The sequence below is a fragment of the Protomyctophum bolini genome (genome assembly GCF_963924005.1).
Source record: "Protomyctophum bolini genome assembly, chromosome: 17".
In the NCBI taxonomy this organism is placed as follows: domain Eukaryota; kingdom Metazoa; phylum Chordata; class Actinopteri; order Myctophiformes; family Myctophidae; genus Protomyctophum; species Protomyctophum bolini.
In genome coordinates, this window is record NC_137878.1 from 5,598,064 (window position 1) to 5,670,152 (window position 72,089).

At 42.2% G+C, this 72,089-nt stretch overlaps 1 protein-coding gene across 1 annotated transcript; it reads right to left on the minus strand.

The window, feature by feature from the left end:
• Positions 1–31,407: 31,407 nt before the first annotated feature.
• On the minus strand, positions 31,408–52,074 carry LOC308331559 (guanylate-binding protein 1-like; the record flags this gene model as incomplete). The annotated part of the gene is made up of 13 exons (XM_080787044.1): positions 31,408–31,534; positions 42,025–42,119; positions 44,372–44,535; positions 44,868–44,976; positions 45,179–45,391; positions 45,928–46,205; positions 46,545–46,694; positions 46,899–47,086; positions 47,619–47,728; positions 47,943–48,070; positions 48,845–49,042; positions 49,600–49,602; positions 52,050–52,074. The coding sequence occupies 13 exons, from the start codon at positions 52,072–52,074 to the stop codon at positions 31,408–31,410; spliced, it is 1,788 nt and encodes a 595-aa protein (XP_080643170.1).
• Positions 52,075–72,089: the final 20,015 nt, after the last annotated feature.

Sequence of the window (72,089 nt, forward strand, 5' to 3'; positions counted from 1 at the left end):
ACACTAACAACTGTAGTGATGATGCTGATAACGTTTACAAAAACGGAGCTAAACAGCCCTCAATCTGCTACATAATAAACCAAGCTAAATATATTTAAAATAATATCGAGTCATTTTGGGGTTCTAAATGAGTATAAGTGATCAGTGATTATGATCCACGGGACATTTACATTATATTTGACTTCAATTGTCTGTTGTGAGGTCTGCTCTGTGTTGTTGTGGCCAAACTGGCCATGCTAAAGCGCTAATTCCATTGGCATCAGTCCCTGGTCAAAGATAAGCAAATACAAAAATCTGGCAATTTAAACACGCAATGTTACATGTTTTTAGAGGCGTTTTGTTGCTTTTCTTGGTCAATAAATGGCTGCATAAAGCCATAAACACTACCTGCTGCTGTGCATGCACTGGCGTTGCGTTCGCACTGGTGTGTTGTGACAACAAGACAGTGAGGCAAATGTATAAATCCAGTCCCCACAATGTCGTCAAAAATGTATAATACATAAAAATCGCGATGTCGTCGGGTACTCGGGGCCCGGCATATTGATACCGTGATTATTTTATCAAAGTGCCTGTAAATTAATTCCGGTATAGATAATAGTGTTCTTCTCAGCACGGCTCCTCCGACTAGCCAACAATGGCGGCCGTGACAGTTCTGGGCTGAAGGGAAGGGGGCGGGGAATGGGGATCGGCTATCCTCGCCTATGAGGAGGGAGAGTGGGGGCGAGCGGAGACGGTTACGACAACTCCGTTCACTTGATGGGGCTTCAGTCCTGAACCGGAAGCAGGCAGAAATTAATTGGACTCAGGCAACAGCCCAGCTTTAATTATCTTAAATTCCCTTTATTTCAGATTGTTTTGTAGTAATCGTACAACATACACATTAAAGAGACTGTAGTTGTTACTGTACAATACTTTAAAACAGTTGGCATGTTGCACACATTCCTAAAATTGCTCTTATTTGCGCCGCCCTCGTTGAAAACAATGCATTTTAAACTCCAGTTTGTCCCAGTTCAGGCTGCATGAACAGCGCCCGGCTTCTGCCCCTTCAATATCGTAACTCTTCTATTAAATGGCTCTGGATGAGGGGAGAGAACAGAGACTCCGAGGGGGGCGGCCCTTTCATCCCACTAACATTCTGAATGAAGCAATACGTCGTTTGTTACAGACGACCACGTGGCCTAATGGATAAGGCGTCTGACTTCGAATCAGAAGATTGAGGGTTCGAGTCCCTTCGTGGTTGATTTGCTGCAGTGTTGTGGTGGTACTTTTAGAAGTGGGGGGACGCCACGCATGCAGACACACTATTTAAACATGCCGACGTGTAGGCCTAAAGCCTATTTAGAAACAGGGTTTACAATGCTTAACCATATCTATAAAAGTAAATGACAGTCAAAAACATATTTTGGCAAAAATATATATTTTAGACATGAGAGCGGTGGGGGGATGGCACTCCCCCGCCCCACTACACCACTGGCCTACTGTGCACATGTCGAAGTTTCATGGAATTATTATTTTTTCCCCCTGTGTATGGGACCCCCTCTAACATGAGATGCTGCATCTCAAGGGGCTATCCTTTCAATAAAATTCTGAGCAAAATTCTAAATGAACCATAACTGGTAGGCTACTTTCGGTTAAACCTGAGTTTCAGGTTTCGGCAACTGATTGATATGCATGGCTGTGAATGATTGCAGTATGATTGGTCCCAGTTAATCAAATGGAGGGTATTCTCCATATTCAGACCACAGCCATCTTGCCAGCAAGGTGATACCTAGGTGACACTTCCCATAGAGAGCCCATTCATCCAAACAGAAAAGTCCTATCTAATTATATTAAACACGGCCAAAATCACCAACATTGCAGCTGTAGGGAAAGCTTGAATTATCCTCTTTCAATCTGTAAAGTTTTTGTTTAATAAAAATCCACCGTAGACATTTTATGAGCTACTTCCTGTCAAGAAATTCCTTGCAGATGATGCCAGACACTATGGGCGCGTTCGGAAATGCTTAAAGTCTTATAAATTCTTAAAGTAAATTCTTAAAGTATTTATTTAAAGACGGTTACGCCGCGGACAAAGCCAACTCGGATCGTGACAAATCATGACAATGAACACAATATTTTGTTTTTAAATATTTTTGTCAATCATCTAATGTGATCCTGGGCTCTACACACCCTCCGCCAACCTGGGGAGACTTGAACTCATGCTTCCTTCATTCTTGAGTGTCCAAGTTGCTCCTTTACACCTGACAGGGGGGAGTTTCCCTGGTTGGACGTACTGTAGCGCGTGGAAGGAACACATTATTCCAACCAGTTCCTTTCCCCTCCATCAGGCGCCCCGGCTGGCCAGGGGGAGGCGAACACAATATTTTGGGCCGATCAAATCATTAGAAAGAAGAAAATAAAGGCAGGGGACAACACTATTTGTTTTGTTTTTCTTCTTATAAATTATTTGATCAAATCAAAACATAGTGGTCATTGTCATGATTTGTCACGATCCGAGTTGGCTTTGTCCGCGGCGTAACCGTCTTTAAATAAATACTTTAAGAAAAGCCTATGGGCAAAATGCATTGGGATTCATTTCCTGGGCCACTCGTCGTTCTGAAAGGGGGTGGGACTGCGACGCTCTATTGGATTATCAGAGTATGGAAGTGCTCTTTATCAGTAAAGCAACCTCCTGCTGCCTCCTGCATTATGTGCACATTCAAAACAGGTGGTACGCATGGGCCGTTGAGTGATAGTCAACGAGCACTTCCAAACTCCAGGGCTGCGTTCGAATTGCTATAGGGTTGTTCCCTATTCCCTACTCCCCATACAGGGATCCAAACTCAGTGGACTCTATAGTGATGATTTCGGACGGATACTGGACTACTCACCCCGGTGAGTTGTCTTCACTTTCTGACATGGCGGGGTGAGTTGTCTGTACTTTCCGCTGGGGCGAGTTGGTAAAGGGAAAAGACGGACAGCTCACACCGAAAGTCCGGACAACTCCCCTTATATATTTCCCGACCACATAAGACAGTATATGTTAAGTTATGCTCAGTTCTGCAGCTTAACGTTGCATTCGGAGAAAACACGGAGATGTAATTCATTTAGCCAAGCCTGGCATATTTTATTACAAGGGCTCCCTGCCACACATCAGTCTCACGGTGACAGACCCAATACTGAATGAACTGCTCCACACACAGGTAATCATGTGACCTGATCATGCTATAGGAGGCAGGCATGCATCCTATACCTTGCGTCTTGGCGCCTCACAGTGGCACAAGCATAACATTGCACATCATATAGAACAGTACAGTATTACATATATATACAAGTGAGGACATATACCCCGTCAAATCTCAACACCCCCACTTGTTATCAGGTTGTTGTAATCTTGTTGTTGTAATCTTGAACCAAAAACAAAACAAAACATACAGAGTGAATGTGAACCAAAAATAATTGCACCAAACTTATTCAGTTTCAATCTACTTGCAGGTTTGGTCATTATATCAGCAACCTCTATCATCTGTAGGACAATACATCACAATGACTCTTCCCTCACTCACAATGGATCTGATAAAGTGGTACTTTATGTCCACGTGCTTACACCTCTGTCTGTTAACAGGGTTTTTGGCGAGAGCAATCGTGCCCTGATTATCCTCATCTACTACAGTTGGTGTGTTACCTTCTAGTAACTGCTCTAGGTATAGGCACTCCTGTATGGTTGAAGCCAGTGCCATGTGTACTCCGCCTCACATGTGGAGAGCGCTACTGTAGGCTGTTTTCTAGTTTTCCATGAAACTAGAGAGCTGTTCTTACTAAGACTCACACAGTATCCTGTGGTACTGCGCCTGTCGCTGACATCAGACGCCCAGTCAGAATCACTGTAGGCCTGTATACCTAGCTTCTCACTGTTGTTTCTTTTGAAACTTAACCCTTTCTCAGAAGTACCTTTGAGATATCTTTAGGACAATACATCAGAATGACTCTTCCCTAACTCACAGTGGATCTGATAAAGTGGTACTTTATGTCCTAGACCATCATCCTTCTCTTCATAACCCTCGGGTGGATTGATGTATATGTCATAATCTATGGGAGCGTGTAAATACGCTGTTTTCACGTCCATCTGGTGTAGGAGCAGGTCCTCCTGAGCTGCTTTCTGTAACAACACCCTTACACTCGTCAGGTTTGCTGTGGGTGAAAACGTCTCCCCATAGTCTATTCCCATTACCTGGCTGTAACCCTTGGCCACAAACCGTGCTTTGTATTTGTCTCTTCCCTCTACATCACTCTTGATGGAGTAAACCCATTTCTCCCCCACTGTTTTCTTGCCTATTGGCAGGGTGGTTGGGGTAAATGTCTTGTTCTCATTTAATGAGTGGACCTCCTCATCCATGGCTTTTACCCACTCTTTTGAGTTAGCATACCTCATAGCCTCCCCAAAAGTCTGTGGAACACCATATACTGCTCTGTAGCAGTAGTCTACTGTGGTATGAACACCATCACTATCACTGTCTCCATCTACGAAGTAATCTAAGTGACTAGGTTTCCTCCTTTCTCTAGTTGGATACCTCCTACTCTCAGGTTCATCACCTGTCACACTCTGTTCTGTTTGGTTCTGGCCATTTGGTCTCATAACCTCACCTGGACTACCACTATGTGTACTTCTACTCCGTACACTTGGTTCTTGAGCATTCTCCGCTCTATTGACCTCCTGTGTGGTCTCGTTAGTCCTAGGCTGTCTCATATGGTCATAGCCATCATTTGGGTCTGTCTGTGTCTGTTTCTCTACAGCTGCCCTGGTCACAAACTTCACTAGCCTGTGTTTTTGTACTTTATTTGTATCTGGATGATATACCAAATATGCCGGGCTGTTCTTGTCAATATCCCACAAAACACCCCTGGTCACACATGGAATCCAGTTTTCCCTTGTCCTGTTTGTACGTGTAGCATACAGACCCAAATTAGCCTTCTTGCCTGTCAGCAGCTGATAAGGAGTCTGCCCTGTACGCCTATTAAAGCATCTGTTGCGTACCACCGCTGCTGTTTGTATTGCATAGTGCCATAGTTGTTTCGGTAGCTTGCTTTCAACTAGCATGCACCTACCCATCTCAAAAAGAGTACGCCAACCCCTCTCAGCGGTCCCGTTCTGGTGCGGGGAATACGGAGCTGATGTTTCGTGTCTGATTTTGTTTTTCCTCATCAGTGTTTGGAAATCATTGCATGTATACTCTGTTCCGTTGTCGGATCTCATGCACATCACTTTCCCATAAGGGGACACATCTGCTAGGAACTTTTCCGTAGCTTGTACTGTGTCACTTTTCTTCTTTAGAAAATATACGAACACTGCGCTCGAGTAATCGTCAGTGAACGAAAGTGCATATTTGTAACCATCCGTTGACTCTGTGGCTACAGGACCTGCTAGGTCTGTGTGCACCATCTGTAAGGGAGCCTCTGCTCTAGTATCAGGGTCTCTATTTCTCGTTTGGGCAAACTTTCCCTTAATACACACCTCACACTCATGTTCGGGCCTACCTGCTTTGCCCTTGATCTGCATACCCTCAACCACATTCTGCAATTTTAAAACATCGTCGTAATTGCAGTGGCCCAATATCTCATGCCATGTCTGTATGTCATGACATGCATTACATTTGTCATTAAACTCACCCTCAGTATGCAAATAATACAGTTTTCCATAAACATGAATGTCAAATCGGGTACCGTCTCTGGTTATCAGTGCATCTTCCTCTTCTTTAAAGACAACCGTGGCCCCACTGGTAGTCGCCGCCTTTACTGAGAAGATGCTCTGGGGGTATGACGGTATGAATAAAGCGTCTCTGTGTCGCCTTATGTCGCTGTCCTCCGCTGTCGATTAGAGAAACCTCAGCATTTCCCCCTTCTCTGAGCGACCCCGCTGCATCGGGTGCCATCTGCCAACTTGACACTCTGCTTTTCTGGTCTGAACGCGCCGTCGAAATCCTTGAACTGGGTCACGTCGGTGATGATATGAGACGTGGCCCCCGTGTCCACCATCAGGCCCCTCTCCTGGATGCCGCTCGCCGGCTGCTGCTCTCCGTCCCTCATCTTGAACGTGAAGTCGGCGCTGTCATCTTCTTCTGTGATTTTACACGCTCCATCCCTTTTGTCCTTACTGTCCTTATCCTTACGCCTACTACATGTGGCGTCTTTGTGTGTGTCGCTTCTGCATCGACTACACCATGTCTTCTGTCGACATTCTCTCGCTCGGTGACCTCTGGTGCCACACTTGAAGCACACCGTCTCTGTGTCTTCTTTGCACCGGTCACGTGCGTTTGTCTTGGCGGGTCGCCGCCCGGTTCTCCCCTGAGTTTTCATCACACTGTCACCTGACTCAGCTGCGTTTGTCTTCTCTGTTTCTTCAAAACTTCGTAGCTTAGTCTTGAATTCAGCAAATGTGATATAATTTGTATGTGCCACATGTATTGCGAATGGCTTAAAACTCACAGGCAGTCCTTTTAAGATCATAGCTACTAGTAGACCATCTCCCAACGTCTCACCTGCATTTCGTAGTGCTGTGATGGCTGTTTCTGCTCTGATGATGTAGTCCATTATGCTTTCGTCGTGCGCTTTCTGGAGCGATGTAAGCATGTTGTACAGGTTAATTATCCGGGGCTTTCCCTTCCCGGCATAATACTAGCATCCCTCATAATTAATGAGAGGCTCTTGTCGTCCAACAGTTGAATCATCTCGGCATACGCGTCGGCATTTTTCTCCTCGTCTGCCGCTCTTTCAGCTTCAGTCGTCGGTTCTCCCAGGACCGTATGCTTTAGTCCTATTAAATGAAAATGTCCCAACATTTTTGTCTTCCAAATATCATATTTGGTCTCATCTCCGTCGAACGCCAGTCGAGGCAACCTGCTTGTTCCTCGTTGATCCATGTTACTAGCTTGCTCTCCTTGCTAGCTTAGCAACCCGTTAGCTCGCTGTTCGTTGCGACTACACGGTGGAAACCGACAAACTTTTCTTCCGAACGACTCCTGGGCCCATAACCTGTTAAATTATGCTGAGTTCTGCAGCTTAACGTTGCATTCGGAGAAAACACGGAGATGTAATCCATTTAGCCAAGCCTGGCATATTTTATTATAAGGGCTCCCTGCCGCACATCAGTCTCACGGTGACAAACCCAATACTGAATGAACTGCTCCACACACAGGTAATCATGTGACCTGATCATGCTATAGGAGGCAGACATGCCTCTTGCGTCTTGGCGCCTCACAGTGGCACAAGCATAACATTGCACATCATATAGAACAGTACAGTATTACATAATACAAGTGAGGACATATACCCCATCAAATCTCAACAGTATAAATGACTATAAGACACGAAAATCTTGTCATAAATATATTACATCTGTACATTGTGATTGTGCCATTATGCCTTGACTTAATTATAACCTATTGTAGACATTGTTGTAAAGTTCTGAAAATGCAATAAAATAGACTACTTCAATATCCAATAGGAACTATAATGTCATGCAACATTAGTTCAAATTACTGGATACATTTTTCCCTTTATTTATTTAGTTCTTTATATGATGATTTCCTGTTTTATTTTCATAGAAGTGTATATCTTTACGTCTTTGAATGTTCCGATACATTGAAACTGGAAGACCTTGATGTAAACAAGCCACGGTACAATAAATTATTTTGATTATCATGCAGGCGCAATAATTTAGGCAGGACAACCGTGTTTAATCCTCACCTACCCATTACCCTCATTTAATTTTCCTTCTCTATTCAATTTTTCTTCTCCTAGGATCGCCACCTTGTAGTGGTGGAGAAGCTTGTGTCTTCCAATGAACCTGAGAGCTATGCCGTCTGGAGCTTTGCTCCTGGTAGGGTCACCCATGGCAGAAAGCTCAAGGGGGAGGTTCCAGACAAAGTGCGATCCAACCAAAGCAAATGAAAGCTGCAGCATACTCGGTGGGCTAGCATGGCAGCCTTGGCGAGAGCCGCTTTAGCGTCCTCAAATGACTGGACCCGCTCCGGGGACCAGTCCACAGCGTCGTTGTCCTTCTTGCCCCTCAACGCCTCGTACAAGGGGTGCATGATTTGAGCAGCATGTGCTATAAAGCTATTGAAAAAATTAATCATACCCAGAAATTCCTGTAGGCGCTTGACGGTGAGTGGGCGGGAGAAAACGGTGATGGCCTCCACCTTGGCGGGTAGTGGAACGGCCCCTGCTGGGGAGACGTGTTGCCCAATAAATTCCATTGCGGGAAGGCCGAACTGACAATAAGTCCGTGCTCGTTGAGCCGTTCGAACAGCTGCTGGAGGTGCCCCTGATGCTCGAGTGCCGACCCCCTAGCCACCAGAATGTTATAGAGATAAATTAATAGGAATGGCATGCCCCGCATTGCAGAATCCATCATCCGCTGGAATGCGCTGCCCCTTTAAGGCTGAATGGCATACGCAGGAAATCAAACAGTCCAAACGGGGTGATCACAGTGGTTTTGGGCACGTCCAGTGGATGGACAGGCACCTGGTGGTAGCCACGCACCAAATCTATCTTAGAAAAGATGGTGGCCCCTGCCAGGGGGGCAGATAAATCCTGGATATGGGGAACTGGGTACCGGTTTTATTCAGGCGCCGAAAATCACCACGCGGACGCCACTTCCCATCCGCTTTGGGGACCATGTATAGAGGGGACGCCCACGTTTGAATATAATGTTCCACTCCAAGCTTGGCGACTGAGGCAGAGAACGCAGGGACAGTCAGGGCAGGGAAATCGGCTAGGAGACGCTGATATACATCTCCTGTGGCGAGCATATTGGCCAGGGGAGGCGACCCTGCCCCCCCCCCCAGTGTGCACGGGTATGTGTCAAAGGACACAGAGTCAATCAGCCGACGATTTGCGACATCGACCAACAGTCTGTGAGCACACAAAAAATCTGCTCCCAGTATAGGCACCGACACAGAAGCAATAATAAAGTCCCAGGCAAACTGGTGTCCATTAAAACACACAGTGACATACCTGGTACAAAACGTACAGATGGCAGTACCATTAGCCGCATACAGCGGCGGTCCATGTCCGCTTTCCAATGCGGCTGACGCAGGCAGGATGCTCCTCTGCGCGCCCGAGTCCACCAGCAGGCGTCTACCAGAAGACGTGTCCTCAATAAACAGCAGCTCATTGGCGACGCCAGCGCTCATAGCCGCTAACGAGCGCCGGCTCTGGCGTTTCCCTGGTTCCCAAAACAGCATGATGGCGTGCAAAGTTTTGCCTTGGTGCCAATACGCCGATGATAATAGCATAAGCCATCATCGTGCTGTGGCTCCGTCATGCGATCGCGGCGATCAGACACCGCAGCCACTGTATTGTACTGTCGGGAAGCCAACAGTATCTTATCCGCTTCCTCGGCTAACCCTCAGTAGTCCTTGGTGCGCACCAGAGGCGAGCTGGCCAGCGCCGTGCGCACGGAGTCGGGAGTTGGCGCAGGAAAAGTTGGACAAAAATAAACGTTGCGTCACCTGGACCGAGTAGCGCCGGCATTTTTTCCATCAGCACCGTAGGTTTCATGTCCCTCCAGTAAGGGACAATAGGCGATCTGCCTGCTCCTCGTCTGACAAGCGCAGCACACGGGTAACGGTACTTTCTTATATATCACTTCCTCTATGCGCCCATAACCAACCACCAGTGTCCATTCTGAGGTGAGACATCTCCATCTAGTGTCCACAACAACATAATGCTTAAAACACCAAAAGGGGTTCCCGTCCTGAATGGGTTAATCTGATTAATCACAAATAAATCGCATATTTTTTCAAGTTGTTAATGCTCTCATCAACTAGGGGTGGGACGATATGGGTACCTCACGATACTATGGTGATATTAGACCCTCGATAACGATATCACGATGTTCTATATATTGCGAGATTGCAAAAAATGAATTAAAAAAAACATAAAAGGCAAAAATCTGGAATAATCTTACAATTTACAAGATTTTCTTTGTCACAAACTGGCCAATAAGTACATGCATCATGCCTCCTCCAAACAGTAAAATAACTAGTCTACAACTTGTCTGTCCACAACAATGGGCACTACTAGTACTAAATAATCAAGCCACCCCTAAAATATGTAGTGAAAATGTAATTGACAAGAAACAAACAAAATAAGATGAACACATTAAAGTGCTGAGCATAACATGCAATGAACCTGGACCGATTCCAGGTATTCATCACCAACTTGTTTTATGTATTTTAAAGTAGGGCCCATTTTACCTGTAACAGTGTATATAGCGGGAGGAAGTATTGCGATATCTCGTAATATTGATATATTGGCACACCTGTATCATCACTGTGGGCGTAGACAGATGCTTTGCTTTATGCAAAAATGCATGTTTTTTTTATTGGAACAATGACAAATACTCTCCAGAAGTAACAAGGTCTGGTGGGCAATGGAAAAAAAGGAACAATATTAAAAATAATTATTTTATATTTAGACGGATAGGTTGAAATCAGGTGATCTATTCTGGGCCTGAATTCTGGTTTAGTGCTATATGTAACCCCTAGAGGGTAGTAGAGTGAGACGTATATTTAAGGGTGTTCTGAACAGGCAGATGACAGAAAAACATGGATAGACATGTACGATTCTTTCAATGGGAGGGCTCGGTCGGCGGGTGGTTTTGAAATGCAGTCGGACTCGGCAGAGGACTCTGATTTTTGAGTGTAGCGCTAAGCAGGTGGATGATGCTTTATGCATCAGCAGGTATGGGAAGCATCAAGGCCCTCATTTATCAACCGTGCGTAAGCCAAAATATGGGTGCACGCCGAAATTGCCGACATTTTTGACATTTACCATTTCCGCCAAAGCTTGAAATTGAACGTGACAACGTTCAAAATCCACGTTTGCTCCTCAGCTGGCGTACGCATTTTTTTCTGTCTTACACAAGCGGAGCAGCATTGTTTGACCAGCTGAGAGGCTGCCAAAGGCATCGAAACATATGTATTCACTCCTAAAATGTTAATATAAAACTGTATGTATATGGGCTACATGTAAAAAAAGAAAAAGAAAAAAGGAATGGACCTACAAGATGTGTCTTTGTGTCATATTAAATTTATAGGAGCTTTCCAACTTTACAATTAAAATCGCACTTGATTTAAGCCATTTAAACAGTGTTTTGCATGAGCGCATACATGCGAGGATTTGGGCTGTCTGTGCTGGAATATTTCCATGACGTTGGAAAGTATAGCCTATAGTGCAGTGCTGCCTGCAGCTGCGGAGAGTCCCAACATGCATGGGTAGCCTATATACTGTAGCCTAATCTACAGCAGGCCGATGTCTTTCTGGAGTTACATGTGCAATCTCCTCCTCGTTTAATAAACCCGACGCGTCGCTCGAATGCCAAATGTACCGCCAGCGCAAGTGGGAACCGCATCGGAGATGTAGGCTACCCAGCCAGCCCACCACCACCACTCCTCCAGTGCCAGCCACATGGGCTACGGTTTTAGCTGCACATTCATATATTGACAGTTGAGTTGAGTTGACAGCCTATCCACTGCAGCGACTAGCGACTGTGAGGCAATCTAAATAGACTGTCGAACGTGCATGGTCAGTTGATCACGGTGTCACGGACAGACAGACAGGCAGACAGGACAGGATCAGGATCGAGGAGCAGCACCTATGCAAAACAGCAGCGTGTGTGTGTGTGTGTGTGTGCACGCGCGCCTATTTGTTATTTAATTCATGGTTCACAGGTTCAGGTTTTCGTTCACTAATAGATCTTGTTGTATATTAAATTAAAAATACTTTAATAATTTAATATAACTGTACAACTAACAACACACAGTGACAGTTGCTTGCAAATTGCGATATGTGCGTCAGCGTGCGTGTGGGGGGGGGGGGTGAGGCGGGCAGCAAGGGGGAAGCGAAGCGAGAGGAGAAACAGACCTACAGCTTTATTTAATTCATGCAGGTTTATTTATTTAAGATACAACAAGTTGCAAGTTGCGTGTGCGTGCGTGCGTCTGTGTGTGTATGAGAGAGCTGGGGCAGCAAGTCCATGTAACCATGGTTTCAGGACGTATTCCAGAACGTTCAGGTCGCAAAAACGAGCGCGTGCCCGATAGATTTCAGCCGTCACATTTATTAACGTCAGAACGAAATTAAGGAAGGATCAGCTGTTTGCGATCACTTTATAAATGCCGTGGCGACGTGGGTGTACTACGAAACCTGCACTCGAATCTGTGGCAGATTTTACACTCGATTGATAAATGAGGGCCCAAGTGAGTACTTTTCGACTTACGGAAGGAAAACGCTGCAAGGGAGTTGTAAGCGGGGTGCCATTGTCAATACAGCCACAATATTTTGTGAGCCTTGTTGAGGGAGTTTGTGAGGCAAAAAGAATGTCTAGATTCAGAGAGGGGAAACGCGAGAAAAGTGAGTCTGTTTGTTTGACTTTTTCAGGAGATCTACCTCAGAGAGTGTACGTGAGTTACATGAATTTCAGGGTTAGGCCATATGAGAGAGCACCGTTGCCAACGTTATGGGCATGTGGCAGCAGTGTGCAGGGAGAACAGACGGTGTGGAAGGTGTGGGGAGGGAAAATGCGAGGGAGAGGAATGTAAAGAAGGGCAGGGAGAAGAAAAGTGTGTTCATTGTGGTGCGGGGACACTACACCGGATCAGCTGGGTGTCCTAGGAGAGAGAAGGAGGTAATGGTAATAAGGGTTCGAGCAGAAGTGAAGGGGTTGTCGTATGCTGAAGCGGTAAAGAGAGTGGAGAGGAGCAAGGACAATAATGGAAAAGCGGCAGTGGAAGTACAGAAAGCAAGTGAGGGGAAAAGCAATGTAGGCGTAAGTGATACTGATAACATCTGTATGGACAAGAAACGATTCTTGGCATTCATTGCGATGATCATCAACTGTGCGGCTGACATACAAACCAAGTCGGAGCGAATTAAGATGGTGTCGGAAGCGGCGAGGAGATTCCTAGATGTATGTGATGTCACTGCAGAAGACGTGGATAGTACATTGAGAGAAGAATTCACACCATCTCAGGCCTCAGGGTCTGGGATGTAGCGCACAGAATGGACAATGTGGATGGGGATCACTTTGGAGTGGGCACTATTACGTTTGTACAGGGCGATGATAAGTTACGCTATAGATATAAGTTTTAGTTTTGTCTGATCCACACACGGAACAGAAGGGGGCGGTAATGCAACTATTTGGATGCCAACCGCCATAAAACCCCAAGAAGAAGAAGAATAAGAAGAAGGCAGATGACAGGACGTCAGTTGTGGGTTCTCACCTTAGAGTATATATACTCTATGGTTCTCACAAACGCCGTAACGGTCATGCGTTGTGAGAGAGGTATGCTCGGCTGCAGACTTGTCATGTTGTAAGCCTATATGCTCGGTTTATATGTTTTGTATGATCTATTCTAAAAGGAGAGTATTGTCATTGTTAGGTCTACACCACGCTTGCTGCTGTGCACTGTAGTGTAGCCTTGGATGTTCACTGACAAATGTTTGGGGTGTGGCTTCCCCATTCGGTGTAGGAAATTAACGTGAGTAATGTGAGTACTGCCGTATGTGTGATTGTGCAGGGCGGAACGATGGAATGACACGTTGAATGTTTCTTGCGTTGATGGAATCATGTGGGGCGTTCTGTCGAAGGGTCTAACCTGCATGTGTGTCATTGTAACAGCTACAGGTGGAGATGTTGGAAAGTAGACCCTTTAAGCAGTTACCATCCCTTTAAGAGTGTGCAGCCGAGCTGTGCCCAATGCAAGGTCACAGAGTGACAAGAAAGATTTCTATATAGTGTCAGGGAAAGGCATTAAGGCAGTGACACGTCAGAATTCTCCAGGACCGACAAACCTCGGGCCTGTGCTTCAAGGGGCGCCCTGATCTGTGGACTGATATGATCGAATCTGATTGTGTTGGGCAGTAGCTAGCTACAAGTAGCGAAGCTACATAGCTTAACTACATTTATCAGTAGCTTGATGGTAGCTTCACTCCTTTTGAACCAAGTAGCGTTTTTTGTAGTGTAGCTATTTTTAGACCCAAGTAGTGACGTAGCTTTCAACAAAAGCTATACGTTACAAATTGACTGTTAAATAAAGTTTTGTGGGGGAAAGAAATCCCTGGAAAAAAATCCATGATAAGAAGAGTCTGACACAAACAGTTATGTTGTTAAGCAGCAAGAGGATCCCACGCAGCAGCTGTCCTTTTATCTCTAGCACAACACAATTAATTACTCACCTAATGCTGCCTGCAGGTTCCATGTTTAATTCCAGTGTGTGTAACCTACATTATTGTCTAAGTGAAAGTTTTCATATTGTAAATTTGATCGCTAACGTGGTTTAGCGACTATAGTACTTTGACAGCTCATTCATCGTAGCTTGTATACAAGTCAAACGGACTTCTTGTGCAGAAACTGCCCCATCAAAATAAGAGCCACTTGTATTTATTAGTCAACACTAGTTTTATTTCTAAGTCTACCTACAGGACATTAACCTCTCATTTAAGTGCCTGTCAGCATTCTCTCAATCTCATCCTCAAATATTCGGTAAAACAGTGCCTTCCCGAGGCAACAGGCTGTCTTGAGAGACCACCTGCATTCTCTAGTCTAAATCCCTGTCTCTCAGCTGGTGCGCAAATGGCTAGGCTGTGGCAATAATAATAATTTAAAAAAAATAACAAAAAAATAACTAAAATCGTTCATTTTTTGGAACCATGAACTTTAGTTCAAAATGTTGAATTATGAACTGAATTAGTTCCTTTAAAAAAAAATAACTGTGAACTGAACTATAGTTAATAAAAAAAAGATCTTTCCCAACACTGAACACATGAATCAGCCACACTGCAAGGTACATTAATACAAGTAAATGTGAAAAAGTTGACACCAAAAGCCAGACAGAGGGCTTGTTTCCAGTTTGTTTTTTAATAAACAATCAAACTCAGCATTTTTGCCTGCCTATTAGGCTATTTGTTCGGTGGAAACTTGATCATGAAGTTGATAAAAATATATATTAAAAAAAAGTAGTGTCCATGTAGCTAGCTACTTTTGCCATGTAGCTTATAGTGTAGCTTGCTACAATTATCTGGGGATAGCTTTGTTGTAGTTGAGCTATATTTAATAGAGAGTAACTGGTAGTGTAGCTTACTACATTTTCAAAGTAGCTTGCCCATCACTACGTAACAGGTCATATCTGCTTTCATATGTGTCTTTGCTGTTCACATGACCATTCAATTTGGGATAATTATGGGCAATCAATAAATGCCAGATCGTGTGAATCCATGATTTTAAGTGTACAGCCTGTTTATTGGACTATTAGATAACCCTCTCACAGGATGGCGCATCAGCCTGTATGACACCATTGAGAGACAGTTCACGTGGTTAGACTTACGAGACCTGGTAAGGCGATACTTTTGTTGGGTTGCCTAGTATTATGATTTCTGTTCTGTATTATTGTGTTTATATATTATGCTACATTAAATGGTGAATGTTGGGCATTATAAGGTATATATTGTAATATTATAGAGTTCAGCTGTTTGGTCATTGTATAATGGATGTAGCTATTATTCTGTGCACATCAATGACTCTGTTTGTCCATCATAGGTTCAAGTTGAAACGGCCCTGTAAAGGACTGTTGTCCCTTTTTCCTTTCTATTGTAGTTTTTATGTGTTTTGTGAAACAACCATTCTTCCCTATTTTTAATCCTCTCAACCAATACTTTTAACTATTTTTGATATACAAATAGAAGCCTTTTGTACCATTTTTCATGAATAAAACTATTTTTATGCTTGTACCATACTTCTGTATCCTGTCAAATATATTTAATTAGCGGGGGTTACATATAGTATACTCCAAGCCGGCGAAACAAATACAAAACTAACCCTTTGAAACTTGTAAACATTGCAACTGACAGATCAATCATGCTAGGGTTAAATTAAAAGCACACCTGCTGTTCATTCCTGATTGCAGGTGTTGCCCCACCCAACACCCCTATAAAAGCCTTCCAGTACCACACTCCTGCTTTCTCAAATTCTCAGTCAGTTAATGCAGCACAGAACAGCGGCATGTCCTCATTGTCCTGTTACACTCAATCTCATGTGATTTTTAGTTTAGATGTTTTTAGTTCAGGAGAGTGGTTAGACTGGTCCTATGTGGGACTTGCCTAGCTCCTCTCCTTTCTTTTCTCTTCCATTTTGGCTGACATATCGAATTTTGGTTATTCTTATGATTGACTCCTGAGTTTAAATTCTACTTTAAAATGAGTAATTCTGAAAGAAAAGTGCATTTTATGAGTGACATTTTTCACTCTGCCCGAATTAAATCCATGAAATCTATGTATTAGCATTAGTTTTTTGGTAAACTCAAGATTGCAGTGGGGAGTAAATCAGTGCAGGGCTAAGTCACCGGCAGGTGCTTCCAGTTGTCTAATTGTGCTGTCCTGATTCTACCAATGCCTTCAGTATAGTTCTCAAACTTTCGTGCCAAGGGATAATGATATTTATGGCTGTGGACCCCCATCTGAAGATTTGTGCCGGGGACCCCCCAGAAGTGAACATTATTGATTCAATATTCAACATAATTTTGTGAAAGAAAAGTTAAATAATGGCCGATCTACAGCCTTAATTTCAGCGCAAGTGGCTATTTTTTTCAGAGCCATGCACTGTTTTAAAGAGTTTTCAGAAAATCATATGTTGCTATATTGCTAAAATCCTGGAAATTGCTGGACCAGTGTGGTCATGGTCTTATAAAGTATATTACACACTTTAGTTAGCAGAGCAGTGTGTTGGACATGTCACAATAACAAAAAGAATAGTATAAAAAGTGAACATTTCAAGTCGGGGGACAGACTAAAGCAACTCTAAAGAAACATTCTGGATAGTCACTCTTAAAGCAACAGTATTCCCTGGTCTAAATGTTCATAGTGACTTCTCGACTCGAGTCCCCTCAACAGGCTACTCGGCCACAGTGTTTGATTTTGTCAACGGAATATGTTAGTCTACTATCTTTCTTCACTGACAAACTAAGAACAAAATAAAAACTAGGCCATATGATGACTAAGACTAAGTGTATATATGCAATTTCGTCAACAAATATTAACTAGACTAAAATGTTAGGGAGGGACTTAGGGACTTAGAAGAGATCCAGTAGAACTATAAAATAGCGGATCTTCAAGCTCAGTTTGTAGATCTATTTTCAACATGCAACCAAGTGTAAAATCACCATCCAGGCACCACCATAACACATTTTAGTCAACTGTAGATTTAGTCGACTAAAATCTTGCGATATTTAGTCGACTAAAACTAGACTAGCACTAAAACATTTCAGATGACTAAAACAAAATTACATTTTACTCAAGACTATGACTAAAACTAAATCAAAATTTGCTGTCAAAATCAACCCTGCTCAGCTGTATTTTTCTACTTGAACTGAACAGAGTTGCCTTGGACCTTAGTTTGGCACCGTCCCTTTTCTTCCCACTGATTTTCTTTGTCCTGAAACAACAAAAAACCTCCAAAGAGCACCTGTTACTGTTTTCTATTTGTAAGGACCCACGAAGCACTGCTGCTTCTTTTTTCTGCTCCCTTATTGTAGTTTGCAAATGTTTGCCCATTTATAAATAAGACCTCAGAGTTTACATTTCTGCTACATCTTCATGATGGTTGAGTGATTCTGATGAGAACACCAACGTCACTTCATAGTGATATTGACTCATGTAACAGAACTGGCAGGATTGCGTGTAAACACAAACATTGTCCTAACACAATTGAATGCCACTGACAATGAATGGCCAGTTTGGAGTGTTTGTGCAAACACATTGAATGCCATTGACAATGGATGGACAGTTTGGAGTGTTTGTGTAAACAACCTGTAATCAGTGGGACTCAGTGGGACTGAACCAATAGGTGTCATAGCACCACCCCCCTCAGCTCAGCATATAAGGTAGCTGGCCAGGCATAGGGAATAGGTGGTGTTTTACCCAGGATCTTTCCTGTTCCAGTCAGGCTGTTGAGTGGCGTGTGTGCTCGTAGCATCGAGGTAAGCTCTTGGTTTTACTACTATAGGGTTACCTGTCCCTAGGTTGATATGTCAACAACCTTCAGTTTATTTATGTTTCTTTTTCTTCGTCAGAAACTGTGGAGCTCGGCGTTAGTGACAGCCCTGTCAGCCTGTGTGTGTATAGTTCAGAGAAACCAAGGTAGGCTTGCTTCATATTGCAACAGCACAAACAAGCCTTTAATTCATGTTGAACTGTCTTCCAGCTATTTATGCAAACCCTTGTCTCGTTGTTAGACGCAGAGGCAAGCGGCGAACGAGAGCCTGGCTAATGTGTGTCCCCGTGTGTGTACACAACAGTCTTGAGGTAGGCTTACGTCCGTATTGCAACAGTATAGCAGTTTCGCTTTTATGGTGCGAGTCCTCATGATGTGTGTGATGTGTTTGTTGCACAGACGGTGATTCGAAAGAAATACACTGACAAGAGCCTGGCTAACGTGTGTGCGTGTGTAAGCCTGCACACTGAGTCTAGAGGTAGGCTTGCGCCCATATTGCGAGCAGTCTTTGTCTTATGAATGAAACTGAGTCCTCATTTGTTTATATTACACAGACGGTGTCCCGACGAGCAAACACACTGTTGTATCAACCACCTGGAGTCCCTGACCACCTTAACAGGGTATGGGCTAGTTTGCATAAGCAGCAGTGCAAAGTACATTTAATGCACTTTATTAATTACTGTATAATTGTTTGGCTACATCAGTGTTGTATTCAGAATCTGAGTACAACCAGGAAAGCACTTTAGCTATATGGTCAATTGGAGGCTAATCAAGGTTTATGTTACATTACAGATTGGGCCTCATACTGTGAACCGCTGTTCTTTTTATCTTTTTTGTTTGGAATTCAAGTCTATGCTGCTATAGTTTTCATACTTTATCTTGTCGTATGATATTATATAGCCCAAGTGGCGTTTTAACACGGGTCCTTACTTTTACTACTTTAACCAAAGAGTTAACAATAAAGAGAATGTAATGATTGTTTTGACACAGTTTGTTTTACATCACCTAATCCTAGCAACATGAGTTAGACTTTAATATATTGGCGCCCCTCACTTCACACAGCTGTGATTTTTAAGTTTTGTAAGTAAAGTATTCTATTCTTTTATTCAAGGCCAAACTACAAGGCTACAGGTATGAAAAGCTGAAGAGAAGGGCTCCGGTGGATGCAGCCCAAGAAGACCTGGAACTGAAGAGGAACATGCTTAAACTGATGGAAAAAGCAGAAACACAGAACACACAGAATCTCAATCAAAAACACAAATATTGCACAGCTCACATCCACAATCAACAACGGTTTTAATTTTATGATGCAAATGATGCAACCTCCTCAGCCACCATATTACACCCAACCCCAAAGTAGCACTTACACACACATGCACAACCCTCCGCCCCTACATAACCCATTTCACACAGTCTCATCACATCCTGCTCAGTTCCCCTACAACCCATCCATGCATCTCCCATCACACACCATCTCATCTCCACAACTACATACCACACCACAGCATCCTACCCAGCACACCCCTCCGCCCCTACATAACCCATCTCACACAGTCTCATCACATCCTGCTCAGTTCCCCTACAACCCATCCATGCATCTCCCATCACACACCATCTCATCTCCACAACTACATACCACACCACAGCATCCTACCCAGCACACCCCTCCGCCCCTACATAACCCATCTCACACAGTCTCATCACATCCTGCTCAGTTCCCCTACAAACCTGCATCCATACATCTCCGATCACACACCATCTCATCTCCACAACTACATACCACACCACAGCATCCTACCCAGCACACCCCTCCGCCCCTACATAACCCATCTCACACAGTCTCATCACATCCTGCTCAGTTCCCCTACAACCCTGCATCCATTTTTCCCCCATCACACACCATCTCATCTCCACAACAAAATAACACACCACAACACATCTCACCCAGTTATCTTTCAGACAGGATTAGTTTGAAGATTCTGCTTAACCCATTTGGACCTGAGGACGATTCTACAAATATCTTCTATATCCTGAGTTTTCTGTGTGTTTCTATGTCAGTGGTGCTCAACCTTTTTCATGTCACCCCAGAATTATCTGTATTTGGCCATGGACTCACACTGGGAGGAGATGATAAGGCTCCGGCGTGCTGGTCTAACTTGATCTGTTGACTCTATGCCACTAGAATCTCCCCACAGAGCTCGAAGAACACCAGTACTATAACTCCTGTCCACTCCTGTGTCAACGCTACTTCGCATGGTGCCCTTGAGCTTGGTCGATTTCCCCCACCAGTTTAGCCTTTAACAACTCTCCCAGTCCACTTGTGATTTCTTTGTATTGTAAAGTGACACTGATCAGCAGCAACTCAACCTCGTCCTCCAACCATACATATTAATTAATTTCTCTCCTCATCATGCATAGAAAGAAGTATGCATAGAAGACACTTTAGGCCAGTGAGGCTTGTTTTTTTTGTTTATTTATTTATTATTATTTGTTTGTTTATTAAAACTTTTGCACACCTACAGGCGACTGGTGCCTAGGAGAGGGTACAGTGCCCCAAAAATGAAAAAGGAACAAACACCCGCACACTGTCATCAAATGCATTGATCAACTTTTATTCAGGGAAACAGCAACGTTTCGGCCTATGTGGCCTTCATCAGGCTATCTTTATACATAAAGATAGCCTGATGAAGGCTGCATAGGCCGAAACATTGCGGTTTCCCTGAATCAAAGTTGATCACTGCATTTGAAGACAGTGTGCGGGTGTTTGTTCCAGTTTGTTTGTTTATAGAATTATTTATTTTATATTGCATTAATGCACTTTTTGAATGTCATTGTTTGAAATAAAGCTTTATTCATTAATTCATTCATGCATTCATTCTTCCAGCCTAATGTTTCATTTAAGCCTGGCATAAGCTTCTGGATTGCTATTACAAAATAATGTAATGTATAGTGTATACAATACCTATGTGGCTGGATGTTTAGTTTGGTTTTCTTTTGGCATTTGCACATAAGACCACATTGAAAGGATATACATGTCATGTGGATGGATGTACTTGAGTTAGGACTGTTATGTCATTGCACCCTATGCCTTTTCAATTAAATTACCTCTTGTACAGAACACAAATGTACAGTATAAACTACATATACACTCATGATAAAAACGAAAGGTTTTGTAATGCCAAATTTAGTTTATTTTGTTAGATAGCAAATATGTTGGCTCACCTTTTCTGTTCAGCTTTACAGTTTTGTTGCTTCACTGTTATAACTCAGGTTCTCAACCTTTTCAGGCCGTGACCCAAAACAATTATCGTATTTGAAATGTTTTGTGCCATGGACATACAACCAGAACTGAACAGTATATAAGCTACAAATCTGTAAAGAAATGTTTGTCATTGCACTCAAAACGTATACATTTCAAGACCACCTACAAGAATCTGCTCAAACATTTGGCTCTTTTTCATGTTTCTGTAACGACGTTCTTTTGACGGGGTGAGGTTACCCCCACACCCAACCAGGTGCTGCTTTTCGTCTGGCCTCTCCCCTGAGACCTGCCCGGCTTGGTTGAACCTGCCGGGGGTATTGGTATGAACCCCCTCCGGTATAGCCCTCAGAGTCACGGAGACACACAAGCCTTCCCACCACGACAAGGTAGCAACACAAGGGAAGGACTAACTAAACATAATAACATAAATCACAGCACACATGCTGTCCCAGTTCTCATGGGTTAAAGTGACAACATTTTCACATTAGCCACTCACTGAAAAAATAAGAACACAAAACAAAAACTCAAATGGCTTGTTGTGTCTGCTATAAACTGTCTGTGCAAACTGTAATAAACTAAAATCTAATTCTCAAGCCCACCTATTTCCCGTCCTGTATTGAGAATGTATTAAACAAAAAGTATATGCATCAAAATGCATGTTCAAAATGTAAACAACGTTTTTTGAAAATAGTAAACAATAGTAAATAGTAATAGTAAATAGTAAATAGTAAACAAAAACAGAAAGCATTCAACACTTTCAAGATGTACACAGATGCCCATGCTCTCCCGGTCTGAATAGGTCAAGGGTCAAGAAACTTGGTCAGTACTCTTCTGACACTCTTTCCCTCCGTTTCATTGCGGTCTGTTCTTCTGTTATTTTGCGTGGGAGGCTGGAAGTCCCTGTCAAACTGAACCGCTTCCCTCACACTGCTGTCATCGATAGTCTCCTTACAGACCTCGCAATAGTTGTGAAGAACAAAACATGCATAAATGACAAACGGGAGATCGATCATATTTATGTCCATTGCCTTCTTAAGGACCCCAAACCTGGCCTTCAATCGCCCAAAGGCGCGCTCTATGACCATCCGGCCTCTGCACAGAGACAGGCCAAAGTACTGCTGTTGGGGATTGCACCCCCCATTGGCATACTTCTTCATTAGGTACGGCATTAACGGATATGCCGGGTCTCCAAGAAGGAATATAGGGATGGGGTCTTCATCCTCCACAATCCTCTTTGCCAATGCAGGGATGCGAGCAGTCTTGAAATGGACATTTAATTTCGACACGAGCGTCGTGAACACTCCCAGGCCATTTCACAACAACATCCATAAAGTGAAGTCTATAATCACAGGTGGCTTGGACGTTTAGTGAAAATCTCCCCTTCCTGTTGATGTAATCCATGGAGTTGGTGGTTGGCGGCTTCACTTCAATGTGGGTGCCATCGATGGCCCCCAAACACTGTGGTATGCCATAGGAGTGTTCAAAACGGGTGGCAAGTTCTTCTGCTTCAGGTTCTGTGAAAGGCAGCCTGATGTACTGTGGGCCTAGATGGACAGTTATGGCTGTACAAACCTCCCGGACAATGTTGGAGACACACTGTTTTGACAAGCCAAAGTAGTTGGCCGTCTTCCGCTGTCTCCCTTGGTCACTGAGGTAGTACAGCGTTATGGCTACCTTCTTCAGTACTTCCACTGGAGCTCTCATCACTGTTTTCTCCCCCTGATTGATTTAATAGAAATTTGTATTAACAGTTTGTAGAATGGGTACAGTTCAATGAAAGTACAGGTCAATACAAAATCTGCCAAGAGGATAAAACCAGAAAAGCACTAGACTTTTTTACATCAGGGTTTTGGGTCATTCCTACTATTTGGTGCCATTAAAAAATATTTTTACCCCAATTTTGTTCTGAAAGAGGGCATGTTCAGCTGTCAGAAAAACATTTGTCCAGCTTCTTCCAATTTTTTTAATATTCAATTCTATTTAATTAAAGTGTCAAAACACAACAAGTTGTCTCAAGACACTTTACAACCAACAAAGATCCACCCAGAGCAAGCAATATTGTGACAATGGTAACGAAAAACTCCCCTTTAGGAAGAAACGTCAGGCAGAACCCGACTCTAGGGTGGGCGGCCATCTGCCTCAACCGTGTCGGGGTAGAGGGGGAATAGGAAGAAAGAATAGAAGAGAGAGACAGGGTGGCCTTCATGAAGAGGCCTAGTCCACGGTCACACTTCTGATGGGCTCCATGAAGAGGCCTGGTCCACAGTCACACTCTGCAGTCAATTGGGGGTTAATATTAGGGGTCCACGGAACTGCGAAGTGGAGGACGAAAAGAGACTCCGGGGAGGGATTCCCCGGATGTTGGGTTAGTGGCAGGCCTTACTTGAACCTATATAGTGTATATTACAAGCACTGCTGGGAGACAAACCCACACAAACAATGTACGACTATGGTATTTAGCAGACACACAACACAGGTGCAGGTTTTGGCAGGAGGTTCCCCTTATGACTTTGTCGGGTGAGCGAGTACTGGAGACAAGTCTAGCTATAGGCTTTGTCGTAGAGAAAGGTTTTTAACCTAGTCTTGAGTATACATTTACACTGGAACAGGGGGACACATTTTGGACATAACAGGGGGGGAAATTTCATTCTAAAAATGTAATTCATGTAATGAAGAATATGGTATCACATTGCGAACACAGTAAGATTTTAATATGTTGAATCATATTTTCAGATGTATGAAAATGTATAAATTGTCTTGATATTTAAGCACAACAGGGCCAGGGGAGACATGTTTACGCAACAGTAACACAACCTAAAACAAAAAAAGAATCACATCCCTGTGAAGTGAGGGGCGCTCTTATTATCTTACAACATGATGTAAAACAAACATTGAGACAAAACAAACATTGAATTAGGAGGGGCCGGCAACCCTCAAATATATGCTACTTAGTACTTTCTGAAGTCATGTGGCTAGAAAGTCAGGGGACATTTACAGGTGGATTTGCATCAGTGTAACAGGGGGTCAGTATAGTCATGGACAAACATTGATTTCAATATTTTAAGCATTAAAAATATCACAATTAATAACATTTGATGAGAAGCATGACAACTATACTATACAATAAGAATTATTTTTTTATTTTTATTTTCGAACTTGATTACCTAGTTACATATAATTGTAACTGAAGCTGAATAAACATCATAGGGACATGAAATTGTAGCATAGCCTATACCTGTACTAAAATCAAAGGGATTGTTTTATATTCATTTCACTCTGAGGTACACATACTAGAAAAGCTTTAATTGTATAAACCTTTTAGAATTTGTGTTTATTTTTACACAAGATATGCTGTCGCCTACCTGGGGAGTGGGACACAAATGGCACTGAATACTATAGGAATGACCCTCCTCCATTTTCATCAGAACATCATGCAAAAAAGGGAATCATCGTACCTCTATGTGAGGACGAAGACGCTCAGCCAGTGACACCAGTGATGCTCTCGACATTCTGAAGTTTTCCTTCCACTCCTCCTCAACCACAACCCCTGCCTCGAATTTATCCCACCGATCACTGGTTCGACCAGGTCTGACCCAAAATCGGCGTCTCTTGCGGACTTTGAACCGCTGACGCTGCGGACCATCCATTAATATTGCGCGCATCAGTGGTGGAGTGGTGCAGTTGGTGTGCTAATGCTAAATTGACTTGTAAAAGTCCCAAAAGTGCCCACCAAAGATACATGACTCTGTATACAGCTGTCATCGTGTTTGTTGTCGTTTCTATGGTAACCTCGCGTTCACCCCGGAAGTTGTTCGTTTTTCAATCCATGAACTGATGCATGCGCATGCTCAGTGTTAAAAGCAACAACGAACATGCGCGACTAGGGAGGTGACGTCATCCTTCCTCAAACACTCAGTTTTGCATGACTACACAGCTCCACCATCCGGATCTTTTCGAAAATCTCCACTTATTTATCCGTTGCCAAAAACCTCCGTTTGAGTGTCGTTTGCGTCTGGCTGAAAGGCCCAAACGCACATAGAAATGTGCGTTTGAAAAAACACCCAGAGTCGTGTAGCTGTACTCTTAGTGTAACTAACCCTTTGAAACTTGTAAACATTGCAACTGACAGATCATGCTAAGGGTTAAAATCTGGTCCACTATAGCTTGTGCTCCTTATTAGGCTGCACACCTGCTGTTCATTCCTGATTGCAGGTGTTGCCCCGCCCAACACCCCTATAAAAGCCTTCCAGTACCAAACTCCTGCTTTCTCAAATTCTCACTCAGTCAGTCAATGCAGCACAGAACAGTGGCATGTCCTCATTGTCCTGTTACACTCATGTGATTTTTAGTTAAGTCGTTTTTAGTTGAGAGTGGTTAGAATGGTCCTATGTGGGACTTGCCTAGCTGCTACTCCTTTCTTTTCTCTTCCATTTTGGCTGACATATCCAGTCACTTTTGGTTATTTTTATTTGATTCCCGAGTTTAAATTCTACTTTAAAATGAGTCATTCTGAAGGAAGTGCATGTCATGAGAGTGACTAAGACATCTTTTTCACTCTGCCCAAATTAAATCCATGAAATCTATTTATTAGTCACTGGCGGCAGGTGCTTCCAGTTGTCTAATTGTGCTGTCCTGATTCTACCAATGCCTTCAGTATAGTTCTCAAACTTTCGTGCCAAGGAACCCCCAACATGATATGTATGTGTATGGCTGTGGGCCCCCATCTGAAGATTTGTGCCAGGGACCCCACAGAAGTGAACATTGATTAAATATTCAACATAGTTTGAAAGAAAAGTTAAATAATGGCTGTAGTGTATTGCTTCTCCAGGGACTACTTTATGTGGCAGACCACTCTGCCTTGTGCTAGGTGCTCTTAGGTCCTGCGCAGCTGCATTGTATACCCTTGATTGATGTGTGTCAGTTCTGGCTTTGACCAGTAAAGTACTATAAACCTGAGCTCCCTTCTCCAGTGTTTTATTTCGTTATGAGTTGTGTTCATAGGCCACATACACAACAATGGCTGATCTAAAGCCTTAATTTCAGTGCAGTTGCTATTTTTTCAGAGCCATGCACTGTTGTAAAGAGTATATATTATATATTGCTAAATATATATTTCCCGGTTTTAATGGGTTAAAGTAGTATGCTGGACCAGTGTGGTCAAAGTCTTATAAAGTATTATGCACACTTTAGTTAGCAGAGCAGTGTGTTGGACATGTCATCATCACAACCATTATTTTTAAATAAAAATTGAACATTTCAAGTCACTTATCATTGTGGTCATTTTAGTCTTGGGGGACAGATAGTGCAGGAAAAAACCCTAAAAAAGAGGCTTAGTTTTCGAGGTACCCCCCCCCCCTAATCCGGCTTCAGATGTTGGTGGACCACTTTTTGTGCCCCCGCAGTGTCCCCCCAGTGCCCCCCCAGTGCCTCCCCAAACAGCTATTCCTATTACCTGGTACATCCTAGAATGATCACTCAGATTCAATTGGAAACAAACAACTTTTATTTAAAGAAATAAGGAATAAATGAAAATTAGGTTGCTCCGGACCCTCCGGGGGCTCCAAGTTCTCTCTCCCTCTCCAACAGCCTGAGATACGCCCTCAGGATCTCGAATCTCCTCCGGCCTCGTACCATTATAACAAAGTCCTCCTCCTCCTCAGGGTCGGGTATGGGGGCTGGGAGAGGGTCGGGTATGGGGGCTGGGAGAGGGTTGGGTATGGGGGCTGGGAGAGGGTCGGGTATGGGGGCTGGGAGAGGGTCGGGTATGGGGGCTGGGAGAGGGTCGGGTATGGGGGCTGGGAGAGACTCGTCCGCGGTAAAATACTCGTCCTCCGGGCGACCTGGGCGCGTTGCGGGGGGAGCCAACTGCTCAGGAGGGGGTCGGAGTGGGTTCGGGGGTGGTGGTGGTGGTGTAGGTTCCATTCTGTAAGGTTATTATAAATTTGTTGCATGGGAAGGGGGGGTGCCTGTAATGAATGGAGACTCTTATTTTAGTCATGCATTTGAATTTAGTTCGTGAAGTTAACATGACTATAACTAAATGCATTTGAAATTAAATAAAAGGGAACTTTTCAGGATTCCAAAAAAGAAATGGATAATTCAGGATTTCAATTCAAAAATAGCAAAAATAGCTGATGTACAAGCTCAAAACACAAAAGCCTTTAAGCATTGCACAAATAAAATAAAACTATTGTTGGGCATAGAGAAACACGGGGACTACAAATTTCACCCCCCCAAATGAGACAGCGTCCCCACTTCTGGTCCATTTGAACGGTGTACTGCAGGCCAGCCCATTGAAGTCCATTGAAATTCAAGTGTAGTTAGCCTACTTTTAAAATAATATGAAATGAACTGAAGACTATATTGATTTGAATAAAAATATGTTTCCAAATGTATGAAGTGTCTTTGTCAACAAGGATGTATTTCACATTTAATTTAACATTTAAATCGAATGATGCAACAGTGGAATATATCTATATAATGAAATTAGGCATCATGTAGCCTACTATAGTGCTATGTATACATAAAATGCTATCTGAATCATGATACTAAACAAAAAGATCCGTTGCTGGAATTGAGCAGCCGTCCAGACAAACCTCACCTTAACTTCTAGTATCTGAGTCTCTTCGTCATTTGAAGCCGATTCACTGGAATCGTCACAGAGCTTTTGGGGGATGACCGACACCCATTTCGACAGCTCTTCTGTAGGTTCTTCTCTGTTCAGCATAGCCTTCAATTTACGTGTTGCCTCAAAACGAGTAGCTAGAACAAAAGGAGAGATCAGATTACATTTCATACCAAGAAATGTTGATGTTCGAAAATCTGCACAGCCTGGATGTAAAAACAGGAGAACAAAAACAGAGGATATGAAGATGCGTTGAAAAGTGGGTTTGGAAGCGCTAGTTTTTATTAAGGGGTCGCGCTGCTGCCTCCTGCATTATGTGAAAATGTGAAACAGATGGCATGCAGGGCCGTTCTGTGACTTACGACGAGCGCTTCCAAACTCCCAACACTTTGAATCACTTGCACAGAATGTATTGACAGAAAGTAGCTCCTAACATGCAACTGTAAATTCACGACATTATAAAAGAAATCTAGAGTTGCAAATTGCGTATCAAATAAATTATGAGAGAAGAGATAGGGAGACAGAGGGAGAAGCAGACAGCTATAAGCAGCTCAAAATTACCTCCATGGCCCTTCTAGTGCTAACAAACAGTCCAGTGGACAATAAATAAATAACCAATAAAAAAAAATCAATTCAGACATCCCCCTTACCAGTAACAAAGATGATAGTGCCACTGTAGTATGGCCACCCTGCTTTTGGTCTCTTTCCATGGCGCCATTCGATATAAGCAGAGTAATCTGTGATTGGATTCCCATCACAGTCCATTTTGGAATCATCATACCCCTTTATGTGGTCAGTCTTTATATCACTGAGTCTCCCCGTGTCCTGCCCTTCACTCCACCGGACAACAGCAAACTTTCTCAGTTCTGAGTAGGAAGAAATTAAATAAAATCAATAAATGACCAGTTCATTTTAAATGTTAAAACAATCCCTGGCTAATAACTCCCAACACTATTCCCTATTGAGTGGAAAATATTGAAGGAGTTTTAAAATGACCAAATCTAGTTGGAGGGAAAGTGTAATTTTAAAGCATATATGTCGTATTAGGTATTAGCCAGGGATTAAGCTAAACATTATTTTTCTGACAAGGGGTCAGACAGTGTGTAACTGTCCCAGCAATGGGTATTTTGTATTTTGTATTTCTATTTTCTATTCTAATTTATTGCTAATGTGACATTAGAGGTATGTTTATCTGGGTACAGTGTATTTGCATGCCGTGTGTGGTGCCTGGTTGAGGCTGTGACGTGTTGAGGGCGTGCAGGAAGAGCCCTGCGAGTAGCATTAATGGCACCGGTGTGAGCCGGCTCAGGCAGATTAAGCAGAGTTGCCGGGGTGAGAGGACCCCGTCTCACTCCACTCTGCAAGAGTGTCCGTAAATAATAAGAGATATAGAAGAGAATTCAGAGTAGCTCCTAAAGAATCGCAGAAGGCGCACACGGTACGTTACATGTTCAGTCAGACAACTCAAGGAGGATGTAATATATATTTATTGAATATAAGATAATCAATGCAATATATTTATTATGGTTTGGCGATGTATTGGATCTGCTTTTTAGGTACGGGTCAAGCGCATCAGTCCCGACCATAGGGACTCCGAATCCCCCGTACCTAAAACAGTAGATCCAAACGACAGGTGGTAGCTGGGATGGAGGTGGGTGAGCACGCACTTGTATACAGCAGCGCACAGTATACAATAAAGCATTAGCAAGTAAGCAAGCAGAATGAGCGCAAGTTGTATGACAGCAGCACGCTGATACAGCAGCAATGGGCAAACAAGAAGGCAGAGGAATGCAAACCTCTGGTTCAAGTAGCCGGTATGAGAGATGGGGTGAGCTGTGATTGGCTGAGTGAATCATGTGGATGATGCTGTGGTGGCCCAATTAACGGCCGGCGCGCTGACTGAGGTTCCCTGACTGAACTTGCTCTGAGCATGTCTACGACAGGCGCAAATGCTCATTTGTTTGGTTCTTTGTTTGTAAATATTGTCGTAGTTCCGTTGATTGTTTGTGTACGTTTCATCATGTTTGTTTACAATAATAATAATCCGGAAGTCATGATTGACCGACAAACAAGGACATTCACATTGCAATTCCACGGTGTAAGAGAATGTATGTATGTTTTTTGTTACAGTTTTCACGGTGTTCAAACGGGGAAAATAAAAAGCCCTTAAAGACATCAGTTTGGAGCGTTGTCATATTTCTGCTGCGGGAGCCGCTACACAGTGAATAAGCCATTAGAGTTAGTGGGTGGCTACTGGCTAGATATAACAAATCGTTTTGAGAAAGAAATCTGGTTAGTTTAAACAGCCATCTAGTCATGCTTCAAATTAGCTGATGCTGGAACGCCTTAAATCAATTTTAAAAAATCATTTAAAAAATAGTTTAATTTTAAGTAATAACTTAGTTTTAATGAAATGAGTCAACATTGTTTAATGGTAACCCTCCAACACAAACGTAAACACAACCACCACCACTTACCCCAGTCCATCTTACCGCTCTCAAAGGGCACCTACGGATGGCTGCAATTCGAAACTGGCCTCTGTAAAATCTGAATCCCCCCCACCACCCACCCCCCTTTTCCCCTCACTGTATATGTATCCTTTCCCTTTTTGCTGATGAATTCCTGTTCTGTTCTTTAACTACATAGAAGTGTCTATTTGTATGTCTCTAAATGTTTTGATGAATTGAACAATGTGGACCCTGTTGTAAACAAGTGTAATGCTTAATTGGGTTGTCCACTCACAGTTAACAGTCTCTGTATTGAGTTTGTGCTTAAAATGTACTGTAATTCTACAAACTGTTAATAAATATTTCAATCAATCAATTACACTTAAGGTGACTTAATTCAAACCAAACAAACTTGTTCAGACTTCAGACTAGTCAAAGACTGCTAAGTTTTAAATTTAGGTTCCAAAAAGGAAGTCAAACATTATTCACGTTTGTTAATATTTGCATGCTGAAATAATCACGGGCCGCGTTCCAATAAACATCACTAAAACGAGACTGTACACCATTAAAAGTTTCACCAGACATAACGTCTATTGTTACACACGGTAATTATTTTCTACCATGTCAAATCTAAGCTTAAACACGAGTTATTTTACTTACCCTCGTCAAAAACCGAAGCGGAATCCATCTCCTCCTCCATCTAATCTCACCACATGCCGTCAAGTCCCACAGCTTACCCATAATGTTAACGGAGCAGAGGGGAGACGGCAGACAGAGAACCTGTCGCTTTTAAGGGACGTCACTGCCTTCACGAGGCTACGAGCGCCGACTTTGAAGAGTAGAATTCTCAATATACATCCCGATCGACTTTGGTATTCATGTCTATATTTTGAACATGTCACAGGCTTACTATGTTCTACCTACCAGTACCACGGAGCTCCGACGGTGTGTTTGACCGCTGTCAACTTGTATAACTAACTTGGCTGTATTGCATGGGAAAATAACCCAGCTAACTTATTGGCCCAGTGACATAAATCAATTCAACTTACCACTCGAGCTCGATGGTTGTAGTGGAGATGCAACCCAAGAAACCCAAGCCCTGTGGTTTGCCCGGCAACTCCGGGGGCAACTCCGGGCCATGCACATAATGTGCACGGGAGTTGTTGATTGCCCTGTGGAATGAAAAATTTAATTTTTTTGGAGATTGTCAAAATTCCATACTTTTCCATGCTCTAATTAGGTCTACCGTCTAATTCAGGGGTTCTCCTGACCCCCAGATATGCGTTAGCCATGTCCCAATACGGACCCCCCCACCTCCCAACGGTTCCCGATTAAGGGACGATTCATACTCCTATTTTACCACTGTTTCGGCGCTGTAGTGCCGAAATGATTTCGGCTCGTCAGACATTTTCAGTAGCACCGAAGAGCCGACTTTAGGACGGTACCCGTCCCCCCCGAACCTAAAATGACGTCTAATTGTAGGCTCTACAGCGCCGAACCGACTTTTATTCGGCTCTAAAATAAGAGTATGAATCGGCCCTAAGGATATGTTTTCTAAATGGCTATTCCTAGGAAATTATTGCCGCATGAGGCCCAGTTTACATAAATTAATTCAACTTACCAGTGGAGGAGGTAAGATCGCTCCATGGATATTGTTTACATGTTCCCCCAACATTCTAGGAAGTTTGAAACTGTCATAACACATAGAGACTGGAAAAATATGGAATTTAGATGTAAATGTTTAATTCCACAGCGAAGATTTTCCTGCCCTAATTTCAGGTTTACCATCTAATTCAGGGGTTCTGCTTAGCCCCGCAAGCAGAACCCGAATGTAGTAAAGTTTCTGACACTTTGTTTACTTTACCCATTGGGTCCTGCTCCACGCTGGGCTGTCGCCAGTTACGCACACACAAATACAATGTAAACACGCCATGAGACGGACTTCTGCGCGCTTTTACCATGTTTATTCATGTATTGACTTACGAATGTGCGAACTATAAGTACCTTACATACCATACCGACACATCTCCTGTGTCGCGGAAGCCGTTAAGTATTTTTAATCCATGATTCATTAAAAATGTCGCTTCTTCCTACCTTGTTTATTGACACCTCATTGTACCGCCTATCTGGCTAGCTAGTGGTGCTACAGCTATGACGGAGCAGATCAGAGGCAGGGACCTAGCCCGCAAAGCCAACCGCACATCGGGAGGCGGTACAATAAACGGTAAATAAACAAGAAGAAATCAAAGCGCATTTTTAATCAAACATGGATTAAAAATACTTAACGGCTTCCGCGACACAGGAGATTTTATCAGAGGTATGTAAGGTACTTATAGTTCGCACATTCGTAAACGAAGACAAGAAAAAGCGTGGTAATACCGCGCCGATCGACTAAACGATGAGTTTGTGTATATCCGCGTTTCAACAATCGCATTGGAAAATCTTAGCATGACCAGGGACCCTACCTAAAGCGACATCAAATTTCATAAAAGCTTTATGTAGGGTTCCGAGAGGGGCTAGGGTTCTGCTGACCCCCAGAAATGCGTTAGCCATGTCTACAAATGGACCCCCCCTCCTCCTAACGGTTACCGATTAAGGATATGTTTTCTAAATGGCTATTCCTAGTCTGGAAACAAAAACTTAACCTACATTATTTAGGTAAAGTCACATCATACGTACCGGTGGGTGCGCCGCGCTCCTCCTGTGATCCACGACTTGCATTTCACTCCCCATGAAATTGCAGTTGCGTTCCGGGCAGAGATGCCTTGCCATTTTGGATGAGCTGCAGAGAGAGAGACAGATTAACCATTTTAACCCTGGCGTACTGCCCAATTAAGCTCCACCCCCGCAGCTGACTGCACAAACATCACCATGCAACAGTACAGTCTACTCTACAGGACTCCTCCGTCATTTACCACGCTACAGTCTGCTACCGTATATTACCAAATAGTAGCCCGGGCCGTTAATATGCAAAATCGAGTCGGACCCCGGCCGTTATTTGCCATAGGCTGTTATTTATTTTTGCACCGGCCTGCACAAGGCCATTATCATCACTGGACTTCAGACCAGTAGGAACCCAACGGCCGATGCAATTATGGAGGTCCGTGCATATAGGTCGGAGCCTCGGCTGCCCAGGACCTCAGACCCTCTCAAGTGGTGGCAACAGCGAAAAGGACTCCTATCCAAGGCTGTGTCAAGTCATGAAGACTAGACTTTGCATTGTGGCAACATCAGTGCCATCAGAGAGGGTCTTTAGCAAGACAGGGCAGCTGTTAGCGGCTAGGAGGAGTCGGCTCAGTGCAGACAAAGTGGCCCAGCTGGCATTCCTCAATTTCAACCTGAAACCTACTGCTAAATAGGCTATATTGTTTAGTTGCATTTATGTAAATATAGTTTTTATTTAATTTCATATTTGTTTGCACTGAAGTTGTGTATTTTCTTTTTTTATTGCACATTTAATATTTGTTTTTGTTTTTATTTAGGCTCAAGTCTTTATTGTTTACCTTCATTTGTTTGCACTGGCGTTGACTATTTTCTTTGTCATTTATGATACATTGTTAATTTCTTTGATGCTGTCAACGTTTTACCGTAAGCTGTTAATTTGTTGTGTATTGCACATTTCTTTATTTTATTTGTTGTTTGATTTTGGTTTTGTAAAAAAATTAAATATATTAAAAAGTAAACCTGGCAAGTTATTTTAGTATTTATATAACTGAATGAATAGCTAGCCTACTACTAACAGTATGAATTGGCTATGACTAACGAGATGCAAATATGCAACATTATAGTGCTGGGGCGTAGCCTCGAATGAATTGATCACTTGGTATGCTAAGTCGAGATGGCTGTGTGTCATCCATGTTAGTAGTAAGCCTAGTAGTGCAAAAAATAAAACCACGTATTTTCTATACAAATGGAAGTGTACACTACACTACTTGCTTTCCCCTTTATGACAGCAGCAAGACAGTGCTTCGCAATCATAGCTGCCTGGGAGAAATGCGAGGCCCTGTGCTTTAATAATTAATTTGTTAATATCCAAAAATCATCACATTTCTATCTATAAGGACAAACCTTATTAGAAAAAATATGAATAGCATATGAAAGCCTTTTGAAATGTGTATAGGTTACTGAATTGCAGGTGCTGCCAAATAAAGTATATTTAATTTATAGGCTACCTTATGCCAGTCAGTTGCGCAAATATAGGTCAGATCAATTATCAGAGCGGAGCAGCTTCTCACTCTGCAGCACAATGACTCTTCTTTACTTACTTTAATACTATGGCATAGTGTTGGATCTCCATTCTCCAGACAAACAAACCTTGGATTATATTTAATTATTCTTGCTTCAAACCATGGCACGAGCCACGAGGTAAGAAACTCTATAATTATTCACTGTTCGCACAGCACCCATGCAGGCAGGTGTTCTTAATCTCATTCCCATCAAAGTAGCCTATAAAACACTAACTTTGTGATCAACACTTCTTAATTTGCATATTTTATTTGTAAAAAGGAACACTGTATTAAGACATGGCAGTAGGCCTATAATATTGGTGCAAAATGGAAATATGTAATTAAATACCGGTAGTTGAGAGAGAGAGAGAGCGAGAGACTATTGCTATTGCTTAGAGAGAGAGAGAGAGAGACAAAGCCGTTCCATTTCAAAGACATCACTCTGAGCCCCCTTTTCCACCAAAAGAACTTCGGTTCAGAACCAGTGCCGTTCCGAACCTTGGTGCTTTTTGCGAACCGGTCGCGAACCGGCTGCATTTCCACCAGATTGACGGCCGGTTCATTTGGTGCCGCTATTATACCTGAACACAAAATGTTGAAAAGGAGAAGGAACCGTCATGCCCGCAGACGCCCCGAGGGTGTTGCACAACACAAACCGATGTAAACAGTATCCACGAGGTTGTGATGTCAAGGTTACAAGTTATTATAACGCCCCGCAAGTCTCAGCTGGATTCTGGATCGCGATGCATCCGTATACGTTTGGATCGTTTCATGTTTGCGTTGGCAATTCATGTAAACGTATTTTTGTTCAAAGATGGTTGATCGCATCAAATATCTGTTGCTTGTGTCACTGTGTTTGCGTCCTCCCAAGTTCCAACCCACTGACAAGTTCCAACCTACTGACATACCCACTTATATCGTCTCGGTTCACAAAGCGCCAGTGTTGGGAAAGTTCTCTTTCACTGTGGAAGAGAGATGTCTTTTGTTGGCCGTTCGTGGCGATATTATGGACATGTACCTCCTCGAAGCGATAATAACAAACTAAGCTATTGGAAGCTATTTTTCGTGGCACATTATGTTTAATCAAACAACAACAAGTTCCCTCAGTGTTTGTGTTAGGAGTCGGGACAGTGTCTGCTGTCTGTCAGCGTGCATGATCATCATGCATTAGCTAGATGCGCGCTCCAGTGACGGCTGAGAAAGATTAGTTAATTTGTGTCGGATAGGGACTTATTGGTGGGTTTTCCGCTAAATATTAAGGCATGTTTCACTAGGAAAGACCAAGCATCAGAAATAGGAACCCTTTAAGATGGTTTATTGAATGAAGGAGTATGGTACTTGTGGTCACAAATGCAGAGGCTTGAAGTATGCATGCGGGGTATGGTCGTCTATGGTGCGCCGCATGCGCAGCATGGAGTGCGCAGCATAAACGGCCATGTCATGGAATACATTTTGAAGCAGCATGGTCGTCTATAGATGCGCCGCATGCGCAGCATGGAAGCGCATCATAAACGGCCAAGGCTTAAAATACATGGTGGAGCCAGCATGTTCTCCCATGGACGCGTCGCATGCGAAGCACGGGACGCGAGGAATGAACGGCCAGGCATGGAATACATGGTGAAGCAGCATGGTCGTCTATGGATGCGCCGCATGCGCAGCATGGAAGCGCATCATAAACGGCCAAGGCTTAAATACATGGTGGAGCCAGCGTGGTCGCCCATGGACGCGTCGCATGCGAAGCACGGGACGCGAGGCATGAACGGCCAGGGCATGGAATACATGGTGAAGCAGCATGGTCGTCTATGGATGCGCCGCATGCGCAGCATGGAGTGCGCATCATAAACGGCCAAGGCTTAGAATACATGGTGAAGCCAGCATGGTCGCCTATAGGCCGTTTCGTGGATACCGCCATCTTGCAAAGAACGCGGTGGATTGTGGGTAGGCACGGAGCATTCTGGGTCGAAAAGGGACCAGGAAGTGTCTAGCCCGCTTTGTTTACTATTGCGATTTTGACCGTCTCCGTGATTTTCTAATATTAAACTATTTTTTGATAAACATAAAAATAGGTGGACCACACCGATGTGCTGTTTACACGTGCAACAATAATCGGCGATATAAAGCCAAGTTAGTGGAAATTCATATATCTGTAGAATGGTCGCTAGAAATCATGCCGTTATATTAAGGCTACTGCCTTAGATCTGTCTGGGTGCTAATAATAATGAAATCTGTTATGTCCCTTAGTTTTTATTTGTATTTATTTTGCATGCATCGTATTATTCCTATTGTTGTCATTTTTGCTATGGTCAACATTTAAGAAATTCATGTAGTATATAAGCATATAATAATGTAATCCAACATGTTCGATTGACAGGCAATATAGACCTAGAATGCCTGTGATCATTTAATTATACTTCGTAAATTTTCATGTATCATGTATGTGAAATACTGTATACTGTATGAAACAACAAGAGCCATTCTAGGGCTAAGAAGGCCTGTGATCATTTAATTATACTTCGTAAATGTTCATGTATCATGTATGTGAAATACTGTATACTGTATGAAACAACAAGACATTCTAGGGCTATCTAAAGACATACTAGCTGTAGGGCGGCTACTGAAATCAATGTTACTTTAATGTACACAGTTTAATTTCAGTTCTGTAATTCTATGTTGTTTTAGGTGGTTAATCTAAGCATCTATCTCAGAAGACAACAGAAAATAAAGGAGAAGGACATCGGCCGTCACTGCAACAACAAAATACAACCATTTTAGCTTTGCCAACATGCATGTATTTGTAAAGAAACAAAGTTAAAACCCTGGCGCATATATATATATATATATATATATATATAGCACATGTGTTGTGAACCTGAGCCCTGGTGTATTGCAAACAAACAGATTGAAAGAGCCTATGTATTTACTTGTTGGGTGGATGTAAGCTGTACTATTCACATGTAATTCTGTCAAAGTAGTGCATATTATAAGGATGGTGTTCCATTGTCATTAAAGTCATTGTTTTGTCCGAAAAGTAGTGTCTAATTGGTCAATTAATTATTCTATAGCTTTACATTCCTATATGAAGTGACCTTTTCCACGTGTGAAACAAATGTGTGAAACCCAGTGAAGATGTGGGGGCTGGATATTATGCATATTATGTATCACCCTGTCTAATATGCTTGTCTTCTCAAATGGAACACTGAATTATTATCAAACTGCTATTGGATGCTAAGTTCTATATTACATTAGTGAAATTCCCTAAGACACTAACATCTGTTTTTGAATGGTAATGTGTTTAAAATTATATTGTATGTCTAGACAAATTATTGTTCACATTATGAAAGTTAAAACATTTTGGAGAAAAAAACATACACCTGACTACTACGGGTACGTTGGATTTTGGGAATGCGCAAAGCAGCCTGGGTGAAAAAGGCACCAGCGCGCGCGGCGCACCTCCTCTTTCACACTGCTTTCACCGTATTGAAAGATGGATAGTTCAGACGTTCAGGATAGCTTTAGTAATTTAACTGTTCCCCAGTTAAAACAATATTTGTCAGATCGTGACATTGTTGTCTCTGTCAGCTATGAAAGTAATGAGTTATTTTACTAGTTAGTAGGTAATAATATTACTTTAAGTAATATACCACTTTAGTTACTTTTCAGCACTGTACAACACTGTTCTAAGGCTCTGACTTGTGTGTTGTGTTGTAGAGCCAGATGTGACCTATGTCCAGGTTAACTACCAAAACAAAGACCAGCAGAACAAAGGTAGGAGAAATGTACTTCACAAATCACAATATGATAGGGGTTTCACCTCAATAATGCATCTGTTGCATTGTAATGTAATGAGGTATAGTGTGCCACTAGCCTTGAACAAACAGGCAGACAGATTTCTATATTCAAATACAGTACTCATAATGTCCGTTGACATTTTTCCGTGTAACTTAATTATTTCTATTCACTGAATCGGCAGCTCCAGAGAAAACTGAAGACACCATTTATTCTCAGGTCAAACGTGGAACATCCCTTGGTAACATTTTCTTTCTTTCTTTCTTTCTTTCTTTCTTTCTTTCTTTCTTTCTGTACTTACTTACCTACTATACAGCTATAATGCTGCTGCCTACATCTAGTTCTGCCTTTTATGCTGTGACCTCATATAGAAGTTATATCCATGTCAGACTACAATATCTTATTGAATGACGTTTCTGGGTTTAAGTTTTTAACGTTGTATGCTGTTGTTTTGTTCCAGACCAGGATGGTAAATGAAGATGTCTTCATGGAGAACATGGTTATACATGATGGTGATGAAGTATAGCAGCTCTCTGTTCTCTGTGACACAGGGACGCCTTGTTTCCTCGTTCCTTGCCTTAAAACCGAGCTGATGACTTTGCAATAATAATCATGTTTACTGCTGATAATACACATGATGTATTATATTACTGTACTATAGAGCACCGAAGTCTGACGTCACTTTCAGTATTGTTTTATTTGCATTGAAATCCCCATTTTAGGTCGGTTCATAAGAACTGTGTTTGAAAAATAAACCGCAATAGCCTTGAAACTATACATATGAAAGCAATGTCGCTGCTAATATACGTCACACCCAGCTGTCAACACATTGTGTTCCTGAGATTCCTCGTTGACGTAAGCTCAGCTGGCGGTGACTCGACTCGTACTAACCAAGAAACATTACAAAAATGAACATGTCAGTTTATGTTGTGCAACCGGCAGCTGCAGCCACCCGCCTACCCGGAAATGTAGTCTCTGGGTTGTTTGACTCGTTTCTAGCGCTTATTGTGTTACTCTTTGGGTATATTTGTACATTTCCACCTTCAGTCGATGCTTCATATCCATATGAGTGAAAAGGCCGGGATGATCGGTTTATTTTTCAAACACTGTGCCAGTGTGTTGTAAAACTTTAAAGACAAGCCCCAACCGATCACAACATGGAACCTGTATTAATATTGGTTGCAATGATTGTAGCCTACTCATTTTCCCTACTGTTGATTTCATAGTTAACCAAATAAGTCAATAAGACAACAAATTCCAATCTGGCTTTAGGAAAGGTCACAGCACAGAAACAGCACTTGTAAAAGTAATGAATGATCTTAGGGTGTCTGCCGACAAGAAACATGTATCTGTTCTCTTACTTCTAGATCTAACGGCTGCATTTGACACGATTGATCATTCAATTTTAATACAGCGTCTGGAGCACTGGATAGGCCTGTCTGGTACAGCCCTGTCCTGGTTTTCCTCCTACCTATCAAACAGAAGTTACTTTGTCAATCTAGCCGAGTTTGACTCAGACAATCACGACATCAGTTCTGGTATTCCACAGGGCTCGATTCTTGGCCCTCTGCTTTTCTCCTTGTACATCACTGCCATTGGGCGAACTCATTACCAATCACGGAGTCAATTTTCATTTCTATGCTGATGATACCCAACTATATCTTTCTGTTGCTCCGGATGATCCCTGTGCTTTAGATCCGCTGTTGACCTGTCTGTCTAGCATCAAATGTTGGATGAGTGAGAACTTTCTCAAGCTAAATGAGGATAAGACAGAAGTTCTAGTGAGCAGAAACAATCAATAATAAGCAGACTTGGTAACCTGACTGTAGAAAGTAACAGTACAGTAAATAACCTGGGGGTTATTATTGATTCTGAATTGAATTTTAATTCTCACATTAATCATGTTACCAAAATTGCCTTTTTTCACCTTAGAAATATTGCACGAATCAGAGCCTATTTTTCCTTGGACAATGCAAAAACGCTAATCCACGCCTTTGTTTTCTCTCGGCTTGACTACTGCAATGCACTTTATTCAGGACTGCCTAAGAAAACAACTGACAGATTACAACTCGTCCAAAATGCAGCAGCCAGAGTTTTAACTAGAACTAAGATGAGAGAACATATTACTCCAGTTTTGGCATCACTGCACTGGCTTCCGGTTGTTTTTAGGATTGATTTTAAAATTATTTTACTTGTCTATAAAGCTCTCAATGGTCTCGCACCTTCCTACCTACATGACTGCCTGCCTAAATATGTCCCAAACCGCCCCCTAAGGTCTTCCACTGCTGGCCTGCTCGCGTTGCCAAAAAAAATGGCAACTAAAAAATACGGGGAAGCAGCTTTTTGCTTCTACGGGCCGTCGGCATGGAACAAGCTCCCACTGCACCTTCGTCAGGCAGCCTCTGTAGACATTTTTAAAGCTCAGCTCAAGACCCACTTCTACAACATTGCTTTTAATTGAGTTTTAATATGCACGTTCCTACCCTGCCCTGAATGATTTGCTGCATGTTGTGTTTTTATTTGTTTTTATTTATTTTATGTTCTTATATTCAATTTTGTTCTCTGCCATTGTTTTATCATTTTAACTATGTTTTATTGTATTCTATTTTTGCCCTGTGAAGCACTTTGAGCTACATTTATGTATGAAAGGTGCTATACAAATAAAGTTTATTATTATTATTATTTATTATCCAGAAACATATCTCCGTCCGATGACTTTGGTGTTATTGGCCACTGAGAAGTCAATAACAAATAGCTTTATTGGATATGGATAGTTTTTACTAGGAAAACCAGACTGTGATGCTAATATAGACCTGGATAATAGTGGCTGTAGCTTCCGGGATCAGCCTTCCATGTAACCGTAGCTTCCCTATCAATTATTTATTAGATTTTGTTTGGTCTTAATTGCCATGTGCATTCTATGATTCTATTCTATAAACGTATAAACGTATACACTGTATATTTGTATATAGTTGAATTCAAAATACTCACCATCACCTACAAAACCCTCAACAACCAGGCCCCCCTCTACCTCTCTGAACTCATCAACCGCCATGTCCCCTCCCGCTCCCTCAGGTCAAGCACTGCCAACAAACTGGAACCCCACAAATCCAACAAACGGACATGGGGAGACAGGGCCTTCGCAGTGGCTGCCCCTTCTCTTTGGAACTCACTCCCAACTCACATCAGAGCTGCCCCCACCTTCGAAATGTTCAAAAGCACACTCAAAACCCACCTTTTCAAACTGGCTTTCCCTACATAACCCCCACACACACACGCACGCACACACACACCCCCCCTTCTTGTTTGTCCCTCTTTTGATTTTGATTTCTAGTTTTTAACCTTTTAAACCTTTTAAATAGTTTTCTAATAAATATGTCTGTACTTCTTTCTGTAAAGCGACTTTGGGTGCCCAGAAAAGCGCTATATAAATCGTATTTATTATTATTATTATAGCCTATAAGTAAGTAATCTAATCCTAACGCTGCATTTTTACTGCAGCGTTAGGATTAGGGTTATGCTTGATTTAGTTCTTTCTCATCTTTCAGTTACAATACTTGCCCTGTACAGTGTAGCATTGCAAGTTATTTGAATGAGCAGCTATATAAACTCCATGCGGAATCCATGTGGGTCCTATGATGGGGACCAACGACGCGCGGATGTCAAAGAACCCATGAACGTTTTTCTTCTGAGCTTCCAGGTCTGCCGCCATTTTATCAGCTCGTTCCTTCTCTTCGTCGAGACGCTGAAATAACACAGGCACTATTACACAACTCCATATAAAAACTCCTTCTACACTTGGCACACGATATACATTCAATATCAATTCTTGGTGATGTATTCACACGCTCATGCACTAAGGCCCTGTTTTTAGGACTCGAACTTCGGCAGGAACGCGAACAAGTCCACACGTCCTCGGGAAGGATTTTTTTTTTGTGGCTTACGCCTTTTAATGTTTTTTTTGAAGGGACAGACAGTAGGCTGACAGGAAACGGGAGAGAGATGGGGGAAGACATGCAGTAAAGGCCGTGTCGGGCTCGGGAGTCGAACCCGCGGCACACTGCGACTGGATTACCAGTCAGGTGCCCAGACGGTTACGCCACCGCCTGGGCTAAGCACAATTATTAATTACTCTTCATGTGCACCGCACTCTCACTATAGGTGCGTCCCCGGGAAGGATTTAAGCACAATTATTAATTACTCTTCATGTGCACCGCGCTCTCACTATAGGTGCGCTCCCCGTTCAAAACATATAAAAATAACGGTAGTGGGTCGCACACACCAAGACTTCAGTTCAAATTGTTTATTCCATATTTGAACAGGGACAAACGTTTCGGCTATCATGTTTTCTCATGCCAATAAAGCCCTTTGAATTGAATTGTGTCGTCACTTGAAGTACGTCTGTCACACCGATAGCCGAAACGTTTGTCCCTGTTCAAATATGAAATAAACAATTTGAACAGTCTTGGTGTGTGCGACCCACTAGCATAATTTTTAACACAATTATTAATTATTTATCTTATAAAAGCCTATATAAATCCAAAAGGGTATTTAATAAGACAAGATATTTCCAACAGTGGGATTTATTGCACAAGTCGTTTCTTATAAGAAATACAAGCAGCAATGAATACAGATATAGCCTGCATGAAACAACAGCAGTTAAATGAATAGGCCCAAGGCATATGTTACTTTTTTTCGTTGCAAAATGTAAAATAAAAACCAATACCAAACCAAACAAATCAATGAATAAACAAACGAATCAAACAAATAGCTGCTTCAGCTTGAAACATTGATAAAAAAAACGACTTTTAAAATAACAAGTAACATTTTAAAGAGAGGGAACGAAATAGCTCTTGTAGGGCTGTATGCAATACGCAATTAGGCAGGCTTAGTACACAATATGAAGATTCTGTAGGGCTGCCCTACACAATCTTCATATTGTGTGCTAAGCAGACTAGTATATTCACATTCTCGGGGAGAAGACTGCTCCTTCTCTTGTTTACGATATATCCCGCGGTGGAAAATATGCGTTCCGATGGCGTGGAAGTGGCGGGGATACAAAGACAACGTTTTGCTGCTTTTGCGAGTATTGGGAAGCGGTTACAGTTTTCCTTCCACCACGCTAGCGGCCCGGACTTCGCGTTGGACTTTTCCTGAAAGTAACGTAACGGTTCATCTCTTGTTTGGCCTCTCCGTCGCCTTCCTCCCTCTGCTCTTCTTCATCCCCTGACTCAAGTAAAAGTTCTATTGAAATTGATCATACGCTGCACAGGGTGAGATAAAAACAGAAAAGACATTGAACACAAGGCAATACCAGTATAGGCCAGCCACATATAGGCTATACTTACATTTGTTAAATGAGAAGCCAGATTTGTCGTGCCACCGCAGAATGCCATGTCCTTGTAACATATTTGACACACAGCCTTTGTTCTATCATCCGTCAATAAGTAGTACTTCCATACTGGAGATTTCTTCCCACATGATGCCGACATGCTTGCTACTTCTTGCTAGCTTCTTCAAAGTTCAAATTCAAGTTAATTTCCGCATTTATACCCCTCCTCACGACTCGTCATCAATCATCATCATTGACTGTGTACGTGCGTTATTCGTGTATGTGTTTGTCTGTCTCCTGCTGTCATGCAGGAGTCTGACTTTCAAATTATTGTAAACACAACATGAACATAGTGCTTTTATTATGCAATATGCATATCGAATTATCGCCAAGATTTTTAATATATATTTTTAAATAAATAAAATCAAATAAAAACGAATGGTTCAAGCCCATTAATTAAGATTCGAGTGGCAACCCTAACGAGCAAACATTCGAACCTTGAATGTTTGGGGACAGCCTTATCATGCACACACATGCGCATGCACACACGCACACACACACGCTTTTTGAATGACCTTCCGATCCTTAGGCTACGTATCTTCTTTAGGTTTAAAAAAAATGAAACCAGCAAAAGATCTAAAAGAACATTTCATATCATCACTTACTTTATGCAGCTCATCCATGCTTGCTTTCCTCTCTTTTTCCATCTTGTCAGCATGCTTTTCCCAGCTTGCTTCTTGGGCTATCTTCAGCTGAACCAACGTATTCTCCAGTTCCCTCTTCATGGCCTCTCTCTCTCTCTCTGCCTTCTCCAAGTTTGTTTTCATCTCTGTAGGAAACCAATGACAGAAAAACACTTTCACACCCTACAAAGTCGGGATTGTACCTCTATGTCCCATCAGCCCTGAGTTTCCTCAACCATAACCATAACCACTAGGGGGTGTAACGATATAGTAACTGCATCGATTTTCGAAGTACTGTATATCAAAATTAAAACAGCAACTACTTCAAGTATTGTATCGTTTGGCAATGGAAATACATTTTGTATGTGGTATTTAGCAATTTACTTAATTAAAAAAATGTCAAGTATTTTAAATAGTTACTGTATCGATTTCAAATCATTGAAAGTATAAGCTTGATTGATTTACTGACTGACTTTACCTTTTTCTCTCTTCTGTCCTGAAGTGAGGCTTTTATCTGCTGCCAGTATGGCCTTGCCGGCGAGTCCGACCTCCTTCTCATCCAGGTATGTCTTCAGCACCTCCTCAGCCTGGAGACACACACACACACGCACGCACGCACGCACGCACGCACGCACGCACGCACACACACACACACACACACACACACACACACACACACACACACACACACACACACACACACAATTAGCCTACACCTCATCACCAGTATGGTTACATTAATTTAACATTCTCTGACTCAGACAAGAAGTTGTCAGGAATCTGACTCACCTTGACTCCTCTGCCATCTTTACGTCTGTATGCATCAGTCATCTCCTTGAGGTCCTGGCTGAACGTCTCGAATCCTCCAGGGACCGAGTACAGACCAGCTCCCACGTTGTCCTCCAGGGATTTAAAGACTTGTTGGATGATTTTTTCACATGCCTTCCTGGACTCCCTGACGTTCTTCTCACAGATCTGATCATATTCCTCCTGAAGTACACTCTAAAAAAACACAGTGGTAACAATGAACATGCATATATTCACAAATGGGTTAATTTGTAGTGTGCAGCGTGTGCTCCAAAGTGTATTACACAGTCCTAAGGTCTTATGTACGTCGGATAGGGAACAGTCAACAACCAAACGGAGATTTCTTTTTTTAAATCACACCCGTGTGAAGTGAGGGGCGCTCTTATCATCTTCATGACGTAAAATAGACACTATGACGTAAAATTGTCCATTCCTTAATTGTCAATGGGAATTTAATGTTTGTGTAGGACAAAGTATTTACACCAAATAAACATACACGAAACAAACATATAGGCCTATGGGCCTTTACAAATACAAGTGGGAGGGGCTCCCACAGTGGAAAGAGAAGAGACAGGGACGATGAATACCGAGAAACCACTATACAAGGGATTGCAGTTAAACAACAGTTTAGTCCCGCGTATTAGACATGGGACTCAATTTTTAAAAGTGTTGCATAAAGTGCACAGAAACACAATATGAAAATAATGGATGATATGATTCCCAACACATACCCCAAGCTGCTTCAGGTATCGATGGTTGTCGTCTTTGAAAGAACGTTTTGTGAAGAGTGCCAGGGCTTCTTTTTGACTGGACGAATGGATTACAAACAGCTCCTCCAAGGTGTTGGTGGGGAGGCATACCGACTGCATTCTCTGTCCATAGAGAACCCGGGCCTGCTCAACAGCTTTGCCATTCTCAATCTCAGCCAGTGCCTTCACAGCATTTTCCAGACAGGGAACCTCTCCACAACGGATGGCTTCCACGTATGTCTCTGCCAGCAGACCAAGCACTGTGGAAGATAGACCCATTCAGCAAGTGTGTTCAACTATAGTCATGATAGAGATTTTTGCAATGATGTACTGTATATGCCAGACAAAAGTCAGATGCTAATTCCATTATCAACCTACAACAATCAAAATAGGTTCCAATAGCGGCAGAGTGGTACGTCTGTATACCGAATATTATGTGTTATAGAAGTTTATACAAGTTTTAAAAATATTTATATAATATACAAATATCTTCACAATAAACACTTGATTTAATTGTCAGAATGCAAATACTGTTGACTGACAGAAATGCCAGACACTCAGTGGCTGCAGTGTGCATTCAATATTTTAATCCCACTTACTTCTGCCGGTGACCTTTATGCCGTCACTGAGAGTCTTGGTGTCAGACTTGGTATAGATGTGTTCAGTGAACTTGTCGCCCTGTTCAACAAAGTCTTCATCCAGGTCAGCTTCATTCATATTCTTCATTTGTTTCATTATCTTGGCGTTGGCTGGTCTCCCAAACACAAAACAATGGCGAGACAAGAAGAATTTCCGAAGGCAGGCACGGGGTTCGTTATACTGCTGATTCTCTTGACCTTTGACAAAATGAAACAAATACAGAAAACAATACCTTTTAGTGTAAATAACGTCTGATGCCTAGATTACATTTTTGGAAATTTCAATTACGGTGTATTCAAATAATTCGTGAAAACCTTGTATCTCCCTGAGGCTGTGTTCCAGGTACTCGTCTTCTGTTATAGATCGCCCATCAATCTCCAGCTCGAGTGCAAAATCTCGCACAGCCCACACAAAGGAGGGAAGGAAACCTACTAATGTACTATCATCATTCTCATCCTCATTGGACTTAACTCTGATGTTCTTTGTCAGTTCTGTCACATATCTGTAAGGGGTGGTGTTAAGGTTTACAAAAGAACCTCACACAACAGTGACAACACTGGGTTTGAAAAGCATTTTACAGACTGAGCAGGGATTTATACTTCGATGTGAGCAACTGAAAAGACATAAATGCCTACATGATACATTTATTTAGTAATAAATACTGAATACATGTTTGTTAAGAGGAAAACTGTCCCTGAAACTCCCTTTGGAGCTAGAAAGCATCTTATTGCTGTGCACTCACACCCTCTCATTACATTCACAATACCAAAGCTCTAAGCAGGAGGATGGTTAATTTAGTTCAAAAGGTTTATCTGCATTTATGGAGATTGGAAAGACATACTGTAAACCTTGTTTAGCATTTGCCAGAGCTTTCCCAAACAATATACTTGAGCTTTGTCCAAATGTAATTGGACTGGAAAAGACTATTCTAATTGATAACATGCCAAATATAGGACTCAATAGTCCCAGACATAATGTGAGTGAACACATATAATAATAAAGAGGGAATAATGAGTGAATAATGTGAAGGATACTGAAGGTTCTCCATGGATTTGTTATCAATGACACCCATGCTGTTGTAGACCAGGGTGCTGCTGAGCAGAACTGCCATGTCAAAGATCCAGTTGTCATTCTTCATATTTCCCTGAAAGCCCAATAAATTGTTTGGACGTCATTTTTTATGAGATTAATGAGTATTAGAATAATTTACAGTGTGGTGGGAGTGAACGCCCAACTCCACAAACCCCCCAAACCTCTGACGTTACATCCCCAATCCCTTCCTGTAAAACTTGATTATTTATAATGATAAAATGCAACATGATTTGAACATGAATGATTGAAACAAAATGGCGTCTCACCCAGTGAAACACTCCCAGTCCCTCTGTAACCAGCAGCACCAGAGTGTGGTCAGTCTTTCTGGGGTGAGGTACACACCACATCCAGATGCCCTTTGTCTTGGATTGGTAGGTGGATCCCAGAGGGAATCCTTGAGGATGGAATAATATGGGACAATAACGAACCAAAACTAGAAAAAATTTTTCCTGAAGAAACAGTGTGGGCTCGAGTAGCTCTCTACTCGATGATGGCGTGTTGACCCACATGACATCACAGCACCCCCCCCCCTCTGCCTTCCTATTGGTTGACCCATATCAGAGCCATAGAGTAAGACAGAGTTGCGATATCTTAAATCCCTTTATTTTAGAATGTTTTTAGTAATAGTACAACATAAACATTGCAGACACTGTCACTCTCCAGGGCTGCATGAACAGCACTCGAGCCCTCAGTTTTCTGATGCCTCAATGTCGTAAATCTGTCTTAAGCGTTATTCATAGTATGGATTTTCGGTGGTGGGGTGACCACCGAACTACAACATGACATCACGAGCCGCAGTGAAGAGCAAACCACCGCCACCGCCCCAGCCCTTCTTTCTGTTTTTACTCACCACCGCTCAACGTTATTTCAGCTCCGGTGGTCACCTCACCGCCGAAAAGCCAGACTATGAATGAGCCTTTTACTCTATGGCTCTGACCCACATGACGTCACAGCCCAGAGGGCAAACGGCCCCGGGAATAATTACGGTAACTCGCTATACTCGAGCCCACAAGTACATTCAATATATTTCAACTAGAATCTCTTTTTATTCTGAGTCTTAAAGGCAAATGCCAAATTAGATTGATCTGAACTAGGATGTTATTTGGGGACTTTGGAACACATACTGTATCATGAGTTTAAACACGCGTCTTATAATGAAAAAGCTCACCTTTGTTTGCCCCTGCAGCCAGCCTGTTCATGAGGTAGGACTTCCCGGATCGGAACATGCCCACTACTGACACCACGACCACTTTCTGCTCGATCTGCTGTAAAATCTCCAGGCTACTGGGAACCATACGGAGACTCCCTTCACTGTCACTCTCTATCAGACATACTGGCTCCTTCATCGATGCCATGACGGTCACTGCTAGTGGAGAAAACACAAACAACACAGAGGGACATGAGGATAATAATGGGGTACAGGCTTTAGTTTATACATACTATTGGTCCGACTGTCATTAGACCGACAACTTACCTCTAACCCTAACCTAACCCTAAACGCAAGCACGGGAGCATGCAGCGCATGTTCGACCGCTGTTACAATGATTATTGTAACGCCCAAATACGAGACCTATACTTTAGGCAATGCCGGTGGCCAGGAATGAAAGTTTAGAGTAGACTGTAGATTGTACGCATCGCGACACTTTGTGAGCTTGTAGATCTGCTACAGGCGGCTAGGCCTACTCTCATTGATGATGCACTCTCTTCAAGTTGCTCTGTAAAAGAGCATCTGCTCAATGTAACACGGTGTCTGATCGTATGCAACCATCTGCCTACTGTTACTGTGAGAGCAATGGTAGACTAGGCAGGATTTCAAGAAAAAAATTGCTATAATTCTAAAGTGTCATAAATTAACACTGAGACAGTCCTGTGTGAACAGGGTCACACGTTCTGGTCTCAATGTAAGTGGTCTCAGAGTCTTACCTGCTTCAGATGTAGGTGTGGAGACACAGAGGAAGTAGACAGGTTATGAAGTTTAATCACCAAGGACCTCGTCGCAGCTCACTGACCTCTCTGCTGTCTACTCGTTCTTTTATACAGTATACTGGCCAATCAGAGGCCTAGCCAGCTACAGCCAGAGGGGGGGCAGTTTCCCGCCCACTTTTCTGAAAGTGGTAGAAAGTAACAAAGTTACTTTGAGCTACTTTTTTACTTTAGCTTGAGTATTTTCATTCTTCAATAGTTTATACTGCTACTACACTACAACTGAGAGGCAAATGTGTTATGTTTACTCCACTACAAGTATTTGAAAACGTTAGTGATACATTTTTTTTAATTATTATTACAAAACAGGCTACAAAAAGGTAGATTGCGATGATCACAAAGGCTGTGCAGGTAGATCACATGACATGCCCCTAAAGAATAATTAATTTAAATATATTAAAAAGGGGCATCTGCCACTCAAATTAATGTGACTTAAAGCAGTGGTTCCCAAACGTTTTCATGGCAAGGACCCCCAAATTGACACTTTAGGCCCCCATTTGAAAATATATGCCAAGGGCCCCCATAAGAGAAGGTTCTGGCAGTGATTTTCAACCATTTTCATTTCAAGGACCCCCAGTTTGACCTGAATTAGGCTACGGTCCCCCATTTCTATCTCGGGGAACCCCAATTTATATCGTAAAATCAAAGTTAATTCAACTCTGATAGAGTGTACAAATGGAACCAACTGGACCCGTTCCTATATGACTATCATTTAGCTGGGGACCCCCTGTCGGCTCCAACCCACAATACAATACTTTGTTTTCAAGAGTGTTGCTGTGCACAAACAGAGGGACATCGGTATAGCATTACAAATTAAACACAATAAAACCCTACTTAACCACAAAAAAAACATTAAAAAAAAACCCTACCCATTCCATTGCCCCCCTCTATTACCCATTCCAAGTGCATTTGTACTGTATGTAACGCCATTGCCGCTATTCCAAAGCCCCCTCTGGTACATATTTAAACTATTTTCAGCATTATTTGTGTGGATCTTGTTGAGCTGGTCGTTTTGGAAGTAGCTCTCAAGTAAAAAAAAAGTGGGGGCACACCATGGGCCTATACATTCATAGCCTGGGTTCCAGCCTTTTTCGCTGCGTTCTGCCGATCTGAAAATCAGCGCAGTGACATCTTCAGATCCGCGGAACGCAGCAAATAAGGCTGGAACGCGTGTACTACTACATGGTGGACAGTAACTGAGTAAATGTACTTACCGGTAACCCATTTGGTCCTGACGTCGAGTCAGTTTTCTGAAATAGCCTAATAATAGCCTAATATGCTTCTGCTTACTTGGAAGTGTCTTTATATTTAAAACAATGTAGTGTTTAAAAGAAACAAGGAAACCAGATACAGTACATATGTTATGGTGTCTATATACTGTATGTCTATATAACATAACGTGAACCAGAAACCAACATGAATTAAGACATTGAAGCAGCTGTACCAATCACCGGGCAGAGTACACAAATCATCTCATGACACAACTGATGGAGATTTGCACAGCATGAGCTGCTGTTAGGATTAGGATATCAAATGGAACACAGCCACCTTAAAGATTATTAATCATTGTGTGTATTTCTGCACTGTCTGCATTGAGTGACCTCTTTACATACTGTATGCATAGATGTATCTACTGTTTAGACTGATTATATGTTCTCGGTGTACCTATGACCCTAGATTACTATGTCTTAATGCATTTGATGAATTACCTCCTGTTTTCCTTTCTTAATGCTTACTGTAAGGCCTGATTTACACTGGCAGCCAAATCTAGCCTGAATCAGATCTGTGTCACTTCAAGATAGAAATACGATTTGCTTAAAATGGACAAACCGTCAATCATAATATTCATAATGTTTAATTTTAAATCGTACTGCTGGGCTACAAATACAACAATATTGTTCCGTCCAGAGGAGTTTTCTATATGTGAGCTTCTATGTGTTCCTGAACTCTACTACCAAAGTTACGACTTACTGTACTATGTATCATTAGTACACATTAATTATCAGACAATCTCATCCAGAACAACTCACAAAAGCAATATCAGAGTAAATTGCATTGAACCCTATAGTAAACAAACAGAGTGAATTTGGTCACATAAGTAGATTGCAAAGAAGACAAAACAAAAACAATTTGGTGTTTAAAAGATAACAGCATCTGCTACTATAGTAACAACTACACCGAAAGACCCAACAAACTACCGTCACAGGACAACATTTGATTTATTTATTTAGCACAGTATAAAATAATACAAAAATGGGAAATACGTAGAAAATAAAATAAAGGAAAGTGGCAGGAAGACGCAAGAAGTCTCATTCTCCTGGCTGCTATTTTCTGGCTCACCCTTGGCATTCCCTCATACAGATTTGTGTTGGTAACATGTGTGCTCTTACTGATGTTGAGAGCTGCACGCAGCATTCTGCAATCATTGCAATGCAATCATTTTTTGTCAGAAAGAAACCAATGCCGCTGTTATGAAGTGTATAATCTGAGTTCCCAGAAGTTTTATTTTTCGCCACTAGGCGGGCGAGAAAAAAGGAACTTCTGGGAAAAAAGGAACGTATCTCTGTGAGGGAAGTACGTTGCGCTCAGAATCTGAGCGGACACTCCCCTTTCCGGTCTGAAGCACTGTGCATACCATGAAAAAAAAAAAAAAGGGAATCCAATTCCAAATTGAATTGTAGTATGCCACCACCGCTCAAGGAGCAATTGTTTCCCTTCCGTCTTATTTAGATGTAGCGCCCACTCCATGTGGAACCCGCCCCTGTCTTTTGATTCGCATTTCATTTGAAACGCAACGCACTGGGCCACGCCCCTGCTGCACAGGATCTGAGGCCAATTTTCCTATACTATGAAGTGTATAAAGGGGCTGCAGTTCTTTCTCTTCCACTGTATTGGCGGGAGAAGACATATGTTTAATACCTTGCCAAAAGTCGTTTAAAGGTAATTTCTATGTTTGTACAGTATATGTAGGCCTACATTGTTTCTTCATTTTACAATTCAGGCAAAATAGCAGATATGCTCTTAATCCACAGCGATTTACAGTAAGCAAGAACAACACGAGGTAATATGTCAAATGCATAGAAATGGTCATCTGGGATCATACTGTGTATGTAAACCAAGAACCTACCAGAGTAGACTGGTAGTAGCCGCTAGCCGGCCCTGCTACTCTAGACAGTAGAATATCCAAGAAATATGTGTTTTAAGTACCGAGGTCACTCCATGCAGATGATTAGTGATTTGTAGCTTTTAAGGTCACGTGTACTATTTGATATCCTATCCTCCTCCAGCTAACGAGTCTTTGCTGCTGTGTTTGCACATACAGTAGTTGTACTTCGCCCAGCAGATATGGGGGTGTTTTGTCATCAGCCATGTAATGTCCCTGATGTATTGGTAGACTCTACATGTGTGTGCGTGCGTGCATGCATGCGTGCGTGTGCTCGCCTCTCGCCCGCTCGTCTCTCTCTCCCTCTCTCTCTAATTCCCCTGCTTCACAGCAGTATCTGTGTATTAGTTTAGTGTGAATAGGAAGGATGGAGAGGATGGGTCTCATCTGGCGCTGCCTTCTGTGTGAGTAGGCAGGCTGTGCTGTGGCAGTAAACATTTTAGTTTAAATACAGTGAAACTCAATGTAGATTTATTTGTATTTTATTCAAGATGAACATAGCTTTCTTGGATATAATAATAATAATAATAATAATAATAATAATAATAATAATAATAATAATGATTACAATTTAGAAACACTTCTTAAAAACCAGAAATAAGATTGTAAGCCTGTTTTTATCATTTAACTTTCTGAAAAGTTTTCAACAATTTCCACCTCTTTCCACACAGATAAAAGCAGAAAGCAAGAACGTTCATTAAATCAATATGGCTCAGCCGTTCTGTCTATTTTGGTCACACGTCATTAGCCATTTATATTAATAAGACATTCGCAACTGACACAGTTCTTTATATACATGCTAAAAACAAACAACTAGCAGCAGACAAATTAACTGCAGCCATGGTCCATGTATCTGACTGGCTGAGGAACTCATGCTTGCATCTGAATAAAAAAAAAACTGTTGGTATGTTTTTTCCACGGAACTCCACAGACCCTGACACTGACATTCTTATTGAAGGTAGTAGTATTCAGGTAGTATCAGAATTTAAATATCTTGGAATTACACTAGACTCAAACTTGACATTTAAAAAGCATGTTAAAAATGTAGCCAATAAAAGAAAATTCAATTTATCCAATTTCAGACACATAAGAACAGATGCAGCCAAACTCTTCATGCATGCTATGATTTTTTCACACATAACCTACTGTTTCACAACCTGGTCACAGACAAATCAGACAACTTTAAAACCCATAGAATCACTTTACAAACAGACATTAAAAACACTGGATCAAAAGCCCAACCGTTACCACCACTGCCATATAGTTAAAAAGTACAATTTATTTAATTTTGACGGCTTTAAACACTTTGCAGATGCCTGTCTCATTTTTAAGATCTTAAATGGACTTGCACCTCCACCACTGAAACAGTTCATAGATCGAACGGACAGTGGTGACAGAACAACAAGGGCAACTACCAGACGGGACTGTAAAGTGCCAATCAGACGTAGTGTGTTTGGTAAAACAGTCTTCTCTGTTAGAGCCTCCCATCACTGGAACAGTCTCCCTACAGAATTAAGAGAGACCTCCAACTATCTGACCTTCAAATCCAACCTGAAAAGGTGGCTAAAAACAACTCAAATTTGTAATCATGAGTAACTAACTATCAGCACTATTTAGTATTCATCACCGGTGTCATTTCTCACTTCACTTGTCGTTGTTCTGTCCCCTGCACCATGTCGATCTGTTCCTGTACTGTATTGTGTTTTTGTATGTAAATGTATACATGATGTACATCTGTCTCGCCTGTTATTACTTATTCTTGCTTTGTCTGCCATCTGGAATAGAGAGATTCCGTTTTTTTCCGGAACCGGTGGGGAATGTAATTATGTAAAGGGAGGCTGCCTTGCGCACAGCGAGAGAGCGAGAGAGAGAGAAGCTGAATAATTCCGGGAAAGTGCCTTCTTCTATGATTGATACTTTGATAGGACAGCCCACTTAATTTCATATATTCCCACTGTATGGCTGCATGTCAATTTTTGAACAGTGTAGGCTCTATCGTTTAATGTTGTCTCATACACATATAAAAAATCTGAATTGGCTGTAATTCTTAGCAAAACTGAACTTGTATGCATAATTACATGCTGGACATATCTGTTGCGTGTGTGACTGTGTGTGTGTCTTCAATTATTGTGCCCACGTCACCACGTCATTGCAACATAGGTAGGCCTATAGTAAATTTGACTTGCGCACCAGAAGGGAAACAAAGAAAAAGATGAGAAAAAAGTGGAAGCGCTCTGTGAAGTCCTATATGTGCCACACTGTAGGCCTTTGTTTTATTATGCAGCATAAGCCTCTAAGGTGTATCAGCGATACAACATCTTCAACGATTTTGTATCGCTGATACACCTTAGAGGCTATACGTTGCAACAGGCATAAGCCCGCGCGGCCCTCAACACAGGGCGCGTTCGGAAATAGCGCACAGTGCCCACTGTGCAATGCAAACTAATAGGCGAGTGCGCTCCCGGTGCGCATTTCCGAACGCACCCACAGTTGATAGTTCAAAAATTCAAGCCATGGCAGCACCATACGTCCAGATCGCTAACAGTCGCGGAGGGAAAGCCCTCGTTCTGGATAATTTTAGATATGTTCGCAATAAATCAAAGCCAGATAAGATTTATTGGCGATGTGCCCACCGTGGGTGCAGTGTTTTTCTGCACACGGGGTGGCTGGATCTCGAGGCCGATGATCCAGCCATCGTCGTGCTGAGGCCTCCAGGAGACCATGCCCACCCGCCGGAGGATGACCTCGTGGCCACCACAGCTCTAATTGAGCAAATGCTTGACCAGGTTTGTTAGGTTCTTATATGATTCTTGATTAATGTATTTTATGAATTTGATGTATTACCATTATCACGTGTTTGTTCTTGCTTACTGGGAGTAAATGCCTAAATTCTAAATTGCAATTCTAAATTGCAGGTCGCTGCGGATCCCACCCTGCCCGTCAAGCGGGTCTATGACCACGTGGTGGCGCAAACGGCAGCAGCAGCACGGCACCACATCCCTCCCTTCCATGCCGTGAAGAGCAGGCTGGAGAGACGGCGGGCGGGCCTGATGCCTCCCACCCCGCAAAACCTGCAGGAGGTCGCCGTGAACGGCGAGTGGGCCCAGACCTGGGGAGGGGACGAGTTCCTCACGAGGCACAACCTCCAGCACGGGTTGCTCGTGTTTGGGACAGATGACAACGTGTCCAAACTCGGCCAGTGTGACCAGGTTAGAATCCCTCTCCCACATAATTAATTTAAATAATGTAATTATTATCAATGCTTGAAAAGGTGCTGTGGTCAAAATGTTGAATAATGGGTATCCACATAATATATACTAACTTCTATCAGTAGTTCCATGGATAAAATCATTTTATTTTAGATCTACATGGACGGGACATTCAGGACCTGCCCACGGCCCTATTATCAGTTCGTGACCATCCACGGCCTATACCTGGGCCGGGTGGTCCCACTGATTTTCACTCTGATGAGTGGCAAGACGGAGGACATGTACCGCGCTGTCCTCCGTCATGTTAAGAGGAGGGTCCAGCGGGTCACACAACAACAGTAAGTGTGTGTGTGTGTGTGTGTGTGTGTGTGTGACGCTTTACATGCATGTGTGTACAGTATATAGGCTAATCTTTTCCCCCCTTCTTTCAAATGTGCCCTGCGTCCATCCACCCCTCCATTCATATCTACAAGATGGAGTCCAGTCACTGTCCTGATGGACTATGAGATGGGCCTAATGAACGCGTTTCGGGCGGAGCTGCCACAAACACAGGTACAGAACTTGGATTGGCAGGTGAGTGATGGTTTATTATTTTTTTCTTTAATACAAACATTATATTACTATTGATTGTTGAGTGCTCATGAAATTAGTAGTAGATCGATTTTAGTATAAGTTAACTTACTTCTTCACTCAACTTTTGCAGGTCCATACAGGGGAGACAGGCGCCTGAAAAAGTGGCTCAGGAAGGCCATGGCCACAGGCTACCTACCCGCAAACCACCTGAGGCGCGCCTTCAGAACGTTTTGCACCAGCAGAGAGACGCGCCATCTGCTCCGTCGCTACCCTGCATTACGTGGCTTCATTGACTACATGGAAGCCACGTATGTAGGGGAGCAAGCGTTGTTCCCTCCGAGGATCTGGAGCGTGTTTCTGCGTCGAGGTGACAACCGCAGCAACAACGCGGTGGAGGGTATAACAACTTTATTTAATTTTTTACATTATTATTAGTATTATTATGCTATTAATAGCCTATTATTATTATATTTGTTCATTGTTTTTATTTATTTTATTGTTTTCTCATTCCAAATCTGTCAATATCAGCAAGCGAATGCAATGTCAATGGGCAATGTGCTATGTGTGCTGCATGTATCCTGTAGTTCTTAATTCTTATAAATATGATTGTTTTAGGTTGGCATCACAGATGGAACGCGCGGGTTGACAGGCGCCACCCTTCCATCTGGGTCTTCATTCGCCGCATGAAGGACGAACAGAGGATGGTGGAGACCATGTGCGCCATCGCCGAACGCGGGTCTCCACCACCCCAGCAGCGGAGGAAATGGCGAAAGCTGGAAAGAAGGTTTGAGAGTTTCTTTACTAATTAATTAATAAACGGTTTTAAGCATGGGGTCCAGGGGAGGAGGTGGAGGCTTTGGCCTATATGTTAGCTTAATTGGTCATGGGTTCATCTAACATGGGTTTTATCTGAGTTGTTTTAAACCTTTTAAATAACCTTTTACATGAGGGTTGCACTGTTATTTATGTTTTTATTGTGTATTGTGGAGCACCCCCAACATAAGTTTTTCACAATGCATGTACTTGTCTGTGTGACAATAAACATAGTAGCCTAATGACTAATATTAATTATCTAATGATTTTCTCCAACAGGATTCGGAGGCTCGTTCGCCAGTTCCGTCATGGACCACGCACCCTGGAGCAGTACTGGGATGCGGTGCAGTACTGCGTCCACAATTTTTTGTAGATCTGCTCTGGGTGAGTTTACAAATTAATGTATATATTTATTTTGGAAATGTAGTCCATGCACCTTGTATTCCACAGTGTGCCCGTGGAGAAAAAAAAAGTTGCACTTTGGGACTCAAATAATGTTTGATTATGCAAAGTTGAATTACTCTCACACATGGTTAATCTCTGCAGAATAGCCATAGCCTATAGTTAATTGCCTGTCTCAAGCCATTTTATAACTTGACTCTGCCAGATTGCGGCACTTTAGTTTATGGTGTCGTCCACATGCAGTTAACAGTTTTGTATTGAGTTGTGCTTCATGAAATGTAGGCCTACTAATTCTCCAATCTGTTAATAAATTAATCAATCAATCAATCAACAATTCCCTGCCTGCTGCTCAACCAAGTTTACCTTAGTTTAGCACGCGTTTTTTAAACTTGCTCTTGAATTCTGCATGTCTGTTATAGTCTGCCTGTTTGAGTGAGCCCCCCCAAGCTTGTTTGGGGGGAGGGGGGAAGCTTGTTAATAAACACTGTCAAAACCAGTTACCTGTCTGCCTGCTTTTGAGTCCAATCTGTAAATTAATTTGGTGTCTGACAAACTGTATTTCTTGAAGTGGTTCTGAAGGTATATCTAGGTTAAGGTTAATGGTGTCCGCTATCATCAATGTGTACTGCACTGTACAGTCCAAATATTTGATCTTTATTAACCTATACTGAATGTCAGTCTCCAGGTTTTCTTCAGATTGTGTACACTGATTTACTAATTATTATGACACATGTAGGCCTATACTGCACATTATGAAATCCACTTATGTTGAGATTCCTCTCTGAGCAGCTTTAAGCTGCATGGCTGTTGGTTTGTTCGTTCCTACTAAGTAACAAATTTTGCTTATTCATACAGTACCCTCTACAAGCCAGCACATTTCAATGTTTTAAGTTAACATGCTGGAAAAAATAACAGATTTACAAGCTATCGACACATAGGCCTATATATGTACAGATTCGAATGTTAGCTTTTTTTTTTTGTATGCGCCGCCGCGCAAAGTTATGCCGTATAATGCATTGCAGAATGCAGCTACATTCACGTCTTGTGGTCTGCACCATGGGTGGATATATAAGCGTTGTTCAAAAACGTTTGTATGGTTGTCGACAAGTCCTGCAAAGGAGCGATGCACTTCACTATTCTACCACAGTGGGCTATGCAATATGTCTCTCTCTAGTCATGGGCTTTAAAGCGAGCTGGGCAGTGCGTGTCTGTGATCTGTGAGAGTGAGAGAGAGTTCAAATCGTGTCCTCCTTTTTTCCATTAGAATCAGTCCTAAAAGAGAGACCGGGTTCGCACTCTGTGTGTGTGTGTGTGTGTGTGTGTGTGTGTGTGTGGGTGTGTGTGTGTGTGTGTGTGTGCGTGCGTGCGTGCGTGCGTGCGTGTGTGTGTGTTTGGCAGTGAAGTCATTTTCCATAGAAATAGCATATTCTGTCAGTATCGATCAATTTGTTCACATATATTTGGTTCAAAGTCCTGTGTGAACTAAACGGACCAAAATGCAACATATTTAAACATTTTGGTCTCTGATCCGGACCTTCTAAGCGAACTTTTGGGTGTGGAAGATAGGCTTAAGGCTGCGCATTAGATACTACTCACAAGTAAGATAACATGAAAATATTGGATTAGTAGCCTATTCACAAGGAAGATTGAAAATAACAACAATAACAAGAATCATAGCCTAGGCCTATATAACAACAACAACAACAACTAATAATACAAATAATAATAAGATGATGACAACAATGATGATGATGACAATGTTTATAATACAAAATATGTGACAAGCATTATATTATTGCAATATTCCCACTGCAGGGCAACACGTAGGCCTACGTGACTGCTTTGAGGTTACGCAGCATGCAGGCTATATATATAATATCTTATCGATCATTGAAGAAGACTCGCTGTCCGGCAATCATACTCTGTCATCAGTATAATAATAATAATAATAATAATAATAATAATAATAATAATAATAATAATAATAATAATAATAATAATAATAATAACAATAATAATAATAATAATAATAGAGATAGAGTCTGTCCGTCAGACAGACATCTCGACTGTACGGAAAAAAGGCCGCCTCCCCATGCACATGCACGCAGTGGGGTGGTGTGGGGGGGCTGGATTGATGTACGTATCGGAGGCGGGGGGGGGGGGGGGGTCGGAGTGGCGGGGTCTTTCCCAAAGTGGAGAAACCCCGCCATTCCGATCAATAGGGTTCGGAATAGCGATGTGTTTGATCGTCGGAGTGGCGGGGTCTTAACCAAAGGGGAGAAACCCCGCCATTCCGATCAATAGAAGTCAATGATCGGAATGGCGATGCGTCGGAATGCCGCTCTGTTCCCGCCGGTTTAACATCAACCGTGCCGCTGTGTTGGAGGGGGCCATCCGGGGATTCAAGAGGGCGTCATACAACCCCTACTACAGGATGTCCGTAACATTTTCTGACGACCAAGGTGTGGCTGAAGAGGCCTTGGACCTTGGTGGGCCAAGAAGGGAGTTCCTTCGCCTCTTACTGGAAGCTCTTGTTCAATCAAGAATGTTTGAAGGGAAGGAGGGTAGCCTCAACCTGTCACTAGATCTTTCAGGTATGTCATGTGATCAGATCCCACCGCAGTTCTAGGAAAGCCCTGCTGTGATTGGCCACTTGTCGCTGCAGTTCTTGTTTTTGCAACTATACCTATAACCTAACCTCAGTAAAACTGCCTAAACCCAACCTACGTAAAACTATACTTAAAAGGATAAAGATATTTCACATGCACAAATGTAATCTTAACTTTAACATTTTCTTTTTCAAGCTATTAAAGAAGACCGTTACTTCATTGCTGGGAGGGCTGTTGCTGCTTGCCTGGTCCATGGTGGACCACCTCCAAATGTCCTGTCCAGAACCCTGTTTGACAGCATAGTGGGAGGGCCAGAGCGATGCAAACCGGTTTTGGATGACGTGGTCAGATTATGAGCTGCGTGAACAATTGAGAAAGGTAAGTTTTGATTGTAGTGTAGTTTGATTGGAGATTGTCGGTTACATCCGCCTTGTTTTGATAGTAATTTCAGCCTTGTTCATTTAGTTTTCCAATTTGTATTTAGCCAGTTAAGGCTGAATAAAAACTTTGGCTATTGAATATTAGCAGATGTACAAGCTCATAGTGCGGCCCTGAGTGCAATGCTATGAGCTCGTAGATCTAGGAGGAGAGGACACTGAAGCAGCACGGACATCTTCAAACCCTTTATTAGGTGCTACTATGCAACTATGGTGATTTGTATCATTTTGATGAAGAAGCATGAAAACAAGCTACTACATTATTGGTGTAACTAAAACAACGTTGGTGTAACTAAAAGATTTGGTCGGGAATAAATTGCGTTTGTCGCTGCTGCAACCCCCGCACTTCTACTGACTTTGTTTGGTGCCTAGGTTTAGTGGTGTTAGGGGAGATGCAGGCAGGGTGGGGTGGGAGGAACCATATCAATACAGTAGATTAGTACATTATAAATACAATATGCCCCCCAGACGGCTTTATCATCACAACATGTTCTTGATGTAGATATCATAATGATATTTGTGGGCCGTGTCATGCCCCCCTAAAATCAAATCTTTGCTTCTGAGGGTCCCTGGAACAAATATTTTGAGATGGAGGTCGGAAGCCAAATACTTACAGGACCACTTCACCACTTTTCATATCTTCATATAATAGGTCCTCACTAATAATCATGAAAAAATGGCACAAACTATTTTTCTACTCGGACTGTCTCATAGGAGTGCTGTGGACGGTTTCTAAACTGCCCACAGCCCTCCTATGAGACACGGACTGAGTAGAGAAAAATCATGGCATTTTATCATGATTATTAGTGATGACCTATTATATAAAGATAGTTTGAAGTGGTCCTGAATGGTGTGATGCAGACAGCAGTGATTAAAGCATCCTCATTTGCAAATAATTCGCTTTTCCCAAGCAGAGATCTGAACAAATTACCCGACGGTGTTTGTGATTGGCCAGTGAGAAGTCTTGCAGACAGAGATCGCCTTGTGGACGATGCCCTGATGTATCACGTGGTCGTCAGAGTCAGTGCACCATTTGAAAGGTTTGTTGTCTCCACCAGGCTGAAGGCATGGGGAGAGACTATGTTTTATATTCCAGCCATTCCATCCTGATTGGCCATCATTGAAATCTAAAGTTTGCAGGAGCGTCCTAGTTTGAACAAAATGCTGCAAATCATCAACACTAGGCATGTAACTTGATTAACTTAACGCAAGATACGATTCGTATCACCATGATACCATTTTTCACGATATTTTAAACAAAATATTTTCCTGAAAAATTACCGTTTAAATATATATTTTATATAATTTACCCCCCCCCCCCCTCCAAACTTTTTCACATTTTTATTTATTTAACTACATTGCAAAATAAGTAACATTACTTTTGACAGTGTAGCAACATAATTGCCTTCCTTGCTGAGCATCAACGACCGTCATCACCTGGGCATATAGTCAGACACACACATCTCCCCTTTAGAGTGCTCTACTACTGAAAGTGACAAATTTCTCTCCAAAAGCAGTTGTATGATGGAATATGACTAAAAAAAAATATTTCAATAAATCATTCATATTGTCGGGATTAATATCGATATTCGATATCGTTGCATGCCTAATCAACACCGTATCATATTGTGGTGAGACTGAACACATTCACACTAGGCTGAGGAACAAATGCCACTTGACATTTTCAAATCGGCATCTTTACCTGTAGCACCTATCTGCATAGAACTTGTGTAACTGAGAATAGTATGTGACTGAAACTGAAGTGATAAAGTCTGCCTGTTTTTTTTAATACACTTTGTTTGGCCTTTTTTGGGTTTTCAGGTTCCGAGAAGGACTGAAAACACTCAGCATTCTTGAGAAGATACAGCAGCATCCAGAGTCCTTTCGTCCTGTACTGTGTTTCCAACCAACTCAACTTACAGCAGACAAGATGGATGACTTGTTTCTGATTCACTATTCGGTGGCAGGGAGCAACAGGCGAACACATGAGAACCAGGTGGTTGCTTTTTGGAGAGAGTACCTACAGGATTGTGTAGGTAAATATGGAGAAATGTATTTACTATGGCACGGGTGTGTTTGTGTGTGTGTGTGTGTGTGTGTGTGTGTGTGTGTGTGTTTGTGTGTGTGTGTGGGGGGGGGGGTGTGTGGTTAAGAGTGTCCGCTCTGAGACTGGGAGGTCGGGGTTGGATCCCTGGCCAGGTCATACCAAAGATGATGAAAAATGGGACCCATTGCCAACCTACTTGGCATCAAGGGTTTGATTGGGTCCCTGCACCATACTAGTTTCATTTCCAGGGTGTTTCCCTGGCAAGGCTTAATTAATTGCAAGATGTTTCCTTATTTTAAACAATGTTATTTCTGTCTCTAGAGGAAGAACAAATGAAGCTGGTAGACGTCTTGGCATTTGCTACAGGATCAAACGACGTGCCCCCAGTCGGATTCTCCCCCCCCCGTCCCTCCATTGAGTTTCTTCACAACGATGAGGTTGATGGAAGGTTCCCCAGAGCCAACACGTGCATCAATTGCCTCCGACTCCCCATGTACACCGACTACAGTGGTTTTAAGAGCAACATGGATTTCGCCATTCGAAACACCCAAGGGTTTGGCACAGAGTAGTGGAATGAACTGATCTACAGTTTTTGTTTACTCAATTCAGTATTTTGTTATTTTATAACAGACATGCCATTGTAACTTCAAACTCCATTTTTACCATGGTTCTGGTGACTGATTGTCCTTCTAATCTGTCTTTCTTTTTTGATAAAATAAGAAATTAAAAACTGAATAATAATGAAAGGTAATTAAAATACATGCACGCATTAGAAGGTCAATCAGTCACCAGAACCAGGGATGTCTTAATCTAGTTTTATTAGTTTTAGTTTATCAACTTTAGAACAATGGCTTAAAATGTAGCATGTTAACTTACCAGGAATAGAAATCCTACAGTTGTATTTGCAGTTTGCACTATACCGTTTCATTTAGTTGGTTCTGAACTACAGCACTGATGAAATGGTGGAGCATGGGTGGCAAATGCCCATTTGAAGTTTAGAGGTTATATTTGCAGCACTGATTTTTCATGTTTTTGTTCTCATGATGAAAGGGCACATTGCACATTTATTGTTACGGTAACCTTTTTTCCAGGTGAAACCTGGTCTATTTTCTCAGGTTCTTAACTAGATTTCTTACTGAAATATCCTTGTTAGTTTTACTATGTAATTTTGGATCTGAACCATGGTCTAGGTTTTAATATTTGGAATGTATATAGACTAGAGCATCAAAGTCTGACGTCACTTTCAGTGGAGTGCCCCAATACACAGGTTCATGATCATTATTTGAAGTGAAATCTCCATAGGGGGATTTTAGAGGATTGAGTGCACTACAGAGAACGATACAGCTAGCCGTGAGAGAAATTTCAGACTTCTAAATGACTACACTCAAGCCGTTGGTTCGATCCTATCTGCTATTCAGGACAAGTGACCGTGATGCTAGAGAGAGTATTCACATTCTGGAACATCTCTATAGATGTTTACATCAAATGTTAAGACAATTTTTTATCATGGTTCTGGTGACTGATTGTCCTTCTAATCTGTGAGGAGACCATGCTGTTCTCAATTTTCTTTTTTGAGAAAATAAGAAATTTAAAACTGAATAATAATGAAAGGTAATTGAAAATACATGCACACATTAGAAGGTCAATCAGTCACCAGAACCAGGGATGTCTTAATTAACAGTTTTATTAGTTTTAGTTTATCAACTTCAGAACGATGGCTTAAAATGTAGCATGTTAACTTACCAGGAATATATATATATATATATATATATATATATATATATATATATATATATATATATTCCTGAATAGCAGATGGGATCGAACAACGGCTAGAGTAGTCATTTAGAAATATTGTTTTTTATTTGCAGTGAAATCTCCATAGGGGGATTTTAGGTCACTTCATATAAGAACTGTTTGAAAAATAAACCGATCATCCCGGCCTTTCTGTCAAGGGAGTGGCTGTGCATCGTTAATGATGTCAATATTTGATACAGCCAGTTTCAAATGTCAATGTGATGTCAGACTTCAAATGAATATTGCTTTATGTATCCAGTAAAGTTTTTATTTCATTAACACTTCAGATCAGCAGATGACGTGACAGTAAAATCTTTCCCCTTGTCATGCCATTTTGGGAAAACTGGTCTGTAGAACTCAAATATTGTACATGGGTGTACTTGAACTTGTTTTTTCTCACTGTTACATTTGTCTTATTGTAGTTTACATCAGTATTTGAATTGTCACTGTTTATTTAAATTGTTCAACATGTCAAAATGTGGATAGCTGATGGCTATAACAAAATAATAACTAGGTAAACTACAATTGAGATGTACTGTACATTTTGGACAAACTAAGCAGATTAAAATAGACACACCTGTTCCCGAATATAACCGATTTGTCTTTAATTTCTCGACCTAAAATGAGCTGACTGTCTCCTTTGCACAAAATCTAAAAGGGCCAAAAATAAGTCTATCCCATGATTTGATTTGATGGGAAATCATTTTCAGGAACAACAATATTATTATTATAGTCTGGAGTTCAGGTAGAGGTCCATCATCATCTATTCCAAAGTTTCCATCAATTTGAAATATGCTTTCTTTCCTCTGTGGCCTACAATACCCCTGTGCCACAGCTGCAAAGGACTGCAACTTCCTTGGGTAGATAACCCATGGTTATTCCACTGGTCTCTGAATTCTTGGACTGATCTTTGAACCCGTGGTAAGTAAATGAAATGTAAACAAAATAAATGAAGTTCATTAAGGGAGTCAAGTATGCCTTCATCTTCCATGAAGCTGAACAAATTAATGTAGTAGTATGACACAACCCTATTAGATTCTGCCCACAACCTTTCAATTCTCTGATTGTGGACACTACGACCAGTGATGATGCTCCTTCTGTTCAGTCCTCTTCTGCACAGCATAAATCTAGCATCCTCTATATTCTCCATTCCATGATCACACCTAACCCTGGATGGCAAACCAAAGTTCTGCACTCCTTGCTGGAAAAGGGATAAGGCTCTGTTGTTGTCACGACATTACAGATACACAATGGTGCGACTGTAGCCATCGATGCAGCCATGGAACACCATTCTCCATCACACAAGTTTGTGATTGCCATCGATGTGCCTGTCGAGATGAAAAATGAACAGAGTTGTGTGGTTATCAATTTGATCACCTAATTAGACAACGAAATTAATCAACTTTTAAGAAAACTAATGGAAATAGCCGATCTACAAGCTCACATGTCAATCTGCTATTTCCACTATTTTTAAAATTGTTTGAAAATGTTTGACCGTTTTTAAACAGGAAACTATTATGGCAATTATTCAAAAATAATTTAGATTATCTCAAATAATTGTGACAGGCCTACTTGAGATTAGGCCTACTCAGTGTGATCAGTAACAAGCACAAAGACTTGTAATGACCGTAAATTACGTAAAAATATACACTTATGTACAGTTAAAAAAGGTAAAACGTGAAAAGTGATTTCCCTGACCAGGAATCGAACCCTGGCCGTGGTGATGAGAGTGCCGAATCCACTGGCTAATCCACATGCATACAGTAGGGCGTAGGCGATAGGCATTGCATTAATAGAGCTATGGATCAGAGCTATTGATTGATGATTGGAATATTTATTAACAGTTTGCAGAATTACAGTAGCCTACATTTCAAGCACAACTCAATACAAAGACTGTTAACTGTGGGTGGATGCATTGGGATATATATATATATACAGTACCAACTTTACCATAACTGATTTGGAGTTTGCACGTTGTATATCCTCCGACGGATTGCTTGCCGTCGTCTAAGAGATCGGCTGATAGGGTCAATCTCCTGGAGGATTTGACGTACCCGCCAGCGCTGAACACGTAATTGTCTTGACCGCAAACTACCAAACATGTATCGTCGTTCACCAGCATTCGGTGTGTTCTGTAATATTTCTCTGATAACTGTCATTAGTTGATCGTTGGTCAGTGACGTGTACTCCAGAGGTCGGACACCAAGACGGTGTCTGTGCCGAAACAGAGTCCGGCGTCCAATACCAAGAAAGTTGGCGGTACCTTGCCAGTTCAATCCCAGCCTCAGGCACTGCTCAATTTGTCCAGATGTGATGTTATACCGTGGGCGACCACGAAGGGCATTACTGCACGTTGGTGGCACCAAGGCGCAATTGGTTTCCTGGTCTTCGGCATCATAAAATTATCTTTAATTAAATAACATTGACATTACATCATTACATGTGACATGATGATATCTTGTACTGTCTGTCTGGAGAAGCAAAATAAAAACACCATCAAATGTTGCTTCCCTGACTGGACAATGGTCTTATTCCCTACCAACTGCGTAAGATTCGCTGCCCGGTGCTTTTAGTGGCTTTTAAGTTTTATTGTTCATAGTGTTGATTAGCCACTACATTCATTTTTATTGGCTTTTATCGATGTGTATCTCTACACGTCATCACGCAGCACGTTTTCGTTTTCAGGAAGTAATAAAAAAAAAAAAAAAGTACTTTTGATATAAAAACACACAGAAATGAGATTTTTTTTGGCATCCATTGTTAGGTATGCCCATATGATGACCACGGATAATGGTCTAGAACTGTGAAAAACGTATTTTTCATTTCACTACGCCTTTATGTAGCCAGCCAGGTGATTGCCAGGACACGCCTCCCCACAAGCAGAGTGCAGCTCCAACCTATAAAAGGCAAACAAGCAGAGAGCATAGAGACATAGGGGACATAGGGGACTACACATTCCACGCCCCCAAATGAGACAGCGCCCCCACTTCTGGTCCGTTTCAACCATAGACTGTAAAAAATATGGACAAAGAGTTCCGCGGGTCTAACGTGAACGTAAAATGAAGCCTGTCAGTCCTTGCAATGGAAGTCGCCATCTTTCTAGATCCGTTTTGGCCCAGTTCAGGCCAGCTGGCCCATTGGCTGGCCCAGACAACGAGGCGGGACTTCCCCCTTCTTCTTCGTTGGTTTTTATTTTGACTCGAGTGGGTGGGGGATCCCGTTCATAGACTGTAACGGTAGCCACGCCCCTCAGAACATGCGCATTTTTTTAATAAATGGGACCATAATTTTCCAAAAAGAATATTATGACATTAGAAATGAGACTTTAAACTAGTGACTGGAAGCAAAAAGTATGCATGACCATGTTTATTAAGGTAATACAGTCTAGGTGAAGTTTTTGCCCAAATACATGGACTTCTATGGGGCTATGGGTTTTTTTTAGCCCAATGACAGCGCCACAACAGGCCATTATATGAACTTTCATTTCCTTAGTGGCTTCACAAAATATCCGTCTGACTGCCCCCCTGGTTTCAACTGTGCACTGCAGCTGCCAATGCAATCCCTATGAGAGGAATCATAGCCTAATTTCACTGTCTGACGTGTCTGTGTCAAATCCCACTATCCTAGAATGCTGAGCTCCCCAGTCTCCCCAGAGTTAAATGGTCAGACCCCAATCAAAAAGCTGATCGAAATCTGCAACACTAGTGATGTCACGGTGTCCGGTGTTACCGGTGTTACCGGTGGGCGGGTACACCACCGAGTACTTTAATTGCACACCGATTAAACCGTTTATATTCAAAATAAATTAAAAAAAGTAAAGTCTATTTTTATTTTTTATTTGCATCCATTCCATGTTGCACATTCTGTAAATTACTAAACTACGGTAAACTAACTATCTTGTTATCGATGTTTAGTAGTACAAATGTATCTTCAACTCTCTCCGCGGCCCGCCTGCTCTTCATAGAGGTAAATTGCAGCAGGCTCTGAGTACTCAGACAGAAGAAGCCTATCACAGAAGCCTATGACGAGAGTGGGGGGACGGGGGAGGGTGAAACAAGGCCGCATGCAGTTGAGTTGATTAGGACAGGCTACAACAGTTTACAGGTCAGGAGAATACTACAAACAAACAAACATGGCGGAGGCTACGAGCGCGGCGGATTTGGTGTCAAAGCCCAAGGCAAAATCACTTGTTTGGGGTTATTTTGGTTTCATACCCAATGCTGATAGGGAACCTGAAAATCCCGACGAGGTTGTCTGCAAACTGTGTCTCGCTAAAGTCGCAGCTTCTGGAGGCAACACCTCTAATCTAAAGGCTCACCTGGTAGCGAAACACAAGACTGCGGCTGCAAAACTGGGTCTTGCTGCCCGGCGTAAAATCATGGCAGTTGCTTCTTCACACACACAGCCGTCGATTGCTGGAGCAATAAAAACGAAATACAAGCAGGACAGTGTGCGGTGGAATAGATGCACTGATGCCGTGACCAGGTACATATGCAAAGACATGGTGTCATTCAGGACAGTTGAAAAGAGAGCGTTCAGAGACATGTTGGCCACATTCGACTGCCAGTACCAGGTTCCAACAAGGAATTATTTTTCTTACACTGCCGTCCCAAATGCCTACGAAAGGATTCGGAGTGAATTGAAGAATGTCATCACAACGGTTGATTACTATTCCCTCACCACCGACTTGTGGTCCAGCCCCAAAATGGCACCCTACATGTCTCTCACTTTTCATTACATCGACAAAGAGTGGACCCTGGAAGCCAAATGTCTACAGACCAGCTTTTTGCCTGAGGACCACACTGCCGATAACTTAAAAGAAGCTTTGCTGACTGCTCTGGAAGAATGGGGATTAAACATCGATAACTTGTCCTGTCTCACGACCGACAGCGGGGGAAACATAAAGGCCGCTGCTCGAAAGTTAGACGTGCCCTGGATGAGCTGCTTCGGGCACAACCTGAACCTCGCCGTGACCAACACAATCGGCAAGACGGAGAAAGCCCGAACCGATCATGCCCTGGCTGTTTGTCGCAGAATCAATGGACTGTTCTCCCACAGCTGGAAAAGGAGACACGATCTAAAAGCGGCGCAGAGAGAGCTTGGAATCGACTATTCGAGTATTGAGGAAAGGACACATTATTTCCTACTGCGGGGGATGTTAAAGAATACTAATAATACATAAATATAATATGTAATATAAATATAGGATAAGATGTATTTTATTGTAACACTTTCTTTTTCATTGTGTATTTATAGGACTGTCCAACTCGGTGGGGCAGCAAGCAACAGATGATCGACAGAATGCTGGAACAGAGGCGGGCAATAAACCGAGTTCTTTCTGAAGATCGCAAAGCAGATGTAAGAATTGACTGGCAAACTCAGGAAGTATTGGAGTCTATGAACAAGGCGCTAAAGCCAGTGAGCGAGTTCACAGATGTTTTGTCCAGCGAGAATTGCATCACCGCCTCAGCCTTACTACCTGTGCTTGACCTGATCAGAGATGAGACGCTAGGCCCTAGTGATGACGACACCACACTGACAGCTTTGTTCAAAGCCGGAATCGTAACGATTTTGCAGGAGAAATACGAAGCTCCAACTCTACCCGAAAAAAGTCTGGACCTGCTGCGCAAGGCAACATTCATGGACCCGCGCTACAAGGGTGATTACGATGCAAATGTGGAAGAGACCAAGATGGAGATAAAGGAAGAAGCCGTCTTCATCGGCCGCCATAGAGCCCCCGCAGCGGCAGCAGACCCAGCCGTGAGTGGAGAGACTGGAGAGAGGGAGGAGGAGGGAGGGGAAGTCCCTGGCCCACAGCAGCAGCCCCCCGTGCCCAAAAAGAAAACTTTAGCGAGTTTATTCAAGTGAAGGGCAACTGCCACGACCACACCCGCGACTATTCCGGAAAAGGTGGATGCCGAGATGGCAAAATATTGCCAAGAATCACTCCTGGATCTAGAGGAGAACCCTCTCCTTTGGTGGAAAACAAATGAACACTCGTTTCCCCTGTTGGCAAACGTAGCCAGAAAATACCTGTGCATTTGTGCAACAAGCTGCGCATCAGAAAGGCTCTTCAGCACAGCGGGCAACATATGTACACCCATTAGATCTCTACTGAGCCCACAAAAGGTAAACCAGTTAGTTTTCCTGGCAAAGAATATGTAGCGAAAATATAAGTGGAACTGGAAATATAGATCTGTTACTGTCTGCAGCCAATTAAGGCCAATGTTAGGCCTATGTGACGTTTTATTCTGTATTTTATTATTATTTTAAGTCTGGCAGTTTTTTATTTCAGTTTCTCATTTAAGAGTTGGCAGCTTAAAGACCTTAGATTGCACAGTATCCAGTTGTTTAAGACTAATATGTGTAATATGTATATGCGACATTGTGCGTGTGTGTTTGACTGTTATGCAAGTCTGCTATTGCAGCATGTGAAATGTGAATGATGCGATGATTGCGACCGCTGTTTACAGTTTTGGATCAAAGAGGCTTTTTTGATCACTTGAAGTAACTTGTGTCACATTATTAAGGTACTACCGAGTCCCGACTGTTATTCATGTAAAAAAAAAGCACTACAGAGAGCTACTACCGAATGTTGTTCATGTTAAAAAAAGCACTGCAGTGAGAAATGTGTGCACTTTGTTTCATGATTCATACATGTTTATTAATAAATCAATATGAACCAACCTATTTTGTATTTTTTCAAAGGGGAAGTATTTTAATGAATGAAATGCCATGAGATATATATATATATATATATATATATATTACGAACGTCGATTAAGTATGACGTTTTGACCAGTGTGGTGAGGACTGAGGACATCTAGTGGTTGGAAATGGTGTTACCGGTATAACCGGTGTTAAAGCAAACGGTGAAAACGGTGTAGACATTCTTACACCGTGACAAGCCTAAAAGTCACTAACTAATACTATCAACATCCATCTATTCTATATACCCTCTACAACAGTGGTTCCCAAACCCTTTCTTGTCAAGGATCCCCGAATTTACACTTTATTAGCCCGTGGAACCTAACCCTAACCCCAACCCTAACCCGGCTATAATCCATGGTAAAAAATGATGAAGTGATTTTGTCTTTTTTACAAATCCCTGTTTTTCCAGGCCATGGGCTATAGTCCATGGTCTCGGAGTGATTTTCCTCTTTTTTTCAAATCCTCAAAAATGATGAAAAACGGCATGCTAGTGTACCCTAACCCGGCTATAATCCATGGTCAAAAACAATGAAAAACGAGGATTTGAAAAAAAGACAAAATCACTTCCTGTCCATGGGCTATAGTCCATGGTGTCGTAGTGATTTTCGTAATTCTTTTCAAATCCTCAAAAATTATGAAAAACGGTATGCTACAGTACCCTAACCCTAA